We start from the raw sequence: 72,089 nt of genomic DNA, 5'->3' as shown, positions 1-72,089 counted from the left end.
ATAATCACTATCTGATATACATACAAAAAATATTTTAAAGAATGAAATAAAGAGATTAATTTGCTTCAGCAGTGAGGAAGATCAAATATCTATGAGTAAATTATACAAGAACATTCAGTAACTATATGAAGCAAATTTTCAAACATTCCTAAAGAATTATCAAATTTAAATGAGACTTGAACAATGCAAAGACAGATGGCAAGGGAGACTAAAAATCATAAAATTGTCAGATTATCGTAAGTTGAAATTTAAATTTAACAAGACTATTGTCTTTATGTAATTATGTTATTAGAACTAACATATTTATGTTATTAGAACTAACTAGAACTAAAAATATGGAGCTAAAATTTAGATGATCAGTTTAACAAATAAGTATATCTAGGAAAACTAACCAAAAAATACAATGAAAAGGAAAATCTTTTCCAGATACCAAAATTTGTGATAAAATGCAATAATTAAAACATTTCACTCTAGTCCATGAATATGCTATTTAGAAACAGGGAAAATATGAAATTAATATATGAAGTTGATCATAAAATAGAACTGGAAGCAAATGATTTATGGACAATGAGGAAGCCATCTGTAAATAAGTCAGGTTCAAAGAGCACCACACACTGTACAGCCGGTTAATTCTATGTCAAATGCCTAAACATAAAAAAATGAACACGGGATGTGAAAAATGTTATCCATTCTGAGTTGCAATGTCCCTTAATTCTTTACAGCATGCATGATAATCAAAGAAAAGGTGGACCTGATGTAGTTAAACAGGAACAAAAGAATAGCGTTGTACAGCCTATGGCACACAATTTTTATTTGTCAGTCATATCTCAGTAAAGCTGTGGATAAAAAGGACTATTCCTGTAGGGAAGTGATATTGCACTAAAGTACTCAAAAAAAAAAAAGAAAAGAAAGAAGAAAGAAAGAAAGAAAGAAAGAAAGAAAGAAAGAAAGAAAGAAGAAAAAGAAAAGAAAAAAAAGAAAAGAAAAGAAAGAAAAGAAAAGAAAAAAAAGAAAAGAAGAAAAAAAGAAAAGAAAAGAAAAGAAAAGAAAAGAAAAGAAAAGAAAAGAAAAGAAAAGAAAAGAAAAGAAAAGAAGAGAAAAAGAAAGGCAAGGGATTTTTAATGTTGTTGTGAGCTAGTGGAAGCTGTACCCTAGAGGACATGAAGGGGAGGTTGGTCAGCGTGATTAGGCTATCTGTTTTTGCTAATTGGTGCTTAATGAAGTTAGGCTTTTACCCTCCCACAGAGACTGGGAGATAGTGGTACTATCTTTCTTGATGATTACATTTCAAAAGGAGGGATCCCAGGTCAGTGAAAGGGAGGCTGGGATAAGAGTCACATCTCAAAGGGTCACAGAAAGAATTTGCAGTTGCCAAGTTTTCTAGAACAAATGCCCTAAGAAAAAGAGGTCAAGGACCTAGAGTCAGGAAAAAATGTGTCTAAAATTTAGTGACTCTGAGAGAAAGGTTAAGGCCATCTCAGTCAATGGCCAGTCAGCCATTATGAATACATCCAATAAGATATACATCCAAACATAAGTTTTTCCTTTTCATATGTGGAATATAAGAAATAGCGAAAGGGAACATAAGGGAAAGAAGGGAAACTGAGTGGGGAAAAATTAGAAAGACAAACCATGAGAGACTCCTAACTCTGGGAAACAAAGGGTTGCAGAAGGGGAGGTGGATGGGGAGATGAGATAACTCAGTGGTGGACATTAAGGAGGGCACATGATGAGATGAGCACTGGGTATTACACTATGTGCTGGCAAATTGAACCTAAATATATATATATATATTTTTTTTTCCTTTCATGCTACTGCTGTGGAATGTTGCATGAGAAAGCTTATTAATTGTGATTAAGAAAATAAAATCAAGAATACCACCTTCTTCTATGTTGTCAAAATTTCCTTTATTACACCTAGTAATTTATTAGTGTTTAGGATTATAATTTTCCATCACTCTTTTTAAGACTCCCAGTCAATGTCTAATGCCATATGGAGAAAAGCAAGTCTATCTGCCTGGGAATTTGGGAACTCTGTAACACTATCTCCTTCTCAAAACATGCTCTTCTGTAGTTAGCTCTCCCTAGAGCATACCATCAATTAAAATTCATAAACATCCTTCCATATTAAAAAAATAAAACTAAACTATTTTTATTGGACAGAAGAGCATTAGATTTTACAGACTTAATGTATTTAACAGAATCCTTGTTTTTGGAGACTTTGGCAATGTCTAATATAAATGATGTTTTTAGGCAGTATTTCTCTTGCTTGTCATGATCTTCCATATATTTTCTGCCTTTGAAATGCCACCATCATTTACGCTAATATTTTGTCTATTCTTCTTTTATCATTCTGAGTATACTATTAATATATTCATTGAACTTTCCATTTTTTAACTCTATATGTTAGTATCACCATTAAAATCTTTTTATATCTTTATTTTTCAAGCCCAACACCTAATTTGAAGTGCTCCTGCTACACATTTTTGATGAATACCAAAGTGTAGTATGTATAACAAATATCTTAATTATTCTCTACTTATTTTCATTATTTTAAATTTTGTAAACCTTTTGAGGACTATTTATTTATTCATCTATTTATTCACCTAAACTCATTGAAACTGAACTTCCCAACGCTTGAACAGATGTGAATCTCTAAGGGAAGAGAATCAAAGCAAAAATAAACACATAACAGAAACACCTAATAAATATGTTGAGAATTCTGGATTTGGACTAAGTGTGGATATAAATGTAAGTGGGGAGAACAATAATTTATAGCAAATAGGATTGATCAGGCATGCTGATTTTCATCTTACCAACTGAGTATGGGTGTCATTTATAAAAGAACATTCTCTGATTTAAATTTATATTATGTGATTTCTGTAGTATCCTGGGTCATTTCAAAACCTGTTTTCCTGTTCGCTCCATAGAGAAACCTCATGCCGATGGAATTATATGTAAATAGCATATGAAATATTGCATTAGAGGACCTTTTGAACAACTTTTATGTACCAATGCTTTGTAAAGTTTACATAATGCAGTTTCAAATGTGCGAATGATTCCTGAACTTGAGAGAATCATTTTGATTAAAAAGCTAGAGGGGTGCCTGAGTGGCTCACTCATTTTAAGGATTCTTAATTTTGACTTTGGTCATGAGACTGAGCTCTCTTCTACACAAACATTGTTAGATGAAACTTTTCATATCATGTCATTTGGACATATTTTCAAGTTCATAAAACACACTAAACTTAAAATAGTTAATATTTGAATTAGCTTAGTCTTCTGTTAACCCATCATTTGATTTGTTTGCTTTCAGGTCTTGAATAAAATAAATTTTAGGGGCAGTCCTGGTGGCTCAGTGGTTTAGCGCCACCTTCAGCCCAGGGCCTGATCCTGGAGACCCGGGATTGAGTCCCACATCGGGCTCCCTGCACGGAGCCTGCTTCTCCCTCTGCATGTGTCTCTGCCTCTCTCTCTCTCTGTCTGTCTCTCATGAATACATAAATAAAATCTTTAAAAATAAATAAAATTTAAAAGTAACACAATTTCATTCATTCAGTTATTAATTTTACTTGGGTTCATTCTATTCTAGACAACACTATAGACTCAAAATTATAAACAAAGAGACACAGTGTCTTCTTGTGTCTGATAATCTATAAATTCTAATATTAACTATAATTACTAGAATTTTAAACACATGCTAGATCCAATAAAGGAAATCCTATAAGCCAATATGAAAATGAAGGAAATATGAGCCAGTTGCACAAAGTTTACACAGAGTAATACTATGACCTAGATTATAAACCATCCATCTGGCATTAAATCATGTCTCCTATAATAATGATATGTAAATATACTGTATGTGTATATTTGTACATTAATTTACTTAACTGTCAGGGAATTCATCAAACTACATTGAGAGAAATCATCAACCCCCTATTTTTTGGTACTGGATTTGTAGTATGCATAGAGGCTAGTTGAAGAAAGCTATAGAGAAATTAATAGAATTAAAAGGACTATGTCTTGAAGAAGGAAGTATGGAATGATTATTTCACTAGTACAGAACTGATGAATTTTTTGTCCCATTGTGCTGACTAGGTCATAGATTCATACCACTAGCACCATATAATGCAGATATCGGGTGAAACAATTATAAGCAACAAGATTAAAGAGACCAGTGAGTGTCTAAATTTTCATTATTCCACAGGACAGGATGAGCCATGTTCAAGTTTCCAGACAGACTTGTTACCAAGAACATCCAAGAGAGATAATGAACCCCATCCCCATATTCCACGCCATAGATATGTGGAATAAATATTAGTCTAAAAAGAGACAAAGCATAATGATGGCATACGTAGTTACTCCAAGTAATGAAGTCTACACAGATGGCCCTGGGTAGCACTTGGGAATGCTAACATTAGCAAAATGTCTATGCTTCTTTGCAAACAGGCTCAGTCTCCGTTAAACCACCAAAGGAAGGAAGGAAGGGAATGAGCTTCCAGAGCATCCAGATTTGATTTCCATCAAATTGATTTTCCTCTATGGATAAGATGCATTCTACCTTGATACATTTATATGGGAATTTTAAAATGGAAACTATCCTAAAATGGAAACTTGCCTAACAATCTTATCTTTGCCACAGGGTTGAGTTTTAATAAATCCTTGTCATTCAGAGTTTTTGATTGCTTGTTTTTCTGTTTTATTTTTATTTTGATCTTATGTTCTCTTCTTCATGATCTAGGAGAATTTTCCAACACTGAAATCCCTTCATTTTGTTTACTCATCTTTTTTCTTATGACTTCTGATTGAAATCAGCTAATGTTTGCCTCTTTCTTTTAAAGTTTTGATAAGAGCAGCATTAAGAGCCAAGACTTGCTTGTTTTTCCACCCATTAGAGCTATAGACTCAGGAGGCATTTGAACTGTATCCAAACAGATCATTGGTGGTAATATAACAAATAATCTGTCACTATATAGCAAGACTCAGTTTTCATTCTATTTGTTACACCATACAGATAACAAACAGAGGACAAATATTTTAAGGGCTTGTTTGCTTATTTGTGTGTTTTTGCTTTTGTGATAATTGCCATCTGTATCAGAGCTCCACCCTAGAACATGCTAAATGACCCCATGAAAAATATGAACATTGTAGCTGAATGGAGAGTAATGCATAAGTTCCAACCCTCAAAGTCTGATATTGTTGTTGCCATTGTTGAGTGTAACACATACCAACAACAAAAGGTAGTCACCTGAAGGTGGAGTGATTACATTAGATTTCTTATAATATGACAAAGGCACTGTTTTCTCTGTTTTGGAATTAATTTTGGAATGGATTTCCCTTCACTGCCTATAGTGCTTCAGCCAGCATCACCCTTCATAGAATACTATACATCATGTCCATCATTAGTTATCTCAAGACACACTTCTGACCATGGGGACGTTTTACAAGAGCGATGAGGAAGTGGTCTTGTACCTGTAGGATTCATAGCCTTAACCATGTGTATTTAACCCAACAGTGCCTGAAAATGTGAAATGGTCTATTGAAGACAATGATCCACTGACTGGGAGGATGTATAGTTGCAATATGCTTTGAACTAACGAACAATATGGTTTATATTTCTTAGACTACAAAACAACTAGAATTTAGTAAAGGTAAAAGGAATGTTTTCCTGTCAAATTTAATATGACACTTTCTAATTTTTTTGTCTCCTTTCCCTGATATTTTGGACTCTATTGCTTTAGAGGCATTAGTTTAAAAGAAAGAATGATGTTACTGAAACATAGCAATGATTTGTAACATTATTATATTTATAAGGCATATAAATATAATCTTTAACTGGATGTGAAGACTGTTCCCTGGCCCTTTGTAGCTGCCATTTAAGTAACAGGCAAAGAAGATTGCTGTATAGCTAGGGTAACTTATTCTGATCATCCGGGACAGAGTTGCTTTTGCACAATAAGATGCAATATATCTGGGATCTAGGTGATTAGCTCTGATATCTTTTAGTTCTTCCATGCCTAATGTAAAAAGGTAAATAATGTAACACGTACTGGCCACAGTATTAATAATTCATACCTTTCAAGAATGATGGTTTGGGTCTCTTCATCAGGTGTGACACCAGGTGAATCAATGATACTGGCTGAGGGGCAGAGGGCATACGTTATGGGGACAAGAAGAATAAAGAAGAGGAGAAAGAACAAAGAAAGAATAACAATGCTTCTTTGTTGTTCCTTTATGTTTATATTTGTATATATATATGTAAGCTTTCTTGTTTTCTTATTTTATTTTCCTAGTTTTTCATATGGAGTACTTTGCATTAAATTACAGAATACCAGGTGACAAGATACACATGTAGTAATCATTAAACCATAAAACATCAAATAGGAATTCTGCATGAACTGGAGGAGAAATAAACATTACCACAAAGGTGGATAAAAAAAAATTATGGGAATTGTATCTTTTTCATAGGAAAAGGAAGAGTCCATCTTTTTTTTGTTTAATGAATCATTGGATCCTTTTAGTCAGAGAAGCTGCTGCTGCAATAGTGTTGCTGGAAATTTAATGGAAGAGATACTGAGTACCCTGAGATATTAACTCCATCAGGTTGTCTTTATTATGTAGCACTGATTTCTTCTTTCTATGTATGTTCTTCAGTGTATAGAAAGCACTGAACAACAAAAACAAAAAGCAAAAAGACTAAAATTATTAGGATCATTGCTGTAAGGTTTTTGAATTAGATTCACCAATGAGAAGTACTCACACAATGTTACTTAAAAAAAAAAAAGAAAGCTTTTATCATTCATAAAGCAATGGTACACAGGCATATGAAATTCAGCAAGTGGCAGAAGTAGTTTTCTCAACAGTTTCTGAGATTTCCCGCTACAAATTGTACTTTATGGTACCACAGAATGCTGAAATCTGCTCTAAAACAATTTTGTTTTTACTTTTGCTCACTCTGCTCTTCCATCAAGTTAGCAAGCCTCTTAGCCTCTGTATCAAATCATGTCGTTCCATAATACTTAGAGTGGGTTCTATTTATTTAGCTCACACAACACACATGCATTTTCTGAAGTAAGGTGTAAACCGTCATGTCTTAGATCTACTCAGAAAAAAAATATGATTTTGGCAGATTTTCAAGGTATACTAGTCAAATAAAAAGGTCTCCTGTACTTTGTTGACACTATATCATGAGAAAAAAATGTGAATAAATTAAACTTGCCTCTAATACATAAGATATAATAGCTACTTGTATTAATACTCTATGCCTTTTTCTTATACATTGCCAAATAAAATACTAGTTTAATATTTTCTTTAATTACCTTTGCCTTATATAGCATATTGAACCATTTATTAATGTAATACCTTTTGTCTCTAATTATTATATATAAATAACCACATATAAGAATAAGACAAGCTCCACTCACCAGGTAAGAATGTGGTAAGCATTCATTATGTGACAAGGAGATACCTAGTTTCCAGAAATAAAGTGAGACAGAGTAACTAATTCTGTAGAAGCCAGCTAACATACAGGAAACAAAACCTTCCAATACTAAATCCAATAAGCACATATAGGATGTCCACCAAACCTGTTATCCCTCAGTGTAAATAAGTGTTATATCACGTAAATATCAATTAAATTAAGATAAAAAGAACTTCACAGTTATTCAAGTAAATGGGAAGACTGAGAGGGTCAGATACATTGTCACCATAGCTAAGTTTTGGTGAGCAATAACTGAATGAAAAAAAATGTTAGTTTTTATACTGGGAGAGAAGGAAATGTGAAGCTATGTTAGCCAAGGGTAAGGTTTTATCAGATTTGTGTTTCAGAAATATTCTGAATATCAGAAATATTCATCAGGTAGTGTTAAAAATTTGAATTAGAAAATTTTGGTAATAGAGATCAGTAACTGCTTAAAAAACACATGAAATAAGTTGCAAGAACCCACTAAGACAATGAAGCTGTCCTAAATCACATATTATGTGTTATACATAAAATACAGATATCACATATATTTTTGTATTTAATAATATATACATACCTTATATATATATATGGCTATATATTATATATATTCACAATCAAATGGCAATCTCCTGAGAATGTTACAAGAATTATTTTAAAAATATTTTCATTAAATATTTAATAATTATTTATCCATGGTAGCATACATAATTATTTAATGCAAAAATAATTTTATATTATAGTATAGCAAACTTTAAATACTGTTTTACACTGAAGATTTGATATTTATTTCAGCTATTAGTACTACAACAAATATTGCTTGTCATAATTATCATGAAGGATTTTTACCATCTACTATAAATGAAGAAAGAATGGAAGGTAATGCCATGGAAACCACTTATCTGTAGGTGTAAAAATACAACCACTTAAATTGGAGTCGAGGACCTGTATAAGATAGAAAAAATAACAGCTTATATACATAAAATGCTTCAGTAGTATTTTATGATCTGAATAGGGTAATATTCCAACTCATATATCAAAAGTATCATTTCTGACTTCATCCTTCTGCTGTGTAAATTCAGGTTTCATCATTTCCTTTTTTTTTCTTTTTTTTTCTTTTTTTTTTTGGTTTCATCATTTCCTATTATGACTTATGCACCCTGTCCTTCAGGAATACTAAACTAATTGTTTATGTATGATCTGTTACTTTGCAGTTCCTGTCCTGATAAAGCTAATGAACTGCTTAGTCATCTTTGCTTTATCTACATGTTTAGATAAATATGTTACAGCAGTGAAATTCTCATTGTTTCAAATAACGTACTAACATTATTTGGAGGCATTTAGGGCACTCCCATGTGAAAGGGCTGGGCACAGTAATAGTGAGATCAAGGGTTACAAAGACTAAAACAGAGGAGAAACCCTGTGATGTCTGAATGATTCATAACACCTGTCTTCCCAGAGCGGGATTTCCATTTACCTCAAACGAACCTTTTAAAAGAAGATTGAAGACAGTTCCCTACCTTGGTTAAGGGTAGAAAAGCTTTGGATTAATAACAATTTCCAGGAAGATACCAAAAAGTCATGAAATTTTAAATATATATATATATATATATATATATATATATATATATATATATATATATATTTTTTTTTTTTTTTCCCTCTCTGAGTGGGCTCAATTCCCAGTGTGGAGCCCAACATGGGGCTTGAATTCACTATCCTAGAGATCAAGACTTGAGCTGAGATCAGTCCAACACTTAACTGACTGAGGCCCCAGGTGCCCCCCTAAATTACTAATTTTAAACTTAGCCATTCCTTTCTTCTTGCAATATTTTCTTCCTGGTAATCCATAACACTACACTCTCTTGATATCCTTTATACCACTCTAGCTACATTCTTCAATTTCTTTTTTCTTTTCTTTTTTTTTTTTTTTAATTTTTTATTTATTTATGATAGTCACAGAGAGAAAGAGAGAGAGGCAGAGACATAGGCAGAGGGAGAAGTAGGCTCCATGCACCGGGAGCCTGATGTGGGATTCGATCCCGGGTCTCCAGGATCGCGCCCTGGGCCAAAGGCAGGCGCCAAACCGCTGCGCCACCCAGGGATCCCTTCTTTTTTCTTTTTTAAAAGATGTTATGTATTTATTTGAGAGAGAGAGGACAAGGAAAGGGAGTGGCAGACAGAGAAGGAGAAGCAATCCCCCCAGGGAGTAGGAAGCCGGTGCAAGGGGATCCCTGGAACCTGGGATCATGACCTGAGCCAAAGGCAGACGCTTAACCGACTGAACCACCCAGGTGCCCCTCCTCAATTTCCTTTTTATAGGTTTCCTTTCTAATAGGGCTTCAGATATTGTAATCTACTATTTAGCACTAGATCCTTTTCCCTTCCTACCCCTCATACCCTTCCCTGAATGTGAAAAATAAATCATGGGTTATTTTCTGCAGCCCTGCTTTCATCTCTATGGATACAGCTATTACATGATACAGATTTCAACCCCTTATTTGAAACCATTGGAGAACTGAGAGCATTCAAATTATGTGCCTTTCGGATTTTAGATAGACCTATACTAGATACTGGGTATTCTGAAAATTACAATTGGTACAGGGAGCAACCCAAAGTTTATAAATATTTACATTGAGTTTAATTTTTAAAAATATTATAAGCTCGTATCAATTTAGATGCTTGTACTGCCAAATGAGTTGCTATTCATTTATGAGGTCATCATCTTATTTTCAAGGAACTTTAAATTTCAAATACCAAAATTAGGATGTGGACACATAGCTCTCCTTAGATATCCCTGTCCGTACCCTGCCCCCCAAAAGCCAACAGCAACAAAACCAAACCAAGAATTTACAAAGACAAATTCATGATTATCCCTCTCCAAGCTTATCTTCTTCACTTCAGTTACCAAAACTATTAAACATTCAATGAGGCAAATCATATACCTACTATTTAAATTCAAATTTTCTTTCTCTGTCACCTTTCATGTCTATTTGAGTGGTGTCTGGTGTTATTTTAAACATATGTTCATACACACAGACTTGAGGTGCACATACACACGCACACACACACACCCATACTCACACTCACACTCAAACACCACCCATTTCTTTCAGTTCACCCCATCCATACCACCACTTTCCATATTTAAGCTACTGTCATAGTCCAACTGATACATAACAAACACCCTCACACTGGTCTTCAACATCCATTTTTGATCTCGTCCAAGATATTCCTCTCCTTTAAAGACCTAGTGATCATGTACATGCATAACATTCACACATAATAATATGACATCCTATGCTCTTTCCTCTACCTGGAATCAACCCTTTTTCCCTTATTATTATTATTTTTTAAATATTTTATTTATTTATTCATGAGAGACAGAGAGAAAGAAAGGCAGAGACGCAGGCACAGGGAGAAGCAGGCTCCCTGCAGGGAGACTGATGCAGGACTCGATCCCAGGACCCTGGGATCATGACCTGAGTCAAAGGCAGATGCTCAACCACTGAGCCATACAGGTGCTCCCCTTTCTCCCTTATTAAAATCTACTTAAGATATGAAATAATACAGCGACAAGGTGCTAAAAGTGGTTCAGGAGTTTGATTATCTGGGTTTAAATCCATGATCTAAACCAAATTAGTTATGTGATATGCAACTTTTTTTTTTCTCAGCACTTATCAGATTTCCAATTTTATATTTTTGTTTCATTTAGTAAAATTTTGTTTTATATTAATCTCTACCACTGAACTGCAAACTTTAAAGAAGGCAAAAATTATTTTAATTTAACTAATTATTCTATTCTTAACAGATTATCTCACATATAGAATATGTTTTAAACAATGTATATGGGCAGCCCGGGTGGCTCAGCGGTTTAGCGCCGCCTTCAGCCCCGGTGTGATCCTGGAGACCCTGGATCAAGTCCCACGGCAGGCTCTCTGCGTGGAGCCTGCTTCTCCCTCTGCCTCTCTCTCTCTCTCTCTCTCTCTCTGTTGTCTCTCATGAATATATAAATAAAATCTTAAAAAAATTAAATAAACAATGTATAAATAATGGATAATGTAAAATGAGTTGTAAAGGTTGGGTTGTAAAAATAAATAAGTTGAAGAATAATACAAATGAGTTGTAAAAATAATTAAATAAGTATTTTTACTTGAAGCAAATTATTGGTCCCAGCTGCTTATATTGGTTACTTCTAGTAGGTTAAGCAATAAAGTTGAAATCCTTTATATAACTGGATTTGAGTTTTTCAAATGTGTAAAGGGTGATGGGATGCGTTTTCAATGTGATTTTTTAAATTATCAGTTGTGAATTGGACCTATATGAAAAGAGCAATATCTCCAAAAACTTATTCCTTGAATAAAGTTTAATTTAAACTCATAATTTCATAGAGTTTTGGGATTCCTGGTTGAGTGTCTGTCTGCCTTTGCCTCAAGGAGTGATCCCAGTCCCTCATAGGTCTTCCCACGGGGAACCTGCTTCTCCCTCTGCCTGTGTCTCTACCCCTCTTTCTCTAGGTCTCTCATGAATAAATAAAATCTTTTAAAAAAAGATAACTTTATAGGGTTTCTGTTTAGTCCTTTTAAATGTCAGACTGCTAGGTTCCCTTCCTGAAATTCAGTGCCCATAATAAAATAAAAATACTTATAAATATTTAATATGGTTTAAAATATAATTTTACATTAATGGTAAGAATTAATTTGGGAAATCAAAAATTGTTTGTAATTAAATTGCAAATTATATTATTACATTGACTACATTTTGGTTTTGGTCTAAAATAAGAAAGATACAGTTTGCTGTACATCACAAAGTCAAAAAAATCAATATAAATTAAATTGAAGCTTGAGAGTATAGCTCTGTTCAAAATCAGTGTTGATTTAAAAATCAATGTAAGTTTAAACAAACATGTTATGTTTTATTGATATAAAATGCATAACAGTAGGACAGGGTAAAGATAGAAAGAAGAAAGAAAGAAAGAAAGAAAGAAAGAAAGAAAGAAAGAAAGAAAGAAAGAAAGAGAAATGAAACCCTGAATGCCTATGTGTGCTACCATCCAATGTGCCTACAGACAGATAAACAGATGTGCATGTGAACATACATCCAGCCTGACCACCAAGCAGGAAATTCAAACATGCTTGACTAATAAAGATTCCTAGAAACCTATATGCACACTAGGAAATATTAATTTAATTTTTTCTATTCTATAAATGTAATACTACTGCTTGTTCATTGTATAAAATTGTAATTTAATTATTGTTTGTTATATGCATCCTCAGCCAAATCAGCATTTATAAATGGAAAGGAAGGTTTCCTCTGATTATTATACAAACTTATCTGCAATTTTTGGAGGTGACATTGTTTGCCTACTGCATTTTTTAAATCAATTACTCTTAGTTCCAAGACAACATTTAAAGCAAACATTCTTTGCAAATTAAGTATATACGAGTATTTATATAGTACAACTTATTTCCTATTGTTAGGTTTCTTTTTTTTTAAATATTTTTTCTTTATTTATTTATGATAGTCACAGAGAGAGAGAGAGAGAGAGAGAGAGAGAGAGAGAGGCAGAGACACAGGCAGAGGGAGAAGCAGGCTCCTTGCACCGGGAGCCCGACGTGGGACTCGATCCCGGGTCTCCAGGATCACGCCCTGGGCCAAAGGCAGGCGCCAAACCACTGCACCACCCAGGGATCCCCCCAACAATATTTCTAATAAAAAAAAGATGTTTCTAACTATAGCTATGTTTCTCTACTTTTATTTTATTTTTTTAAGATTTTATTTATTTATTCATGAGAAACACAGAGCGGGGGGGGGGGGGGGACAGAGAGAAACAGGCAGAGAGAGAAGCAGGCTCCATGCAGGTAGCCTGATGGGGGACTCTTGGGTCTCCAGGATCATACCCTGGGCTGAAGGTGGCGCTAAACCACTAAGCCACCCAGGCTGCCCTCTCTACTTTTAAAATCAAGTAATATTTTGTTGTTTTAATATGGTTGTGTGTGTGTGTGTTTCTTCACGTAGATGTGAAGAATATTTAAAACAATTACAAATGAGTCGAATTTTCCAGTCCCGTATTCCAGGAGGTTGCTTTAATTATTAGTTTCTTGTATTCTTGCCCAAAACTTGGAGGTGTCTGTGAATTTACCCTACTTACAAACTCATAGATTCAATTGTGTAAAGGAAAAACACTCCTTGTGTGCCTTCTCAATGCTCAATACTACATTATTCCACTTCTGAACTTCTGGTCACCAGATGTGGGAGGATTTTCCCATACCATGCAATTCTGTGACACCAGCTGACTCCTCCAATTCAATTCAATTCTGACACTGTTTGGAAGGAGTATTACATCCCACACGTTAAGGGCTCAGGCACACAAGTCTACATCCTCCCCCCATTTCATATGCCAATCACAAGTCTAGGTTGTCACCTGTGTGTCTGACCTATTGGCTATAAATCAGTGCCCCATTACCATCTCCTTGGGTTAGATTAATTGGTTGAGCAGCTCACAGAATTCAGGGAAACAGTTCACTTACTAGATTACTGGTTATTATAAAACTATATAATTTGGGAACAACTAGATTGAACAAACACATAGAGCAAAATATGGGAGAAGGAGCTTGGAGCTTCCACGCCCTCAGAGCATATTACCTAGCTCTGCACATGCTTACCAACCTGGAAGCTCTCCAAACCACATCTTTCTAGTTTAATATGGAGGCTTCATTACATAGACATGATTGATCAAATCGTTGACCATTGGTGACTAATTGATCCTCCATCCCCTTTCCCAGGAGCTGAGGGTTGAGACTGAAAGGTCCAATCTTCTAAGCATTTGCTTGGTTCCCCTGGCAACCAGCCTTACACTTAGGGACTTCCAAAAGTCACCTTACTAACACAAACTCTGGTGTGGTTTTAAAGGCCTTGTTATAAATAACGAAAAGCACCTTTATTGTTTTTATCACTAAGGAAATTTCAAGGGTTTTAGGAGATCTGTGCCAGAGGTGGAAATGAAGACCAATATGTTTCTTATTATAAATCACAATATCACAGACTGTATGGTTTTCATAGATGCCAGCAGGTGACAGGAAACTTCTGGATTAACTGTGGCCCCACAGGCAGCATGGACTTCCTGTTCACACTGAATCTACAGCTCATGGGAATGATGCCGATTGGACCTGGTAAATGCAATGTGATAAAACCTGTAAATATCAGATATCATTTGAACAATGAAAATCTCTAATAATGACTATTATAGTCTGCAAGAGAGAATAAGAAAAAATTAGGGAGCTAGAAGTAAGCCTCTGTGGTGTTGTGTTATAAAAACCAAGGAGTTTTTATTTGGTTCTGTTGAAGTGTCTCATAAGATGAGTTGTTTAAAAGTGTTCATTGAACATGGCATAAAGGAGTGCATTGGTGAACGTAGAAATTTTTTTGGTGGAGTAATGAGAACACAGACTTTGTTAGAATATATAGTTTATAAATGGGATGTGGAAAGGTATGACATGATTTAATGAAGTTTTTAGTTTCAAAAAATGCAAAGAGGGCAATATATTCTGAGCATGTTTAAACTAAACCAGTCAACAGAATGAAGTCGATTACATGAGAAAGAAATGGATTGTGGATGTGTTAAGAAAAAGTAAAAGACCCAATGCACAGAAATTTCCGGTGAAATTAAAGGACTTTTAAAATAGGATTCTCATACTATCTGGAAGCAGAAATGTGTGAATTAATAATTTTGGACATAGAGCAAATATAGTTGATAAAATGGCCCAAGAAATCATGAAAATGAGTGACTTAGATAAATGGAAAAATAATTTTATTAGAGATGAGAACAAGGAATTGAGAGCAGAGAAAATTGAGAGGATCACAAATTAGCACATTAAAATTACTCAAGATTGTGACAGCATGTGAAATGGAAAGGAAGACTGTTAGCTAAGTGTCAAGGTTGTTAATAAATAAGCTGGAGCAAACTGCATTTTACCAGATGATGGAAATGAGATCAAGAAAAAGGATGGTATAGTGAAATGGCATGAGTCAAGAATTGGTTATTTTTTATCATAGGATACATGCAAGTATAGACTCATGTATACATGCAATATACATCAAAATTGATTTATAATATTGAATATCTTAACATATACTATAGATAATGGTAAAGTAACCATCAATAGTATGTTTATTAAATAATAGTTTATAATTTCACATTCTAATAACTTGGTAGAGAATATTTGGCATAAAAATATAAAAGCCACTCTTCAAGGATTTTCTTTAAGATTTATTTATTTATTTTAGAGAGAGAGGGAGAGCATTGGGGGGGAGAGGCAGAGGGAGAGGGAAAAAGAGGATTTCAAGTAGACTCCCCATTGAACCCAGAGCCTAACACCAGCTTGATCCCAGAACCCTGAGATCAGGACATGAGCCAAAATCAAGAGACTGATACTTAACCCACTGAGCCCCCCAGGCTCCCCACACTCTTCAATAATTTTCTAAACAGTATTATCTGGTGTAGATAGAGCCAATATTTTAAATCAATTATATCTCTAGTACAGTTAAATACTAATATGTTAAAAGAAAATCCATCCTTGACATTCTAGTTTGAGAATATAATAAAATAATTTCTACATCTAGCTTCTTATTTTGCCTGAATTGTGTTTAATCCAAAAATTGTAGTTCAAACATGTTAAGGAATGAATTCTTATTTCTATGCTAATTAATTTTTTGATGAGACTTTTATTGCTCAAAAAGTGATATATCTGTGACTCATCTCTTTTTGAAATATTTTCAATAAATGCAGACTCAGGATACTTTTTTTACCGTATCTGTGTATTTTTTCCTTCATTATTTTTTCCTAACATATACTTGAGTTCTCATTGCAAGTCAGGCACTGCCTTTAAGACTCAATGAGTGGAAGTCTTTTAGATATATATATATATTTTTTTTTGCTTGATTTTCCCCCAAAATTATTTATAATCAGTATACTTAGGAAATAGGATCCTATCATTCTCATACTTAAAGGATCAGAAATTCAATTACAGATTCTCAGGACAGTATCTAACTGTAATGTTTTTAAATGTTTTCATTGTATATAGCATGACTCCATGCAATATACAACTCAGGAAATGATTAATATCTTAAAATATTTTTAAAGCACTTAATACTAAAGGAGAAAAGTATATTTTGAACATGTGGATACACGTATAGAGAACTTCAAAAGAAATATGTTTTCAGGAATCCCTGGGTGGTGCAGCGGTTTAGCGCCTGCCTTTGGCCCAGGGCGCGATCCTGGAGACCCGGGATTGAGTCCCACGTCGGGCTCCCGGTGCATGGAGCCTGCTTCTCCCTCTGCCTGTGTCTCTGCCTCTCTCTCTGTGACTATCATAAATAAATAAAAATTAAAAAAATATATATGTTTTCAGGATATTCTGATTTTATGCAGTTTTCAAGTTATATACTAAATTTGTAATTTAGGCATCAGATCTTGAGAAAATCTGTTATATTATTAGCCAGATAATATATTATTACCTAGACTTCACAAGCTGCGGAAATAAGGATTAGAAAGTTTATATTAATTTTCCAGGTGTATATTACTTGTAAATTGCAAAGAAGAAAATAAACATTTGTCTGACATTTACTCCTATTATGTTAATAATAAATATCTTTACTCACTTTTATGTGCCAGCCAGTCCTTAAACACATCCCATTCTTATCTCATCACTTATTAAAAGACAACATAGAGGTGCTGGGAGGCTCAGTTGGTGAAGTATCCAATTTTATTTTGGCTCAGATCATAATCTCAGGGTCTTGAGATCATGCCCCATAGAGGGTTCCATGCTGGGTGTAAAGCCTGCTTAAGATTCTCTCTCTCCCTCTGCCTCTCCACAGCCCCTCTCTCCCTCTCTAAAACAAACAAATCAGCAAACAAAAGCCATAGATAGTAGTAATTATTGTTAATGTTATTCCAGTGAAAGGTGAAAAAAGGATAAAAGTAACTGGTTCATGGTCACATAGCCAGTTAGGATTTGAACTCAGGAAGCCTGAGTGTTTGCTTTTACTAACTGGGCTGGTCTGTATTTATCCACTATCTTGCTTGCTCCTTCACTGTATGTCAGTTGCTCACCCTTCCCATTTCTCTAATGTCTTCCAAAAGGCTTCTGTGAATCTTATGCTTTCCGGGAAACTCCCTCAGAAGTCATGCTTGATGAAACAGCTGACTTAATATTTTTAGGCTAGTCCTACTCTTGGAATATATTTTTTTAAGATTTTATTTATTTATTCATGGGAGATACACAGAGAGAGAGAGGCAGAGACATGGGCAGATGGAGAAGCAGACTCCATGTAAGGAGCCCGATTTGGGACTTGATCCCAGAACTCCAGGATCACACCCTGAGCCAAAGGCAGACCCTCAATCGCTGAGCCACCCAGGCATCCCTCTTGGAATATTTTTCAAGTAAAATGTTATAAGACACTAGGAGATTTGCACCATCTGTAAGTTTTTCTGCAGCTCTTTTACTCTGTAAGGAAACCAATATTAAACAGTTAGTTTATTCCATATATAAATTTCAATATATATAATATATATAATTATATATTATTACATATAATATATATTCCATTATATATAAAAAATGGACTATATATATATAAAACAGAAACCAGCTTAAGAATATTATCACGGAAGGGTGGCAAGACCCACAGACTCAGAATTGGTGGTGTTTTTTTTTTAAATATTTTATTTATGTATTCACGAGAGACACAGAGAGAAGGGCAGAGACATAGACAGAGGGTGAAGCAGGATCCTCTCAGGGAGTCTGATGCAGGACTCGATCCCAGGACTCTGGGATCATGACCTGAGCCTGAGGCAGACACCTAACAGACTGAACCACCCAGATGTCCCAGAATTGTTTGGATGCTTTTTGTTTTTTTGTGTTTTATATAGTGATTGCTATATATTCTTCACTGCTGAAAAGGTGCTCTTTGTATTCATAGGCAATCAACTAGATCTTTTGTACCCCCTCTCAGATGCTCTTCTGTGCATTTTATACCAGAGGAAAAAAACATAAGGACTCCTTCAGCTTTACTATGCCTAGATAACGTACCCCATTCTTCCTACTTTAGCTTGGGCTAAGGAATACATCATTGTAGATTCTCTGTCTCTCCCTGTGTCTCTCTTACTCTTTCTCTTTCACTGTTTCTGAAAACTCCGTTTATCTCTGTCTCTGTCTTTCAATTTCTCTCTCTCACACACACACGCCACAGAGGTTGTCCTGAATGGAGGCCTTCCTTTCAGTGGCCTTCCTTGATGCCTAAATATCTTCTCTGCCCTACAATTTCCTTTCCTCCAGCCTACTTTCCCTAACTGTGGAAACATGAAGAAAGTCTCTGAAATATAGACAGGAATTTCATTGTAATTTTTTTCACAATGTTCCTTTCTTATAACCAGCTCCATGTCACAAAAATTAAAATATGATAATTACCAATCATTTTTCTTGGCTTCCACTATGACACTTCCCTATAGATAACATCAAGACTCATGGCTTAAAGCTCAAATGAGGAAAACCAGTAGATTTATGTAAAGTTCTGAAAAATCTCCACTCCAAGTAGAACTTCTTGTATCATATGCCACATTCTCATTTCTTTTGAGACAACTATACTAAGGCACTCTTTTATTAAAGTTCTGTGTCAAATCCCACCTAGGTAATTAGCATAAATATAGAGCAGTAGAAGATAAAACTGGCAAAAATGTCAAATAATTTAAGATCTTACAATAGGTTAAGTATTTTAAAACAGTTTACAACTGTGACAATACATGAACAACTGATGACTATGAAAATGAATGCCACTGTGAACCAGAAGAGAACAACTTGTTTTATCTGAGTAGGGTATTGCACAATTGTATCCCCCCAAGTCCAGTGATTAAAAAGGAGAATTTCCATGTGTGGCATATGTAGAAGCATATCAAAAGGACATAGCTCTGAGGTCTAAAGGTAATATCCAGATGCTTAAAAGTTTGCAAAGAGACATAATAAGCTATTGTTATAAGTGAGATAATTTAGTCTGAAGCATTACAGCTTCTAGAATTTTTCTATACCCATTTTCAATATTTAATGAGTCTTCAAAACATGGAGCCCCCCAAATATGCATTAAATATCCATAAGGATTTTCTTACTTTGAGCATGACTCAATGAGCACACAGAACATGTATTTTGCAATTTAATTTGTTAGCACGCATCACTCCCAACCAACAGTCTAAAAGAATAGAAGGAAGTTATTTGCTTACATAATTGAAAAATTCACAAGTGGAAAAGGCTACATACAAGGCTTTATCCAGTCATTCAGTGATATCACCATTTCCACAAGGTGGGAAGAGAGACTTTAATTAAACATTTAAATCTTTACACACACAACCTTGAAACTTTCTCTGTGGACAGGAGGATTCTGTGCACTGAAGATTTTAATTGAACGTGTAGTTCAGAGCTAACGCTATGAAGTGGGATGAGATGACATAATTTTTACAGCCAATCAGGGGCCACCCTTAATGCTGAGAACACTATCATGATCACCTAGGTCTTCAGCATAAGTGGGCAGGGGAGGAATGTGTTTTCAGAATGTAAAAATACCCATTGAAGATATACAAATAAAACATCCTTAAAAAAAAGAAAGAGAAGAAAGAAAGAAGAAAGAAGAAAAGAAAGAAAGAAAGAAAGAAAGAAAGAAAGAAAGAAAGAAAGAAAGAAAAAATCCTGTAAAGTTTTTCTAGTTAAAAAATTGTAATTTAGGAGAATATTTTACTATAATTCTGATGGATAGCATGGCTGTTTCTTGTTATGTTAATAGTAACCATTTTTGAGTTGCTCTTAGCCTTTGTCCTTTCTGATTTTATTCTTGCCTTCTCAGTAAATATGCATAGGTAGCATTTGGTCATTTGGTAGAAGTAATAAGATTGCTGAATAGCTATAGACCCTTTGCTAAGCAGATCTATGAGTGCCAGATATTGATCTAGCAATGTACTGGCTCAAATCCATTTTAATTTGCCTTTCCATTTTTATCTTCCTATGGGGGGCTACATTTCTGCCTAGTATGCTAGAAAATAAACTCATTGTTAATTATAGTGCTTGTATTTTTCCTTATAGCTAGCAAGAGCAGCATTGACATTAAACTCTGCGATATAAAATAATGCCCATGCAGAAAATTAATATGATTAGATTTTTTATACATGAGCCATACTCTTGTCATTTATTTAATTTCAGAGGAAATTAAAAATAGCTATATTCTACAGTCCGGAGCACAGCAAGTCAAGATGGTCTTGGATAGCTAGTCTGTATTATAGTGCATACAATGTGACAGAAGCACAGTACTGCTGTGGAGTTTGTTAGTGAGAAAATAAGACATAATTATGGCACATGAATCTATACCACTTAAAATGAAAAAAAATCTTAGCAAGAGGCAAAGTCCAGATAATTGTTTTTAAGTTATTATTAAGCTATAAATAAAACTCACTATCCATCAATATACTAACTACAGTTGAGAGTCACTAAATATTTGAGAATCATCAAATTTTAAGAGTTGGCTCTGAATACTCCTATAACATATTGAGCAGATATTGGCATTTTGAGTTTATTGGGGGAAAAATGGAAACTCTTGCTGAGTTTGACTTTCAGCAGTCTCAATGTTAGTTTGGTCATATCTATGTAGACACTGCACACAATACACAGCAGAAATCCCCTAAGACAGAAAGTGAGGCAGTTAGCAGATTGTAGCCATTGTCAAAAGAGAAAACCAGAGGAGGGTTAATTTTAATTTCTTCTGAGAGTATAATAGCAATCACCTTTTCAAAACAGACCAGTCTATTTATTAATATAATATATAAATTATGATTTTCAGTAACATTTAAGAATGTATAATATGCTGAATTTAGGAATGTTACTTTTGAACATGACAGATTACTTAGACTTTATAATAATAAAATTATGAAAGATATTTACATCTAGTCATCAAGTCATTTGACTGCTGTCAAATAACATAGTATTTTGTAAAATGTAATTAACTTCAAAATAATTTAAATATGTTAAAGGTAGGAGATTGTGTTGAATCAAAACAATTTTAACTGGGATCATAGTCGTGTTACCTATTGTTCATTGTCTAAAAAGCAGAGTTTTAATATTTTGTTGTTTTTGATTGCTTAAGGAGGGAAGTAAAACTTGTCTAGATTATTCCATCTAGCCTTCCTTTCATTAACTTTAAATGTGTGCAAGGTTTACTCACAAAAGCTGTTAATGAGTTGTTAGACCACCTCTTTAAAAATATGTCATGAAAATGAAAACCATAGAACTCCTGGATTAGTTCTTTCCATTCCTATTATGCAGTTAAATAAAATATAATAAAATAATCCTGCTCTAGTTTATTCAAATCCAAAGACAATGTGAAGTACTTCCTTCAAAATTTAACTTACAACAGAACTGTTGCTTTAGGGAATTGGGGCTAAAAGCCAGCCTCAAAGAGTGTAAGAACTGAGTGGAAAAGTGAATCTGAATTTTTTAAAAAAAAATTTGGATATGTTTCCAGCTCAATATTTATGTATGTGTGTAAGTACATAATCAGTGCTTTTGATGATAGCATTACCTCTTTTTTTGTATATAAAATAACATACTTAACTAATACCATGTGGATACATAAGTTTTTTGCCATATTCATAAAAATAAATGTCACAAACATCCTTTAATAGATACATATGCATATTTGTGAAAATTTGTTTTCAGGATAAATTCCTAAAACTCTAATTGCTCATTATATTAGGCACATACATATTTTCACATTTGTTACACCCACCAAAAAGTTATTCTAATTTCTAATCCTATTAACCATTATACAGAGATACTAATTTCTCTTATAATTTTATTTTAGTTTTGGAATTCAAAAGAGGTTAATGTAACTTTTTACAATATTAAGTAACATTTCATTTGTAAATGACTTGGAAGTTTGAAATTAAATTCTTACATGTGTGGGGATCCCTGGGTGGCGCAGCGGTTTGGCGCCTGCCTTTGGCCCAGGGCACGATCCTGGAGACCCGGGATCGAGTCCCATGTCGGGCTCCCTGTATGGGGCCTGCTTCTCCCTCTGCCTGTGTCTCTGCCCCCCCCCTCTCTCTCTCTGTGACTATCATGAATAAATAAATAAAATTAAAAAAAATTAAAAAAAAAATTCTTACATGTGTGGGCTAAAATCAGTATAAAGCACTTAGCAAATATTGTATCTACTTCTTTTACATTGAAAAGTCTAAAAATTATGATATTTAAAAATACTTTTTTCCAGCAAGATCACTGGAAAACTATAAAAATCTTTTTTGAATTAAAGTGTAATGAGTAACATTATAATCTGTTATCAATCTGAAAATGTTACTTATATCCACTTTTGCATTTATTCAGAAAAGATACTATAAATCCATACAATAGTGATAGATTTCTTCAGTCTAGCTGTTGAAGAAAACTATCTAATGTATTAAATATTCTGTGTATGCCTGAAAGGTAGCATGGTTTTCCCTTTTCTGGGGACTGCAGTTTAAGTCTGATATCAGAGCATCCTGTGTATTCAGGTTGGTGAAATGTGAAATGTTCTGCTTGATGTCATTAATTGTAACACTAAAGAGATGCAGACTTCTAAATCAATAAGAAGGTGTGATATATGGACTGATACAGAGGTTCTGATATGTGATTTCCCTTCCATATGATTAAATAAAAGCACTGGCAATTTCTTCTTGTATTTGTAAGACATTCTGGCATTCACAAACCCAGTAAGCAACAAATACGGACAAACTGATTTATAATGATTTCTTTCCCCACTCCCTCATACACACACACACACACACACACACACACACACACTCACAAGATAAAGAGCGCCAGAGAATCACTTTATTCTTTATTACTGTATTGACCAAACCAGTCTGGTCATGCTTTCCCTGTTAAAATTTATATTCTTTAGAACAAAAGTAAAATGTTCTTGAAGCTAATGTAGTCCAAGAAACAAACACTTTTACCCAGTTGGTTTCCAAATATATGTGTTCAGTTAAAGTCTGTAAGGGAGCTAGTGGGGTGTTTGCTAAATCCCTTTGACATCACTTCAGCCAAGATTTGCTTTGAATTTCTAAGGCTCTCTGTTGTTTCAGATGAACTGGAACAAAGCACTACCTGCAGGGGAACTTCTCCATGGGCATGCTGAAATTTTACTATCAGAGGATCAAGATCATCTTGTCTATCTTTGTTTTGAATTAGGGTAACAAAAAGATCATGGTCCATTATTCAGACTGAACTGAGGTGAATTCATCCCGTTGTTCAATCATTTAATCCCAGTTTAAGAACTAATCTAGTCCATGTTGCTTATGATTAGCAAAACAATCACATTTGTATATTAAAATGTGGAAATTTTTATGTGGCTATTACTGTTATTAACATTCAATATTATATTTGGTTTTAGGTTTCTGTATGACAAATGAAGATATGTTGGATTCTATTTCCACTCATCTTCTAACATGGAACTTAAACCTGTGTGTACCTGTTATCTAGATAACACTACATAATATATTCTGTTCAGTTTTAATTTTTATTTACAGAGGTGTATATAACTAGGCTTCTGGATACAGTGTAAGTAAAATTTCTAAATGTGTAAGTTAAAAATAATTGCATATTTTTTCTTTTTACATTGTTAGAAGTACTTAGTTCAAGAAGTGATAACACAACCTAGAGAATAGAGAAAAGATCTAATGCATGGGGTAGTACCATTAATGACTCAGCTTGAGGTGGTGATAAGGAGAAAACGTATTTACTTTAGAGAGCATTATGGAAAGCATTCACCTTCTGCTTCCTGGTGTTATTTCTATAAATTATTAGTTCTCTGTACTGGGAGCAGTCTAACACAGAATATGGGGACTCTCACATTCTTTTGACTTGTCGCAGGCTCAAGCTGTGATGACTAACCCTTTTACTCCTAGATGGCCTACAGAGAAGTTCTCTGGCTGATTTCAGATATTATTTTTTTCACAGTAAGAATGCTAGTAGAATAGGCAGGAAGAATATAATGAAGTAAAATTCTGTTCTCTTTTCCTCCCCTCTAGGTATTTTCCAACTGGCAGGTTTTGTTGTGGTTGCTGATAAAAATAAGCTATACCTGTTCCAACCCAGTAAGAGGTCAAGATATTAGAGACATAATAGAAGTTTTTGGTCACATATCAACCTTATCAGTGAGACCTGGCCTGACCCTCTTACCCTCACTACCACACATGTACATATTACAATTCAAATAGTTTCTGTAGAACTCTTGATCCTCTTTTCTGTTGTCTATTTTTATAGTATGCTCTCATACTGGATAATGTGTTATATTATTTGTTTATTTGTCAATCTCTCTTCTAAATGATTACCTAGTGGGCAGATTTTTTTGTTTTTGTCACTGATGTATTCCCAGTAGCTAGAACAGTGCCTGGTACATAGTAGCCACTTAACAAATATTTGTTGGGATGCCTGGGTGGCTTAGCGGTTGAGCATCTGCCTTTGGCTTAGGGCATGATCCCAGAGTCCTGGGATCGAGTCCAGCATCAGGCTCCCTGCATGGAGCCTGCTTCTCCCTCTACCTCTCTCTGTGTCTCAAATGAATGAATGAATGAATGAATGAGTGAATGAATGAATATTTGTCAAATAGAATAAATCATTTTGTAACTATAGAACTCCCTTTGGCTGGAAAATGTTTGGTGTCTCCTTTCCATCTCTCCTGAGATAGGACAGAGTCAAGCACCTTCCTGTCACTAAACCACAAGTGAAGGGGCTATGATGAGAGGAATACAGGATGGGTGGTTAGAAGTGCAGCCTCCAAAACCACACAGTATCTTGGCTTCATTTCCTAATCATATGATCTTGAAAAAAATTGCAAATTGCTTGACGTCTCCATGGCACATTTTCTTCACTTGACATCTTATATCACACTTTAACTCAGTTTTCAGGATTACATAAACTATGTAGATATAAATTCCCTCATAGTTATTATCAGGACCAATACATAACTGCTTTTCACAAAGAACACAGTGCAGAAAGCAGCAATGCCATTAGATTATGGTGTTCTGGATTTTCTGCACTTTTTTACTATTATAATTATTTTTTTATATTTGGGGACAATCACATGGGAGGAAAATAAATCTTTTACTAGGAAAAATTTCCCTCTACATGAAATCACAGGTATTAGACGCTGAAAATAGGTATGAATTAGCTTACAACTCAATGAACTAAAACAAAGATGCTTCCCCTTTTTATTTATTTTTATTTTACATTTATTCCCAAGAAATTATTAAAAGTCAGTTAGCAAGAAAACTATTGACAAACTCAGTAGTGAGTTCTGTTTTTTTTTAAGATTTTATTTATTTATTCAAGAGACGAGAGAGAGAGAGAGAGGCAGAGACATAGGCAGAGAGAGAAGCAGGCTCTTTGCAGGGAGCCTGATGTGGGACTTGATCCTGGGACTCCAGGCACCAGGCCCTGGGCCAAAGGCAGATGCTTAACTGCTGAGCCATCCAGGGATCCCCAAGTTCTGGGTTTTTTAATTGTCATTTTCACTTGGAAAGTAATGTGTGAGGAATTTGCATTTAGAATGTAAATTGCCAAAATTATTATATTTGGTTCTGACTTTTTCTCATGCTTTGTAAACTTTATAGATGAGGGGCTCACAATGTAATAATTTAATATATTCTGTGACTCATTGCAACTTTGGAAAGTAAGATACTTGAGAACCTTTGTGTTGTAAAGTTCCACTTTGGAAGTTTTTAGGAAATGAGAGAATATGATGGACTTGTACCAGTTATATTACAAACAAGTCTGGTTTGGATAAGACATAGCAAAGGGGAGATAATATAACAACTACATTTTATTTATAAAATTAAAGTAAAACATTTCATTTCATTGAGGTTTTTTTTTTTTTCCTCCCCCCTCTATGGTAGCAAAATATTCAGGAAATCTCTCTGAACATGGCAAAAAGATTCCATCAGTAATGTTGTGACATATTAAATTATTGCCAATAGAATATTTGCTATTATATGGAACTCATTTTATAACCCTGTCTCGGGAGTTTGGATGAACAAAAGAGGAGAAAAAGGCATATAATTTGAGGTGGAAAACAGAATAATGACTTCTTGACAATGGGAGTAGTTTTAAGAGCATGTTCCACATACACTTAGAGTGTCTGAAACTCACATTGCCAAGCAGAAGACACCTTATTCTGGCATTATATTCTTTTTATGTACTTTTTGTTTCCTCTCTAAAATACCCCATCTGTTTTTATACATTATCCGCTTTTACCCATTACCTTTTGTAATGTACTTAACAATGTTATTTTTAAGTTGTGATCTGCTCATCTCAACTTCTCAATTATCTGTCTCCTTTATTGATCTTGTTTTTTTGTTTTGTTTTGTTTGCTTGTTTTTGCACTGACTGTGGGTCATACTGCTGTTTGTTTTGCTTTATTTTTGTATTTTAGACATTTTACTTTTAAAATACTTTTTAAACATACTTTTGTATTTTAGACATTTACTTTACATTGCTTTGCAGACCATTGCCAGCTTTTAGTTTGCTACAGACATTACTTGGCTCCCAAGTTCTGTCCCTGGCTTTCTGTACCTCTAGAAATTCTTTCTACCCTCTTTGCTTCGCCTGGGGGGAATTTTCACTCTGATTTTGCCACTGCTTGTAATTGGTCATTGGTACACCTAAGGGGCATTTCTTCTATTGCTTCTATCCTGCCACAGCCTTTGTTGGCTGTAGTGGCACTCAGAGGTGGCCCTGGACGCTGTGTAGGTAGTATCTGTCAGCTTTCCTGCTTTGCCTTTAGTCTTTTAACAGCCATGGTGATGCATTTCTGAAAGGCTCTGTTCAGCTTTGGCCTGTCATAGTTTTTCTGCCATGTCCAAAGATTGTGACTTAGGAAAAATTCTAAGAGTTTCTTGAATCCCGGAAGGGGGATTTCTCTCAATCACTCTGTCCTGCCTTGAACCATTGGCAAACACTAAATCACTACCAGACTCTATATTAGGGTTTCTCAATTTTTTTATTTATTTTTTATTCTTTTAAAGATTTGTTTATTCATGAGATACACAGAGAGAGAGGCAGAGACACAGGTAGAGGGATAAGCAGGCTCCTTACAGGGAGCCCGATGTGGGACTCGACCCTGGACCCGGGATCATGCCCTGAGCCAAAGGCAGACCCTTAACCGCTGAGCCACCCAGGTGTCCCATGGGTTTCTCAAAATTTTTAGACTTTTTTCCTAATAACCCTCTCAACATCTTAATGCCATGGATAAACTGTGCATCTGTTTACATACTGTGTGTGTTTCTGTGCTTTATACATAAGAAGAGTAAGATTTTTTCACCCCTTGAGAACCAATTTTTACCCCCTAATGGGTGACAACATTGTCTTATTGATAATATATGTATGAGGTCAAAACCCTATGGGACAAAATTGGTGCATAAGTGCCTTGATCACCTCCTCTTCATCCTTCATGACAAAGGGATTCCCACTCTAGAGTGATTGGGATCACTGAACATACAACACACACTAGACAGGTGAAATTGAGAGTAGTTTATTAGTCATATATACTCACTCAAGGGAGAACAATCTCACTTGTCATTTAAGATCACTCGGTGTTGCACTCTGGAATAGAATGAACAACCAGGAAGCATGAGAGGCAGGCTTTGTGGTGTCAGGGCGGTGAGGTGACCTTAGGTTCCCACAAGGTGATATGATTGACTTAGGTTGAAGACCATTACTCATTACTCTGCAATAAGCAGTGACTGTGTTTGGTCTATTGATAAGGTGGATTGTTTAGCTAGGACACTTGTATTTGGGAGCAGAGTAGAGAATAGAATTTATAGTTAGATCACTCAAGCCCCTTCTGATTTTATCAAATGTCAAGGCAGTACATAGCATGAACCATAATTTTAGGTATTATATCACAGTGAAGGTGTGTTGCTTTGTGCCTGGAGTTCTTTGAAATTTTGATCTTTCAAGCTAGCCTATTAAAGCAATGAAATTTTGACTAATTTCTACTTATCCCTTCCATAGAAAATTCACACTTCCACCCTTTATGGGATAAGAGACGATGTTAGTGAAAGATCTATTCATTCCTGAGGTTCAACTCTTTTTGGACCTTAATTTATTTTTCTTTTCACCTCTAGATCTCTAATAGATTTAAATAGACTAATATTTATAGTGTATTCAGTTTATCATCATTGTTAGCATGGGGGAAATTATCTCTGGTAATACTTTATATCCTAAATGGAATTATAACTTAGATATGTCTCATAGGAAATTCATGAGGGTATCATTCTATGTTATATTAAAAATTTTATGTATTTTACTTAAATTGATGGTAGTGAACATAGAGAAAAATAGAAATGTTTCATATAATTCTAGATTTGTTTAAAATAATTGAATATATATATAACCAATTTTTAATAAGAGCTAAGTTTCCTGTGAATATTATTGAGAGGTGTGGTGGACAGAATGATGCTTACTCCCTCTTCTAAGATATCATTTCCTGATGCCTAGAATCTGCTAATATGTCATTTTCTGTGGCAAAAGGGACTTTGCACATGGTTGAGTTACAGATTTTGAGATGGAGAGATTATTTGGGATTATCTAGATGAGTCCTCGTAGGAGTCAATAAAAGCAGAAAGTCACTTCCTGCTAGGATCAGCAACAAAGATATGACTATGGAATAAAGATGATGAACATGAAACACTGTTTGCTTTTAATATGGAGGATGAAGTCGTAAGCCAAGGAATACAGATAACCACTAGAAACCAAAAAAAGACCATGAAAGAGATACTCACTTAGAACCTCCAAAAGAGACACAACCTTGCTAATCCTTTGATCTTAGGCCAGTGAGACACATGTTGGACATCTGATCTCCAGAATTGTAGGATAATAAGTTTCTGTTGTTTTAAGCAACCAAGGTTATGGTCATTTGTTATGGTAGCAATAGAACATATGTACAAGAAATGATAGAAATATTTGTTCTTTCCCTAACCATAAAATGCTAATTATAGACCACAAAAACCTCACATACAACTTTTAAAACATTTTTTTAATTTAATTTCAGTTAGTTAACATACTGTGTTATATTAGTTTCAGGTGGATAATATAGTGCTTCAACCTTTCCATACAACACCTAGTGCTCTTTACAACTGCACCACCTGAGCCCCATCACCTACTTCACCTATGTCCCCACCCCTCTGCTAACCATCAGTTTGTTCTCTATAATTAAGAGTCTGTTTCTTGCTGTCTTTCTCTGACTAATTTACTTTGCTTAGTGTAATACCCTCTGGTTCCACCCATGTCATTGCAAATGGCAAGATTTAATTCTTTGCATGGCTGAATAATATTTTATTGTATATATCTCTCTATCCCTATCTACCACTTCTTATCCATTCATCATTCCATGGACACTTGGGCTACTTCCATAATTTGGCTATTATAAATGATGCTGCTATAAATGTAGGGGTGCATGTACCCCTTTGAATTAGTGTTCTTGTTCTCTGAGTAAATACCCAGTAGTGTGATTCCTGGATCATAATAAACTAGTTCATCTTTTCATGTGTCTCTTGGCTGTCTGGATGTCTTCTTTAGAGAAATGCCTCTTCATGTCTTCTGCCCATTTTAATTGGATTTTTTTTTGTTTTTTTGTTTTTGTTTTTGGATGAGGATTTTATAAGTTCTTTAAATATTTTGGATACTACCCTTTATTGGATGTGTCATTTGCAAATATCTTCTCCCATTATAAAAGTTGCCTTTTAGCTTTGTTGAGTGGGTGATTTTGTTTCTTCCTTTGCTATGCAGAAGCTTTTTTATTTTAATGTAGTCCCAATAATTTATTTTTGATTTTGTTTTCCTTGCCTCCAGATACATATCTAGAAAGATGTTCCTATGGCTAATGTCAAAGAAGTTACTGCCTGTGTTCTTTTCTAGGATTTTTATGATTTTCTGTTTCTTTATTCCATTTTGAATTTATTTTTGTGCATGGTATAAGAAAGTGGTCATGTTTGATTCTTTTACATGTTGCTGTCCAGCTTTCCCAGCACCATTTGTTGAAGAGATTTTCTTTTTCCCATTGGATATTGTTTCTTGCTTTGTCAAAATTAGTTGACCATATAGTTGTGTGTCCATTTCTGGGTTTTCTATTCTGTACCATTTATCTATGCATCAGTTTTTGTGCCATTGCCATGTTGTCTTGATTCCTATAGCTTTGTAATATAACTTCAGGTCTGGAATTGTGATGCCTCCAGCTTTGGTTTTCTTTCTCAGGATTGTGTTTGTGGTTCCAAAAAAATGTTAGGATTGTTTGTTATAGCTCTGTGAAAAATGTTGTTAGTATTTTGGTAGGGATTGCATTAAAGTTATAAATTGCTTTGTGTCGTATAGACATTTTAATAATATTTGTTATTCCAATCCATGAGCATGGAATATCTTTTCATTTCTTTGTGTTGTCTTCAATTTCTTTCATTAGTGTATTATAGTTTTCAGAGTACAGGTCTTTCATCTCATCGGTTGGGTTTATTTCAAGATATCCTATAATTTTGGCTGCAATTGTAAATGGGATTTTTTTTTAATTTCTCTTCCTGCTTCTTCATTATTGGCATATAGAAATACAACAGATTTCTACACATTGATTTTGCATCCTATGGCTTTATTCAATTTATTTATGAGTTCTAGGAGTTTTTTGGTAGAGTCTTTAGGGTTCTCTCTATATATTATCATATGATCTGTAAAGTTTTTACTTCTTGCATATCAATCTGGATGTCTTTTCTTTTTGTTGTCTGATTGTTGTGGCTAAGACTTCTAGACTATGTTAAGTAAAGTAGTGACAGTGGACATCTTTGTCTTGTTCCTGACCTTAGAGGAAAATGTCTCAGTTTTTCACCATTAAAGAAAATGTGGGTTTTTCATTTATGGCCTTTATTATGTTAAGGTATGTTCCCTCCAAACCTACTTTGTCTATGGTTTTTATCATGATGCATGCTGTACTCTATCAAATGGTTTTTCTGCATCTATTGAAGTGATTTATGCTTCTTATTCTTTCTCCTATTGACGTGATAAAATCTAGCTAATTTGTAATGGGATAAATGTGCCCCATTACAAAATTTCTTAGCAGGAGAAAGGCTTTATACTTTGTGACGACTTCACAAAGACTTTCCAGGTTTTCTTGAGTTTAGGCATTTGATCTCCCCTCTGCATTTGTGTAATTGTATTTTTATATGTATAACATATATTACTCTTAATTTCACCAATAGACCTTTAGCATTTGTTCTTCCTCCAAAGTACCATATGCTATATTTTGAAAATCATAACATCATGTTCCTTTGATAAAGAAAGAAGTGTAGCATTTGCAGGATATAAACATGTAAGCCAATAGCTTGCCCCAGTGCACACATAACCCTTCACCATCAGGCATATCTATATGTCCCTGGACACAGTTCCACCCCTTGTCGTCCCTGGAGTAGGACGAGGCCAATTCCCCACAGGTCTGAACTGACTTCAGAACTTGTCCAGAATTTCAATTCAGCAGTCCCTGGATATCTTCCAGGACCCAAGTTGGGGAAAAAAAGCTTATTCCATTAACTTGTATATCCTTAATATCCTCATGACTGGCACTTTTCCCAAAGCAGGGCTCCATATCATTGCATATACCAAAGTGTCTTTTTTCTAAGAATTCTTATTTTCTTGAGGAAACACACTGTGCAAATTCTTTTTGACAGTGACTAGTTACAAGACAAAAATCTCCTTAAGCAGTGTAATCTTATCTTTCAGTGTTTAGCTTACCAAAATGACAGAGCTTACATTTTCATTACTATTTGGAGCAACAAAAGAAATTTTGTATAAAACTACAGGGGATAACCAGGGTCCTTGGGCCTTATATATTCATGGCCCTCAGTGATCTGAATTGGAAGGTGAATGTAGAATTTGACAAGAATCTTTGAGAATAAAAAGAGAGAGAGAAGAAGAATGAAAGTCTCTGAAAATAATAATAACTAGAATTTTATAAATGACATAGCTAATTTGGATTAGGGAATAAAAAATAATATTTAACACTGATGAATCTTTAAATTACATAAGTTAGAAAGAAATGTGGTTATTCACCATATGCCTGCGTATTTAATCTTTGTCTTCTAAGTGGATTCCTGGGTAGAAATGATAACAGAAGAAAGATACTTTATACTAGGGAAAATTGTCACAGTGAACGCTTGGTACTTAAAAAAAAGAGAAAGGAGAAATTATACCTGGTAAATTTTAAATACCAAAACAAATCAGAAACCTGAAATACTTATCTATGAGATATTTATTTACTTATTTATTTTTTAACCTATCCACTCAATGATCATGTCAAAGTACCATTTCTTGGGGACACAGATGTTGAAAAGGAGAGATTTTTATCTGAAAAATTTCACATTTTTACATGAATAAATTATTTTTTTTCATTAAATCTATAATGAATATCGAATAAAATGATATCTAATAAAATGTCAATCATTAATGTATACTAATCTTACACTAAAATGGCACCAGATTAAAGTTTTTTAAATGCACATTTATCTTAATAAAGCACTTTTGATGCCAGCTTCTGGGCCTGAGCACCAGAAGGGGGTCCTGCAGGACCAGCCAAGAGGGTCTTTGGCTTAGCACAGAATAGAAATCAAACAGGAACAGAGAGAAAATGAGAACAGAATTTGTTAAAGAGATAGAGAAAAGGTAGATATTGATAGAGCATTTTGGAGACTCAGAAAGCATAGAAGAGCAGGTCTCATCTCAGCTTGGGGTCTGGGATTTTACTGAGAACTGTGGTCAGGTGTGTGTACCTTCTCAGGCATTCAGAAATAAAGATGAGTGTTTCAGTGTCCTCCATAATTCACATATGCCCTAGAGCCAGGAGTTGGAAAATGTTCATGACAATCCCGCCCAGTTACTTCTTAGATATTATTTATTGTGCTGGAGGACTCCAAAGAAATCATTAACTTTTTGAACTTTACAAAGAGGACATGTATTAATCTGTACAGGATGTGTGGGCTGGGGGTGCAAGTCCTAGAAAGAATAGAAGCAGGAAAAGGAGCAAAAAAGTTCTTTCATGGAGTTCCTTCAGTTTCCCTATCTCACTTTTAATCCCCAACACAACCAGTATTTGAGAGCTAGTGGTGCTGAACTTAACTGCAAAATAGTTGTAGCTACCATTGAAATCGTGCTATCAAATCAGTATTTCTTATTTATGTTTGGAACACTGTTTTCTCTCCCCTCATCTCCTTTCTTCATGTGTGACTGAACATGGATATCCTTCTCAGTCACATCTTTTCTACAAGCCAGCTACTCGTAGCTTACCTTCAGGAGCACTCACCAGTCTCCAATCTATTGAACAAATCATTTCCTCCACAGGACACACACTGGCATAGCAGTAGTGCTCTTAAGAAAATATGTTCCTTTGAAAACCTACTGTCAAGTCCCTGAATGCCTCAAAAGACTAGAAGCTTTCCTCAATTTCTAAGAAGGTGACCAAGCTGTTACTTCTGACTAGATCATGTGGTCACCAGAAGTTTCTTCACGAATCTTCAGAGATTCTAGTCCCCAGATCTTATCTTCTATTTTGTCCTTATAGGCTTCTTACTTCATAGGGACCAGGATCTACACCTGTTTTACTCTCTGTATCAACAACTCCCCCCACCAAAGTTTACTCAACAAAGTGCAATAATTGAAACTTACTGTGTCAGGCATTCTTCTAGGCTTTTGGAAATATTGTGGATGGGCATGGGGAGGAGCATGTGGAAATAAACAAAAAAACCATACAAAGATCATCTGAGGGGAAAAGGGGACTGACAACGGACAATAAAGATAACATATAATTTTATTATATGTAAAAGAATCAACTGCTTAAAGAATAGGAAATAAAAACAGTGTCAGTTTGGGTGTGATTTGAAAATTTACATTAACCAGACACATTTTTAAGTTAATATTTAAGCATGTGTTTGGAGACTCCCTCTTCACTGTCACTGTCATCTATTGGGAGATGTGTACAAGATAATATCGATTCTCATACCTGGTTTCATGCTTCTTTTATCTAACTTTTTTTAACCCTTCTAGATAACTATCCTAACCTCATATGATGTGTCCCAATCAACAGTGCTCCTAGCATATGCTTTCCCAGTGAAAGTCTGCATACATTTAATCTTGGATTTTCCATATGTATTAACATTGTTGTAAACTCTCCAAGGTATCTTGACTCACTAATCTTAGTCTTGAGGGATAGAGATGAATAGAACATATCTACTGTTAGAAAGGTAGCATGTCTCATTAAAAAGAGGAAATTAGCCAAGAAATCTGGCTTTTGATAGAAAGCTGGCTTTCAGAAGGACTAAAGTGTAAAAAGTGAAAATGAGTGGAGCGAGAGAAGGTAGGAAGAGCTAGATCCTTCAAATTTACCAATTCAGGAAATCATACTATGTAGAAAAAACTTTGCTAAGCATGGTGAGAAGTAAAGAAATCACTTAGGAGACTATTCTAATGGTCCAGGTAAAATATTATGGTTAAAAAGTTTAATAATTGTTTGTTCTATATCATTAAGAATCTTTTTTCCTCCCTCCCCCCATGTTCATTTGTTTTATTTCTTAAATTTCTTCTACATATGAGTGAAGTAATATAGTATTTGTCTTTCTTTGACTTCTGCTGGAGGGGAGGTGGGCGGGGGGATGCGTTAAATGGGCGATGGGGATTAAGGAGAGCACTTGAGCACTAGGTGTTTATATAAGTGATGAGTGACCAAGATTCTACACCTGAAACTAATATTGCACTGTATGTTAAGTAGGTGGAATTTAAATAAAAACTTGGAAAAAAAAAGAGAGAAAAATATGGACAAAAAGTTTAATAATTGTTGAAAATGAAAGAAAGGCAGTGAGACAAATAAGAAATGAATGAAGTTATGTATAAAAGAAAATAAAAATCCAAAGTCGCAAATTTGACTAAGGATTAAATGGAAATGTACTGGATTCTTTGGACATAAAAGTAACAATGTTATAGTTACTGGTAATAAGTAGACTGTATGATATAATTTTTATGAGGATGTGATACATGAAATATTAAGTGACAATTGTGAAATAACGTATTCAATGAAGGAGCTAACTACAAGATAAAACCAAATACTTGAATGTCAACAGTAGTTATAGAGAAATTCTATTATTTTAGAACACTATTCCACTCATACTAGGAATAAAACAAATATTTAAAATAGGTAAATATATAAATACTAGTTTGATAAAATCATGAATAGAAATATCAAATGTTACAATAATATTTTTTTTTTTTTTTTACAATAATATTTTATAATAAACACATTAATGAAATTACTATAAAATTAAAATCTAATCTACGTTTAATTTGACATAAATAATCCAATGAGTAAAATAATATTAATGAGTAAGATTAGCCAGGGGATTTAAATAGGCAGACAAAATTCTGTACACACACACACACACATATTAAAATAACCATGAAATGGAAGTATTTAAAATCTAATGCCCTGATATAAGTTTAGAGAGATAATTGATAGATGCATTATTTTAACATACTTTATCATAATACATTAAATTATAAAGTTAGTTGCATAAATTTATGAATAATAAAGTGTATTAATTTCTGATATTGGGCTAAATGAGGTGTTTGAGAGAAATTTAATGAAATTATATTTTTTCTCCCACACAATATATGCCACATTATATTCCGGGTAAATCAAGGAGTAAAATGTTAAAAATAAGGATTTATGTATTATAAGTGAATATAGGTCAGTGAATATATACAGTGAATCTTTGTGTGTGAAATTTTTTTAACTTTTAGAAACATCCTTTTAACTAAAGAATAATTTAAAAAATAATAAGCAAAATATGTTGTAAAAATTTTTGTAACTAATGTGAAAGACAAATTAATAACATCATTAAAAATTGTCATCTCATATACATCAAGGTTTAAGTACTAATAACCAAAAAAATAAACGTAAAGAGTCATAGTTCACTTTAGAGAAATGTACATAAATTACATAAAATATGTTCCAATTTTGGGGCGATAAAGACATTCAATTCACCACACACAAAAAAGGTAAAATAATAAGATTGTTACCTATACACTAAAATTGAAAGTGTATATTATTAGAGTGTTTTTTTTTAAAAAAACTTCTCAAACTTATGTATTAAAATTTATTTTAATTTTTCAATAATTGCATTTATTTATAAGGCATCTTAAAATAAGAAACAGATTTCTCTACTAAGAATTCCACTTCAAATACGGTTAATTTCAAAGGTAGTTTTGGAAAATTGATTTGGTGATTATATTATAGCACATCTTTGCATTTATAAAATAATGACTATGAATTGTATAAATATTAACTAATGACTGAATTGGGAATCATATATGTGTATATCATGAGAGTAATTGCATTCAATTTAGAAGGGTCAAAATATATGTCTTATGCATTCGGAGGATGCAGTAAACACCAATTATTTAATTAGCACAAAGTTATGTCTTGAAAATAGGCATTTCTTATAAAAAGTAGATAGCAAAATCCGTTGAAATAAACATATGACATCACTGTTTGAGATTCCATTAGCATTCTTAAATTCAAATTTCTCTTGTCAAATATTTTCATATATTATTTTTAAAATTTACTTTTGTGTAAAGGAATTTAAAAGATATGGTGAATTTGAAGTATCAAATATCATACTACTACTGACAGATTCTTCAAACTTGTTAAAAAAATGAATCCCATGAGTAATAACCCTGGGAAATGATTTTCTGAGATATAGAAAGCACCACACTCCTCTAACTCAGAGAGATTTTGAATACAATTGAAAACTGATCATAACCATTATTTTTAGTACTCAGTATTTTAGAAAAATTTCCCTTTGTTATAAAATGTTTGTATGTGAATGATCTTTCATGGCATTTAATCATATACTTGAATCAATTACAGTTGTAAATGTGCTTAAGATCCTCGGAGTGGAAGGCCTGGGTGACAGTGGTTAGGCATCTGCCTTTGCCTCAGGGCATGACTTGAGTTAAAGTTTCCCCTCCTTAAGACTATCCTTTTGTCTTGTTTGTATAGTTTTATTTTTTCTTTTGTTTTATTTTTTTCTTATTATTGTACTCCATTATGCAAGAAACACTGATTTAGGGGTGCCTGGCTGGCTCAGTCCATACAGTGTGCAAGTCTTGATATTGGGGTTGTGAGTTCAAGCCCCACATTGAGTATAGCTATTACTCAAAAATAAAACCTCTAGGAGAAAGGAAAGAAAGAAACACTGATTTAATAACAGGTGGTTAACAGAAGTGGCCTCAGATTTCTCTTTAAGGGATTACAGGAGGTATCTGGTTAGAACCACGGATAGTTGGTTCTGAGGCTTGTCAGGAAAAGTCCTTTCCACTTACATATATGTGTGTGTGTATGTGTGAAATATATCTTAAGAATACTGAATCTTCTTTTAAGTAACATATTATAGTTAGAGAAATAATATTTTTTAACATTTGAGTGCACACCAGTTAGTTTTCTCAGCATAATCATTTATTCAGTGAATATTTATTCAGTACTACAAGTCAGGCTCTGTTCTAGGAACCAGACAGGGAAAATAGGCAAAAAAAAAAAAAAAATTTCTGGCTTCTAGGAACTTCACTTTATCAATTGTAAATTATTATATCATTTGTGAATTATAATATAAATAACTCATGTATTTTCCAGATATTAAAAATTGAAGTAGAGAGAGGCTTTCTAAAAGGTCACATGACTAGCAGTTGGCAGGACTTCCATGAATTTTGTCTCACTCCACTCATCTTCTAAACATCACAGCACTCAGATGACCACAGGAGCACTTCAAAGGTATCACAAGGGTAAAACAATGTGCTTAATATGAAACTTGGCTAAGGGAAAACATGAAGAACAATAAAGAATTCTTGCAAGATATGTAAAAAATTAAATTGGTGAAAAGGATAGGTGGTTGATGGCACTAGCTTTGGAAATGATGAGTATGAAGAATTTGAAATGTGAAAAACAGAGTGTCTAATTGGTGACAAATTAGAAAGATCCAAAAATAGGACATTGCTAGTACGAAGAGGGCTTCTTGCATTAAAATTTTTAAACGTTGTTATGTCTTCTAAAAATATTGAAACATTACACATTTGAGGCGGACTATAACAGCATAAATGATATCAAGAAGTACTTGTTTTATGAAAATAAGCTTAAAATGTAATAAGGAAGCTGAGAGGACATTTAGTGAATGAATTGATACTTTAAAAATGGAAAAATAAGGTTTAATTTCATTCACTTGTTTTTTCATGCATTTATACATACAACAATTCAGGCAAGGTGGTACATATTCTGAATACAAAGATAGGTAAGATTTGCAAATGCATTCAAAAGAGATAAGAATGTAATGTTTTAGAAACATTAATTTTATAATATGTTGGTGTCAATGGCTAAGAAGTCAGAAAAGAGGGAATAAGTGAGGATGAAAAAGTTAGGTAAAATATTACAGAAGAAGATATTAAAGTTGTATATCACACAGGCTTATTAGAATTTTTCTAGATATACAATGTAAAAGTTGGGTGTTGAATCATAGCAAAGGTTCAGTGAATATTTCACTTTCTATGGGTGGAGGGATGGGGTAATTTGGTGATGGACATTAAGGAGGGCATGTGATGTGAAGAGCCCTGGGTGTTATACACAACTGATAAATCATTGTGCACTATATCTGAAACTAAGTATGTACTTTATGTTGGCTAATTGAATTTAAATTTAAAACCCCCTTGAAAAAAACCCTTGAAAAAAACTAAAAATAAAAAAAAATATTTGAAGAAAAATGTAAATAAGAATTAGGTGTTGAATCATAGCAAGGGCTCAGAGAATATCTCACTTTCATCTCATCTAAATTTTGAAGAAGTGCTTTTAACAGGAAATAACTTAGGGATAATGTTGTACTATCATCGTAATGTCTTCATTACATTGGCATAAGATTGAAAGGGGGAGGATTTATGTTTGAGAACCATAGACCAAACTCAAACATGGACCATACTAGATTTGAGGAACAGGAGTCCAGACCCCTGGGATGTTCTAGTAAAAATTCAAAGACATCTAGGAATTGAGCTCTAATTCACTCAGGGTTGTTTGTGCATATTACCAGATCATCAAATTTCCAGAAAGAGTTGTCAGATGCTAGGAAGTTCCTAAGTGATTAGCAGAGTGAGCTCTGAGTTGGCAAAACTTGTGCTTCTACTGGTCTGACAAACCTCATTATATGTCAGCAATCACTATCTAAAGCAATAAAGGATTTGACAAAGTTGAAACACTCTTTCCACCTATGAGTATATTTTGTGTTCGTGTCATGAATTTTGTACCTCCATCCTTTTATTCTTTTCTTACATCTGTTGACATTTTTAAATCAATCATATTAATTTCTTCTGATACTATATCTGTATATAGTATACAGATATACATATAGATACAAATATGCTCTATTTTCCAAGCTACATTTGTTTTTTGTTTTGTTTTGTTTTGTTTTGTTTTTGTTAGATTTTATTTATTCATGAGAGACACAGGCAGAGGGAAAAACATGCCCCATCAGGGAGCCTTGAAGTGGGACTCGATCCGGGGTCTCCAGGATCACACACTGGGCTGAAGGCGGCGCTAAACCGCCTAGCCACCCGGGCTGCCCTCCAAGCTATATTTGAATGCAAGGGATTCAAGATAGAAAGGAACACAATATCTATCTCCTAGGAACAATTGTTATTTATTACTGATGTTAGCAAACATTTTGAAGATTTCTGACTGCACAGCTACTGGCTTTCTTTATTGCTTCTTGAGGGGTGTTTGGGTGGAGTGGCTTGTAGAAGTAGCTGGAGAAAGGATAGTTCTGACCCTAGAAAATGAATTCTCATACCTCAGAGACTGAGATATTTCTGGAAAATTTAAGCTGCATTTTACTTAAATGAATTGCATTTGTTATGCTTAAACTTCACCTTACTGCAATGTGTATTTTTATACATACTACTAATATGCTAGAAATGCTAACATAATGCATATATAAATGAAAATACCCTCATATTATTCAATAATGTTTTGTCAACCATTATTCTAGGTCCCATATCTTTAAATATTTGACACATATCCTCAACTTTTTTTTTTTCTCCACAACACAATAGCATTAGTTCTTGATCGTATCCTTACTGATATTCTCAAAGTTAATTCTTTTTCAAATTAACATCGTAGTTTATGGTTCTCAGGTGAATGAAATTAAATTTTCTGTCCAAGTTCATGCTGAGGACTTCTTGTACTTGGTTTCTACATAGTTACAAAACTTATATGTAACCTCCAGAGTTTACTTGTGGTTCTCATGTGGATGTAGTTAATGTTTACCTTGCAATTAACCCTCAAGAATTTCTAAACTTAGTATTGGAGTGTTTTCATGTAATTTTCATTAAGGCGTTTTTACATTAGCTATCAATATCATGATTGGCTGATTTGATGTGATGTTTCATACAAGTATATGATCTGCTACTATGATTTGGAGAGACATTTTTATAAAACAGTAGCACAATCATGTCTCCATTAGACATTAATAGTTTATAACCTGAACACTCCAATTTTCAGCATCGTTCATTCAATCTCAAGTGACATTTAGTTATTAAAATTTGCTGCACGTAAAGCATAAGCAAAGCAGTTCTTAGAAATTCTCTAAAAAAGTAAATCATTAAGATTTCTCATCCCAAAGTTAACCTTGTTTTGCATCCAGAAACTTAAAAACAAAGCAAAACTTAAAGTACCTAAGGAGGTAAAGTGCTAGAACAATAAGTTGTTCTGATCTGGATAATACATGATTCATGAGACAGCTTATTTATATAAATATGCATGGGAGATCATGACTGTCCTATCTGAACTATGGCTACTCAGAGCTCCTGTGGTTAATACCACCATATATTCTATGATTCCCTGGTAGTTTGCCATCCAAAGACTGTAATTGCATATCCTAGAGATTCACTACAAGTACTTGTTCTGTCCTTATGAAATACTTTTATATCACCAAATCCACAGTAGGTACAGCCTAAATTTTGAGAATTACAAATCTCATCAGCACAGATACCTTTTCACTTTAATAATATAACTGTGCATTACTATTTCTGTACAAGATTTGATGATTATTCAGTCACAATAGAATATGGGAATGACTTTGGAACTGAAATGATACTTGTATCTTTAAACTTAAGAATTAGCACCAGATATCATAAGGAAGTTATAATTCGGCAACCTTAACAAAAAAATATCCCTACATCTTTCCAGATACTCATTTTTGGATAAACATGGGCAAGGTAGGTAAGGGTATGATGAAACTGATGAGCTCTAATTTAGAAACATTGTCCAAATCTCGTAGAGAACACCATTGACTGAGCACATATTGGTGAGGAGATTTGGTGTGAAGGAATAAAATCATAACCAATTTTAGTAAAGAATGCATGTGAGGGTGGGTATTTACTATGGGCAGGGGCTGAGACTGATTATGAGAATAAAACATTTTCACATTTCTAGGAAAAAGCTGTATAGATTCTTCTATAATAATGGTAACAACAACAACAAAAAAAACAGATTTGAGAATGTTTAATTGATCAATGTCAACCAACCGCAGCTTGATTTGGTTATCCCTAGAATAGGCAGCCAGCAACACAATGAGCCTGATTTTTTAGGTTTTTATATTAATTCCAGTTACTTAACATATAGTATAATATTAGTTTCAGGCGTACAATGTAGTGATTCAACATTTCCATACATCACTGGCTGCTCATCACAAGTGCCCTCCTTAATCCCCATTCCCTATTTCACTCATCCGCCAACCTACCTCCCCGCTGGTAACCCTCAGTTTGTTCTCTCTAAAGAAGAGTCTATTTCTTGGATTGCCTCTCTCTCTTTTTTTTTTCTCCTTTGCTCATTTGTTTTGTTTTTTAAATTCCACAAATGAATGTAATGATGTGGTATTTGTCTCTAACTGGCTTATTTCACTTAGCATAATACTTTCTAGCTCTATCCACATTGTTGCAGATGGCAAGATTTCATTTTTATGGCTGAGTAATATTCCATTATATGTATATAACCACAACTGAACCTGACTTGAAAGTGAATGATGAATCCTAGCATCATTCAGTCATTTTTCCATGTCAAGAGTTTAATACCTTCTTATCTATTTCTTACATAGACTTTGGTCAATGCCTTCTTGACACATATTTCTCAGATACCTTTTCTTTATTTCTCTCATGATATTTTCTGTAATATTTTATACAAAAGAAATTAAAAAGCCAATAAAATCCCCACTGGTCTCCAGGATTTGAGCTTCAGGAGAAGAAAATCTCTCACAAAGCATATTTATAACCAAACCCCTTTATAGGTCTTTTGAAATACTTTGACCATCTCAGTTACTCTTTTCCTCTATTATACACAGTTATCTTAACCATTTTACGTGTTAATGGAGATATCTAATTGAGCATCTAATTTTTCAAAAGCTGAGCATACTTCTTTTCATGTCCATTAGGTTTCTATGGTTATTACTTCAAATCTGGCTTCATCTCAGGTTCCAAAACATTTTCTTATCCTGGGGAATCATCATTATATAATATTCATTTTCACTTAATTACATCAGTCAGTTGGCAACCTTTTGTTACATCATATAGCTATGTCAGAGAGATTAAATTTATGTTTGAAAAAATTATAAAACAGTTAAAATTACAGTTTCACTTTCTGTTCTTTTCCAACAGAAATAAACTTTTTCCATGTATTGTAAATCCTAAGTGACCAGGGCTGTGACCAGAGTCCATTGTTCAGCCATTTCCAGACATTCTGTCTGGTTTGTGAATATAATCATTTTCTAGGTATATAGTACAAGTTGTTACATCCATGGGCTTCTAGTTGTTATTTTTTAACATTGCCTTTCTTAACCTCCTCCCCACTTATGGAGGATACAGTGACGTTCCTTCATTTGACCCATATTAACCAGTTGAACAGGAAGGGGAAAAATTCTCATTTTTATATAATAACTGAGACATTAAAGAACACCAATACAATATATATTTCTAGTAAAATCCTATTTACTTTAATTTTTCCATAAACTCAGTTCTGTGGTTTTGTTCTCGACTACATGCAGTCCTTGTTCCTCAATGATGAGAGATTCTAAACTGATTTCAATTTTCAATAGTCATTCTTGAATGAGAACATAAGCCTGTTTCCAACATGTTCATGGGATGGTGCTTTTATAAAGTTAATATTCAGTTAGTTATTCAATTGGAGCTGTGTTTTCTCTTCACGACTATTTCCAGACACAGTCTGTACCCTATAAGAGAGTTTTCCTTTTTCCCCTGTTAGCAAATCTTTTTTTATTGTGATGTGAAGCCTCTTGGGCCATTGTTTTGCCTGATTCAGTATTCTAAGACCAGTTTCTAACTTCCCAAAAATGTTTGGTAATTTGGGATAGTGCTGATTTAAGCCACCATATATGTCATTACAGTTAAATATTAATGAAATCCATGCTATTGGAGAAATGCGCTCTATCCAGAAATATGCATTCCATAAGACTGTCCATTTAATATATTATACCCTTAAATGCACCTCTGTCTTCTTTTGTCATTGACTTTACATTAATGTCCTTTGTGTCCTTCCACTAGTGAGTAATCTGCAATAATCAGGCCACCAAGTTGCACTCAAATCCACTCATGGATGACTGGATTCTGTATCTCATTTCCTTAAATGAATTCTTTTCACATTCATATTTTACAAAGGAGTATATTATGCTATGATATAACTGAGCAGATAGCCATAATCTGATTTATATCACATAATGATGCTTTCTTAGCAAATGTCATATTAATTTATGTCCACAACACGTGCAGATCCTTGTCATTTAGTCTTTTTTTAAAGATTTTATTTATTTATTCATGAGAGACACAAAGAGAGAGGCAGAGAGAGGCAGAGAGAGAAGCAGGCTCCATGCAGGGAGCCAGATATGGGACTCAATCCCGGGACTCCAGGATCACACCCCGGGGTTGAAGGTGGACACTAAACCTCTGAGCCACCCAGGGATCCCTGTCATTTAGTCTTGTAATGCCTTATCCTATTAATTGGTTATAATTCTTTCTGAGCATATGTAAAATAAACAGAGGAAAACAGCTTATAAACTGCACACTAACTAAATGATCTCTGTAGTTGACTACCTATAAATTGGGTCATCTGAGAATGTTTGTCCCTTTTTTTCATCAGGTTATCCACAAGAAGTCTTTAGATGGAAATCAGTTGGGATAAAATCTTCTCTCCTCAGAGACACAAGTGAAGATGTCTCTAAATACTGGCCATTAATCAGCACTAGACCTCAAATAGATAGCTCAGAGAGTTCATTCTCTTGCTCTAAATCACTTTTCTGAAAATAATTAGGTCCCACTTTGAAATTCAAATTCACTTAAAACCTCCTTTGCTGTCTTTCTGCTATGATCTTACTTGTTTGCACTTATTGCTAGTTTGACCTCCACACACCTGTCTCCCTGTAATCAGCACTTCCAACTCTACAAAGTTAATGTTTGCTCACAGGATTTAATGGGTAAAAAAAATCACAGGACAGCTCCAGCCACTTTGAATGGAGCAACAGTAATGGTTAGTCCTTACTCAGTGTGTAATACGATTGTACTACCTCAAAGAACCATTAGAAACTTACACTGTTAAATTCAATGACAGTAACATTATGCCATGGCCTTTGATATTGCTTTGAGATAATACTCTATGGGTCTCTCCTGTTTCTGCATCTCTTAAGAGCAGTGGCATCAGCAGCCATTTATTCTGGACCAAGTTCTTAAGGTTGTTTTTATAGCAAATAGACATTAAAATTGGAGACAATGTCTTCCTAGGGAGCAACGGGCAGGTTTGTTTGTTCTAAATAAATTAACAGGGAAAAGTTAGTAAGGTTTGCTTGCTACCCAAAAAAGATTGGGATTTCTTAAACTTGGGATTCATCTTCAATAACTTAATCACTGTGTGTGTAATTCTCGTCTGCACTTTTTATGTCCCCCTGTGGACATAAGGACTCAGACAATATAATTGGCTTGAGATAATGAGGATATTCTAACTGCTGCTTGCATTGTGAGAAGTAAGTCATACTTCAGCCAAGAACCAAGAATCTCACAGCTTCTACTGGCATCCATAAAACTGTAGCTGGTGAAGTTGTTAGCAAGTAGAGTAAAATCTAGGACATTTAACAGCTCTAGACAAATGTCATCTTTCTTGGAAATGTGCAAATTTAAAGCTAAGTTGAACACCACTGGAACAGGCAAAATAGAACTTATGTGAGGTGGAAAAAATGCATAATATGTATTTGCATCTTCTGAATAACCTATTCCCATCTCCTGGTCCAGTGGACTCTCTGACTACTTTGTATCATATGCAATTTTAGGATACATTCATTTAACTAATCAAGTTAAAACTTACAACTTAATTTTCTGTATATTTGAAGCAACATGTATTTTAGTTGCCAGCTTTGATTTCTGAGATTCCTGCTCTGATGTTCATAAGAAATATAGGACATTCACATAATTTTCTGTTTTCTTTCTCATTTCTGGATATGGTAGCAGTGAAAATGTTTACCTTAGTCTGAAGAAATATTCACTGAGAATTCACTCATCGATATCTTCAACTATATTCTCTGAGGTAGCCTTGATTATTAAAGAAACAAAGCTTAGATAAAAGAGTGTTAATTCCAGCAATCACTCACTTGAAATGATCTTAACCGAGACTACTGGTAAGTAACCAATTAAATCTGCTTGCCAGCTGTGTGCCTCACTCTGAGATTGGCCATTTATGGAGACATTGCTTCTCATTTTCAAACAATAGGGAAAAAAGGCACTTGTGGTGGCCTTTGTCTCAAACTGCCTTTTTGAGGATACCTGTAGAGGTTGCAGCCTTGAGAGGGAGACACTTGTTCTTTGCTAGAGAACAAATGGCAGTCTTATTTACTTTGAGGTATAATGAAGATAATGCCTCTCTCAGAAGGAAATAACAGGCATGCTTACATTGCGTTAAAAATGATTCAAGTTACATCAACTTGGCGTTCTTCTTTTGTAACACAATCTGTCATGTATAAATGTGTCACATGGACTTCTTTGGATCATTCTGTTGGAATTGGGACCCATGAAGCCAAATGCTGAAAATCTGGCCACAGCTATTGCTGTTACAATTTGCCCTCTGTCTCTGATCCAGGAGTCACACGTCTTCTGCCACCAGTCCTGAAACTTCTAAGCTAACATGTTAATTGATAAGTAGAGTAAAAATAAATAAATAAATAAATAAATAAATAAATAAATAAATATTAAAAAAGAGATAAGTAAAGTAAAAACCTAAGACCCTTTGCAGTTCTTGGTACAGTTTTAATGCCTTCCTCTCGAAATCCCATTCTTAATCCTTAAGGCCCTTATAACAGATGCTCTTTGCTACATAGCAAGTGAGTACTTATATTGCTGGAGTAAATTTTTTTAAAAAATATACCAGATAGGTGCTTTGCCATATCAGTAAAATAATCAGCCAGTAAAAAATTATTGAACAATCAGTTAAAAAAAAGACTTAAATTTTAAAGAAATTAGAAAGTAACAGAGCATCATATACTCTAAGAACTGCATGATATAATAGAAATAAAATTTATCATCATTATCAGTACAACATAGTTACCACAGATAAACTACTATGCATCAGATGTTATGCTAGAAATATTATCTTAATGCTTTAGAAGCCTATGAATTATCAACTTTTATTATAAAGAAATTTTAGATTGAGGAAATTGGTGGTTTAAGATATTAACTGATAAATGCCAAAGGCTTGTAATTGTGGACTTTATTTGAACATGGACAATTCATATTCCAGAACATACCATCCAACCATTGTACTCTAAATTGGAGGAGAACAGTAACACATATAAAACTAACAAAGTGAGGCTGCACAGTCATTTGTCCACCTTTTTTTTACATAAATACTATAATTTGTTATTTGCACACAAATTTTATTACATTGGAAGCTTTTTTTTAAAAAAAAAAAAAGCAAATGTTTTGATAAATAGCCTGAGTTTGTGAAAATCATACATTATTAGAGGTCAAATACATATTAAATGTCTTGAAGTGAAATTAAAATAGTTTTGTATCTTCTGTTTCTCATATATTTTGTTTTTTTTTTAAGGATTTTTATTCATTTAGTCATAAGAGTCACAGAGGGAGAGACAGAAACACAGGCAAAGGGAGAAACAAGCTCCCTGTGGGGACCCCATGTGGAACTCGATCTCAGGACTCCTAGATCATGACCAGAGCCAAAGGCAAACACTCAACAACTGAGCCACCCAGGGGCCCCTATCATGTGTTCTTAAAAAATTATTTAAATAAAATACTTTAATAGGAATACTTTTATATATTTAATTAAGTGGAACAAATAAACTGACCCCAGTTTTCATCTTAAAGGTAATTGGTTCACTCAAATATAGAATTATGGCTATAACAGAATTTTCTCAGTGTGAAATATATACATACTCATACACGTGCATTTATATTGCTAGCAAGTAATTAATATAGAGGTTATTAATCTCACTTTCATTCATGTTATATTACTTTTTGTCCCTAACTTAAAATTAAATGTAGGTTAACCAAAAATGTTTAACACTTATATTTTGGAGCAAATATGTATTTGCTGTGTTATTACTTTTAAGTAGAAAATAAATATATTTCACATTCATGTCTTATGTAGACAGTATTTTTGACACCAAAGCTTAAAAATGGGATTGTAATAGTTGAGCATTATCAGTAGGCTTAATTCCACACATCCAAAACAAAACAAGAAAAGTGACACTACCACATGTGGCTGTAATTCACATCCACAGATCTCTTCTGCAGCAGTAAGGGGGCACCAAAGAGACAAAATGCATCAATAAGCAGTATAAAATTGGATATATTTCTACATTGAAAAGATCCTCAGAGTCGATGGCACATAAACACAAACAAAACTAGAAATGACATAATTCTCTGTCCATAAGAATCATCAAAAAAGTCAGCTCTTATCTACCTTTGTGCAGTATTTAAGAAAACACACAGTCTATTCTTTGAATTGTAAGTTGGTAAGATTTCACTGTGACCCTCAACGAGGGAGAGAGCTGAACCAAATACTCCCTTCCTCTGTTTGCCCTCTAATTTTATGTTTTTGTTTTTCTTCGGATGTAGTATCACTAACAGGGGAGAGAGGGTTGCACAAACACAGTAGTCATGGGCAAAGCATGTATAATTTATTTTTTTATTGTCAAAATTTCTTCTCCACTCAGCCTATCTCTAATGTCTTTAGTTTTCACATTCCTTGCCTGTATGAATGTAAATGTTTCGCATTATCATCTTCCTCAACTCACTGGCTGATATGTTCTAAATATAATGCTTAAGTCTGCAAGATTATCTTTCTTGCTTTAGAAGACTTTGTAGCCAGTATTTAATGTATTGTTATATGTCAGTTAGTTTTTTTACTGTTTAATGCCAATGGTCTCCTTCTAATATATTCTATCACTATCCTCATTTTATCAGATACTCTCAGTGTGCACAAACCACAGAATGCTGTCTGCATGACTTTTCTCCTGATCCTCAACATTCTAGATGTAAAAGCCTAGATATAGTCATATAGTAAGATCTTAGTGAGGACTCCAGTCTTATTATTTTATTTTCGATGAGGAATTCAGTGTTTCTCATTCATTAAACTTTTGTGATTCTGATTTTTTTTTTCATGGACGTGTCATTTTTATATGCACCCATTTCACAGATACACAAATTCCTGAGTGGAGTTTAAGTAGTCAGTACTTCTAACTCAATCATGGAACATTTGTCCGTAAACATTATAAAGACCTGAAAATGAACTTGTCTCTAGCTTACCCAGGGTCTCCATTCTATAATCCGAAAACATGTAAGTAAAAGCAATAGCAACCACAAAAACACAGAACATTTTTTTCTCAGTATCAGGTTCTTATTTCATTGTATTGAGATTTAACAAAACAGTGAAGTGAATCCAACAAAACAATTTAGTCCTGTAAAAGTTTTGGGAAGTTCTGGGTCAGTTCTGGTGGAGTTGTTACAAAGCAGAGAAACAGTCTCAACTCAAATAGTACAAAGAAGCCTGTGTTGATTGAAGAAGAGATTTTTAATGTTAACTAACAAGAAGTGATGAAAGGCCCCATTTAATGCAATGGGAAAAGAAAGGGCAGAGAATAAGATCCAAGAATTTGGCAAAAAAACTGAATAAAAAACAACCAGCCAGGTTCCAGGACATTTTAAAAGTAAACAAAACTCCCCTTTTCTTCTCTGCCTTTTAATGAAGGTACAATAATAGTTCATGAAGGATAGTGGCCATGTATGCCATTTTAAAATAGGATTATACATTTAAATGACTTCTTACCTCTAGGGGTCCTATCTGCTAGTTTATTGTTGTGAATTGGAATTTAAACTCTTTAACGTACTGAACTCAACACCAATTTAATTCACTTTATATATACTTATATACATGCATGTGTTTACATGTATGTGTATATATATTTTTGTTTATATATTATATATTGACATATCACTTATGGATATATATTATATATTAACATATGCTATATATAAAATATATTCAGTAACAGCTTTAATAACAGCTTTGTGAAATTACCTCTAATATTAAAATTACCCCATTAAAGCATACAATTCAAGTTTTATTTCTTTTTTTTTCAAGTTTTAATATAGTAACAGAGTGGTCCAACCATTAGCAAGATCTAATTTTAGAAAAATTTCATTATCTCTCAAAGAATCTGTACCCATGAGCACTTACTTCCCATTACCCTCACTAACACTAGCCATTTTCTATTTCTTTTCATTATAGCTGTGAGTGGGTGTGAACTCACTATGATTTTGATTTGCATTTCTCTGATGGCTAATGATGTTAAACATATTTACATGTGCTTATCTTCCATTTGTATATTTTCTTTGGAAAAATATCTATTCAAATTTCTTGCCTATTGTTTAATTGGATTATTTGTCTTTGTTCTTGCGATTGAATTGTGAGTTCTTATAGATTCTAGATACAAGTCCCTTATCAGATACATTATTTATAGATATTTTCCCATTCTGTGGATTGATGTTTCAGGGTTTTTTTTTTTTTTTTTAATGATTTATTCATTTGAGGGGGGGAGGGGCAGAGGGTGAGGGAGAGAAAATCTCTAATTGACTCCCTGCTGAGCACAACCCCCTCCTTCACCAGACTCAATCCCAGGACCCTGACTGAGTTCATGACCTGAGCTGAAATCAAGAGTCAGACCTTTACCCAGGCACCTTGCTGTTTCACTTTTTTGTTGGTGTCCTATGAGGAAAAAAAAAAAATTAAATCCAATTTATCTATTTTTCTTTTGTCGCTTGTGATTTTGGTGTCATATCTAAGAAACACTTGTTTAATCCAGTCATTAAAATTTACTCCTACGGTTTCCTCTAAGGATTTCCATAGTGTTAGCTCTTATATATGATTCATCTTGACAAATTGTCATGTACAGGGGTGAAGAAAGTGTCCATCTTCATTCCTCTGCATGTGGATATCCATTTGTTCCTGTACCATTTGTGAAAAACAAAATTTAAGGACCTCCTTTCCCATTGAATTGTCATATTACCTATTCTATAATAACGAATTTGGTTGACATTTGTGGCTAGATTCTGAGATAGCTTTTAAATATGTAGAACTAAAAAAAATAAAAAAAAAATTAAAAATCAATCAATCTGTGGAATTTCCCAAATTATAAGAGTGTCTTTATTATTCATGGTGAGCCCTGATAATTTATGCTTTCAAGGTACTCAGGATGGAGCTGGCTACACCAAAACTACCAACCAGATGGATTAGAAGATAGATGTTTGGAGTCATGTGGTATCAGACTAACCTCAGTGGGTAGGTAGAGCTGAGAATGAGTTCAGTCATGCGGTCAATGATTCTGTCACTCATACTTACCTTTACCTAATACAATTCCAATAAAATCTCCAGACACCATGCTTGGAAAATGTTCCCTGATTGGCAATACTCTGTGCATAATTTTATATGTCAATGTGCTAGAAAAGTGATATTATTGTGCCATGGAGAGTGAACATACGAAGCTTCATGTTTGAGACCATCCCAGACCTCATCCTATGTATCTCTCACTGTCACTGATTCTATTTTATTCTTTTTAATATAATAGCGGTATAACTATAAATACAGCATTTTCCTGGGCTCTGTGGGTTGTAAAAAACTTATTGGGGGGTAGCCCTGGCGGCTCAGTTGTTTAGTGTTGCCCTCAGCCCAGGGTGTGATCCTGGAGACCCGGGATCAAGTCCTACATCCGGCTCCCTGCATGGAGCTTGCTTCTCCCTCTGCCGGTGTCTCTGCCTCTCTCTCTGTGTGTGTCTCTCATGAATAAATAAATAAAATCTTAAAAAAAAAATTATTGGGCTTGAAGTTTGTTTTTTTTTTTTTTTTTTTGTTAAGGTTTTATTTATTTAAGAGAGAGAGAGAGACAGAGATGAAATGTGAGCAGGGGGGAGAGGCAGAAGGAGAAAGAGGATATCAAGCAGACTCCCGAGCATAGAGCCTGTTGAGAGGCTCAGCTTATGACCCTGAGATGGTGACCCGAGCCAAAAACAAGAGTCAGTCGCTTAACCTACTGAGCTATTCACTTGCCCCAAGGCTTAGCATATACTTGTTAGTATTTCTTATATGTCAGTTTGCTAGGAGTACTTTCCTCAGTTTTTGTTTATCTGGTAATGTCTTCTTTATTTCTCCTTTATTGATGAAAAATAATTTTGCAGGATATAAAATTGCCATTTGATATCTCTTTTTTTCAATACACTGAATATGTCACCTCACTGACATCTGACCTTGATGGTTTCTGATAAGAAGTAAACTGTTAATCTTATTGAACATTAGTTGTAATAACTCTTTTTTATTGTTGCTTTTGAGGCTTCCTCTTTGTTTTTAGCTTTGAAAAGTTTGAACAAGAATGAGTTTAGGTGTACTTTAGGTTTATGCTATGTGGAGTTCTTTGAGGTTCAGAAATGCACAGATTAATGCTTTTCATCAAAATGTGGGAATTTTTTTGGCCAATGTTATTTCAAATGTTCTGTCTCTTTCTCACTCTTCTTTCTTCCTGGCAATCCATTATGTTATATACTGTTGGAAAGTTGGTATTTTCTTCATTCTTTTATTCTTTCTAGCACTTAGAGAGGGAAATCTCAATATACCCATTCTTAGGCATGCAAACTCTTTCTTCTGCTAACCCAAATTTCTGTTACATCCCACTAGTAAACTTTTAGTATTTATAGTAGTTATATTTATATATATATATAACATGTATATGTCTATATATATTTATATATATTTTATATATAGAAATGTCAAATTGAAATAGAGTTCATATATAACAAATATATATATATATATATATGTTTTAGTAGTTATATTTTTCAACTCCAGAATTTTTTATACTGTTTTTACAATTTTTCTTTATTTTTATTATTTATTTAATGAGATACTATTCTCATATATCCCCTTACTACTTTACACGTTTTTCTTTTAGTTTTTTAAAAATATTAGTGATGTTTAAAGTTTTATCTCATAAGTCCAATTTTTAGGCTTTCTCACAGAGACAGCTTCTATTAACTGTTTCCCCTTTGTCTATGGGCCATACTTTCTCTACATGTTATATAAATTTTAGTTGAAAGAGGGGAGTTTAAGTAATAAAATATGACAAGTTGGGGAATCTGTCCTCATCACACTAAAATTTGTTATTTTTGTAACTGGTTATTTACAGACTTTCCTGGACTAGGTCTCTACACTATGCGTCATTTGCTGTGTGAAGCTGCTAAAGCCTCTGCTCCCTTAGCATTGTGGTCTTCTAATGGTTGGACAGAGGATTCTCTCAAAGTCTCTATTCACTAAGCCTTACACCCTTTGCCAGCAGCTTTGTGTGTGTCATGGGAATAATGGCATAGCACTTCATGTCTTTGTTTAGTCTTCACTCTCTGCTTACATGGAGACACAAGGTCAGCCAACTATGTAAAAATAGACCTCTTAGGTCTTCCTTGGGTATTTGCACACTCTTGTACATGGCCTTTTAGATCCCAAGAAACTTATCAGAGCTTTTCAACACTGCCTGTGGTTGTACCATTTCTGAGATTTTCCTTTGAATTTCTGGCTAGCCGTTTGTTCCTTTCTGCTGGTATTATAGGCTTAGGCAATTGTGATGTTAAACAATTGCCACCAATTCCTTTGACAAACTACTGGAGGGCAGGGCTTTTCACATTGAGCAAGCCCTGTTTTAGGTCAGATAATAGTAAACTGCCATACAGATCAAATATTGACACTTCTCTGTTAATGTGGGATTTCGAGAGAGCTCCAGACCTGCTCTGCACATCTCCTCTCTCAGGTGCTGTTTTTCACAGCTACTATTGTTATGTTGCTTTTCAAGAATATCCTGGAGCTGGAAAGAGGAGAGTGGGAAAGACAGGTTAAAAAGCTACAAAACTCACTGTTCATCTTACTATTCATCTATTTTTTTTCTTGAATAAATGATCATGAAATTCTTGCAACTCTGGTCAATTTCCAGAGTTAGGAAAAAGTTGATTTAGACAATTTGCCTGTGTTCTCATTCCTTATACAGAGGAGCAGATGTTAAGTTTTTATTCTACCATTTTAAGGGTGTTTGGCCCCCTAAACAACTTTCTCTGTATGAACTCTATTTCAATTTGATACATAGATCTACCAACAAAAGAAACTAAGCAAGTTCCATATACTCCCAAAACTATATAGGCTGAACTACAATCCCCCAAATCATGTTTTCTTTCTTTTATTTTTTTAAATAATAAATTTATTTTTTATTGGTGTTCAATCTACCAATATACAGAATAACACCCAGCACTCATCCCGTCAAGTGCCCTGGTCAGTGCCCGTCACCCATTCACCCCCACCCCCTGCTCTCCTCCCCTTCCATCACCTCTAGTTCGTTTCCCAGAGTTAGGAGACTCTCATGCTCTGTCTCCCTTTCTTATATTTCCCACACATTTCTTCTCCCTTCCCTTATATTCCCTTTCACTATTATTTATATTCCTCAAATGAATGAGAACATACAATGTTTGTCCTTCTCCGATTGACTTACTTCACTCAGCATAATACCCTCCAATTCCATCCACGTTGAAGCAAATGGTGGGGATTTGTCGTTTCTAATGGCTGAGTAATATTCCATTGTATACATAAATCACATCTTCTTTATCCATTCATCTTTCGATGGACACCGAGGCTCCTTCAACAGTTCGGCTATTGTGGACATTGCTGCTAGAAACATCGGGGTGCAGGTGTCCCGGCATTTCATTGCATCTGAATCATTGGGGTAAATCCCCAACAGTGCAATTGCTGGGTTGTAGGGCAGGTCTATTTTTAACTCTTTGAGGAACCTCCACACAGTTTTCCAGAGTGGCTGCACCAGTTCACATTCCCACCAACAGTGTATAGAGGGTTCCCTTTTCTCCGCATCCTCTCCAACATTTGTTGTTTCCTGCCTTGTTAATCTTCCCCATTCTCACTGGTGTGAGGTGGAATCTCATTGTGGTTTTGATTTGTATTTCCCTGATGGCAAGGGATGTGGAACATTTTCTCATCTGCTTGTTGGCCATGTGTATGTCTTCCTCTGTGAGATTTCTCTTCATGTCTTTTGCCCATTTCATGATTGGATTGTTTGTTTCTTTGCTGTTGAGTTTAATAAGTTCTTTATAGATCTTGGAAACTAGCCCTTTATCTGATACATCATTTGTAAATATCTTCTCTCATTCTGTAGGTTGTCTTTTAGTTTTGTAGACTGTATCCTTTGCTGTGCAAAAGCTTCGTATCTTAATGAAGTCCCAATAGTTCATTTTTGCTTTTGTTTCTTTTGCCTTCGTGGATGTATCTTGCAAGAAGTTACTGTGGCTGAGTTCAAAAAGGGTGTTGCCTGTGCTCTCCTCTAGGATTTTGATGGACTCTTGTCTTACATTTAGATCTTTCATCCATTTTGAGTTTATCTCTGTGTATGGTGCAAGAGAGTGGTCTAGTTTCATTCTTCTGTACGTGGATGTCCAATTTTCCCAGCACCATTTATTGAAGAGACTGTCTTTCTTCCAATGGATAGTCTTTCCTCCTTTATCGAATATTAGTTGACCATAAAGTTCAGGGTCCACTTCTGGGTTCTCTGTTCTGTTCCATTGATCTATGTGTCTGTTTTTGTGCCAGTACCACACTGTCTTGATGACCACAACTTTGTAGTACAACCTGAAATCTGGCATTGCGATGCCCCCAGCTATGGTTTTCCTTTTTAATATTCCCCTGGCTATTCGGGGTCTTTTCTGATTCCACACAAATCTTAAAATAATTTGTTCTAACTCTCTGAAGAAAGTCCACGGTATTTTGATAGGGATTGCATTAAACGTGTAAATTGTCCTGGGTAACATTGACATTTTCACAATTTTAATTCTGCCAATCCATGAGCATGGAATATTTTTCCATCTCTTTGTGTCTTCCTCAATTTCTTTCACAAGTGTTCTACAGTTTTTAGGTTATAAATCCTTTACCTCTTGGTTAGGTTTATTCCTAGGTATCTTATGCTTTTGGGTGCAATTGTAAATGGGATTGACTCCTTAATTTCTGTTTCTTCAGTCCATTGTTAGTGTATAAAAATGCCACTGACATCTGGGCATTGATTTTGTATCCTGCCACGCTACCAAATTGCTGTATGAGTTCTAGCAATCCTGAGGTGGAGGCTTTTGGGTTTTCTATGTAGAGTATCATGTCATCGGCGAAGAGGGAGAGTTTGATTTCTTCATTGCCAATTTGAATGCCTTTAATGTCTTTTTGTTGTCTGATTGCTGAGGGTAAGACTTCCAGTACTATGATGAATAGCAGTGGTGAGAGTGGACATCCCTGTCTTGTTCCTGATCTTTGGGGAAAGGCTCCCAGTGCTTCCCCATTGAGAATGATATTTGCTGTGGGCTTTTTGTAGATGCCTTTTAAGATGTCGAGGAATGTTCCCTCTATCCCTACACTCTGAAGAGTTTTGATCAGGAATGGATGCTGTATTTTGTCTAATGCTTTCTCTGCATCTAATGAGAGGCTCATATGGTTCTTGGTTTTTCTCTTGCTGATATGATGAATCACATTGATTGCTTTACGAGTGTTGAACCAGCCTTGTGTCCCAGGGATAAATCCTACTTGGTCATGGTGAATAATTTTCTTAATGTATTGTTGGCTCCTATTGGCTAGTATCTTGTTGAGAATTTTGCAACCATGTTCATCAGGGATATTGGTCTATAATTCTCCTTTTTGGTGGGGTCTTTGTCTGGTTTTGGAATTAAGGTGATGCTGGCCTCATAGAACGAATTTGGAAGTACTCCATCTCTTTCTATCTTTCCAAGCAGCTTTAGTAGAATAGATATGGTTTCTTCTTTAAACGTTTGATAGAATTCCCCAGGGAAGCCATCTGGCCCTGGACTTTTGTTTCTTGGGAGGTTTTTGATGACTGCTTCAATTTCCTCCCTGGTTATTGGCCTGTTCAGGTTTTCTATTTCCTCCTGTTCCAGTTTTGGTAGTTTGTGGCTTTCCAGGAATGCGTCCATTTCTTCTAGATTTCCTAGTTTATTTGCGTACAGCTGTTCATAATATGTTTTTAAAACCGTTTGTATTTCCTTGGTGTTGGTAGTGATCTCTCCTTTCTCATTCATGATTTTATTAATTTGAGTCTTCTCTCTCTTCTTTTTAATAAGGCTGGCTAATGGTTTATATATCTTATAAATTCTTTCAAAGAACCAACTCCTGGTTTTGTTGATCTGTTCCACAGTTCTTCTGGTCTCGATATCATTGAGTTCTGCTCGGATCTTAATTAACTCTCTTCTTTTGCTGGGAGTAGGATCTATTTGCTGTTTCTTCTCTAGCTCCTTTATGTGTAAGGTTAGCTTTTGTATTTGAGTTCTTTCCAGTTTTTGAATGGATGCTTGTACTGCGATGTATTTCCCCCTCAGGACTGCTTTTGCTGCATCCCAAAGGTTTTGAACGGTTGTATCTTCATTCTCATTAGTTTCCATGAATCTTTTTAATTCTTCCTTAATTTCCTGGTTGACCCTTTCATCTTTTAGCAGGATGGTCCTTAACCTCCACGTTTGTGGTCCTTCCAAACTTCTTATTGTGATTTAGTTCTAATTTCAAGGCATTATGGTCTGAGAATATGCAGGGGACCATCCCAATCTTTTGGTAACGGTTCAGACCCGATTTGTGACCCAGTATGTGGTCTATTCTGGAGAAAGTTCCATGTGCACTTGAGAAGATTGTGTATTCAGTTGAGTTTGGATGTAAAGTTCAGTAGATATCTGTGAAATCCATCTGGTCCACTGTATCATTTAAAGCTCTCGTTTTTTTGGAGATGTTGTGCTTAGAAGACCTATCGAGTATAGAAAGAGCTAGTCTGAAGTCACCAAGTATAAGTGTATTATTATCTAACTATTTCTTCACTTTGGTTATTAATTGATTTAAATATTTGGCAGCTCCCACATTCGGGGCATATATATTGAGGATTGTTAAGTCCTCTTGTTGGATAGATCCTTAAGTATGATATAGTGTCCCTCTTCATCTCTCACTACAGTCTTCGGGGTAAATTTTAGTTTATCTGATATAAGGATGGCTACCCCTGCTTTTTTTTGAGGGCCATTTGAATGGTAAATGGTTCTCCAACCTTTTATTTTCAGGCTGTAGGTGTCCTTCTGTCTAAAATGAGTCTCTTATAGAAAGCAAATAGATGGCTCCTGCTTTTTTATCCAGTCTGAAACTCTGTGCCTTTTGATGGGGTCATTAAGCCCATTCACATTCAGAGTTACTATTGAAAGATGTGAGTTTAGTGTCATCATATCTATTCAGTCCTTGTTTTTGTGGATTGTTCCACTGAACTTCTTCTTAAAGGGGAATTTTAAGAGTCCCCCTTAAAATTTCTTGCAGAGCTCGTTTGGAGGTCACATATTCTTTCAGTTCCTGCCTGTCTTGGAAGCTCTTTATCTCTCCTTCCATTCTGAATGAGAGCCTTGCTGGATAAAGTATTCTTGGTTGCATGTTCTTCTCATTTAGGACCCTGAATATATCCTGCCAGCTCTTTCTGGCCTGCCAGGTCTCTGTGGAGAGGTCTGCTGTTACCCTATTACTCCTCCCCATAAAGGTCAGGGATTTCTTGTCTCTTGCTGCTTTAAGGATCTTCTCTTTATCTTTGGAATTTGCAACCTTAACTATTAGATGTCGAGGTGTTGAATGGTTTTTATTGGTTTTAGGGGGGGATCTCTCTATTTCCTGGATCTGAATGCCTGTTTCCCTTCCCAGCTTAGGAAGGTTTTCAGCTAGGATTTGTTCAAATACATATTCTGGCCCTCTGTCCCTTTCGGCAACCTCGGGACCCCCAATTAAATGTAGGTTTTTCTTCTTCAGGCTGTCATTTATTTCCCTTAATCTATCCTCATGGTCTTTTAATTGTCTCTTTTTTCCTCAGTTTCCCTCTTTGCCATCAACTTGTCTTCTATGTCACTCACTCATTCTTCCACCTCATTAAACCTCGTCGTGAGGACTTCTAGTTTGGATTGCATCTCATTCAATTGATTTTTAATTTCTGCCTGATTGGATCTAAATTCTGCAGTCATGAAGTCTCTTGAGTCCTTTATGGTTTTTTCTAGAGCCACCAGTAGCTGTATAATAGTGCTTCTGAATTGGCTTTCTGACATTGAATTGTAATCCAGATTTTGTAACTCTGTGGGAGAGAGGACTGTTTCTGTTTCTTTCTTTTGAGGTGAGGTTTTCCTTCTAGTCATTTTGCTTAGTGAAGAGTGGCCAAAAGCAAGTTGTATTGGGAAAAGGAGAAAAAGAAAGGAGAGAAAGAAGGAAAGAAAAGAGAAAAAGAGAAGAAAAAGAGAAAGAAAAAGAAAGAAATGAAAAAAGGGGGTAGGGGAAGCAAACAGAAATCAAAAAGAAAAAAACAAACAAAAAAAAACAAAAAACAAACAACAACAACAACAACAACAACAACAAAAAACACGTGGTAGTATCTTCTGATTCTGTGTACTTTAAGTCCCTTGACTTCCCCTGGAACTGGTCTGTCTCGCTGGTCTTCTGGGGGAGGGGCCTGCTGTGCTGATTCTCAGGTGTTAGCCCTTGGGGGAGCTGCTCTGCCCCTGCCTGGTGCAGGGCTCAGTGGGGGTTGTTTACCCCGTGAGGCCCCAGGAGGAACAACCGCAGTGGCGGGGCCAGCTCTGCAGCCCTGGAGTCAGCTCCCGCAGTAACTCCGGGGCTCTCCGTCTGCAGGGCCTGGAGGCTCCGGGCCGGGCCGCTGACCTGCTCAGCTCTGGGCAGGAGCGTCCTTGAGTCCTGGGCCCTCCCGGCCTCTGCCTGTCCCGGGGGAGGCCGGATCCTGGGCTGTGTCCGGGCGCCCTGTGCTCCGGGGCCTGCGCTGTTGGATTCGCGCTCCCGCCCTGCAGCCCCCTCCGCGGAGCCGCCGCCCGAGCCCCTCCGAGTGCTCAGGTCCTGCCGTGGGCGCTTAAGCCCTTAGGGAGCTCGGCCCGGGGTGTGGGGCTCTCTCCAGGATCAGGTGCCTGTTAGTGTCCCAGGGAGCCCGAGGGCATCCCCGCCCTCCTGGGTCCTGCTCTAACTCCCTGAGCCCCTTTCCGCCCGGGAAGGTCGGTGCAGCTCCTGCTCCTTCGGGACGGGGCTCTCCTGTCCTGGGGACACTCGCCCCGGCCTCAGCCCGGCTCCTCGGGGGGCCCCTCCCCCTTGGAGGCCTTTTGTTTCTTTATTTCTTTTTCCCCCGTCTTCCTACCTTGATAGAAGCGCGAACTCTTCTCACTGTAGCATTCCAGCTGGTCTCTCTTTAAATCTCAGGCCGAATTCGTAGATTTTCAGGATGATTTGAAGGTTATCCAGGTAATTTGGTGGGGACAAGTGACCTGGGGACCTTCTCTTCTGCAATCTTGCCCCCCCACATCGTGTTTTCAAGTGGATGACATTGTTTCATTGTAATTATAACTTTAGAGGTTTTTTTTTTTTCTTCTTTTTGTGGATGTGTGTGTGTGTGCGTGTGTGTATGTTGAAGACTTGTATTTCTCTACCTGAAAGAGAAAATGTGTTGGTGGGAAGGCAGGGGCAGGGAAGGGCAGGTTCAGTCCCAGGACCCCTGGGATCATGACCTGAACCAAAGGCAGATGCTAAGCCACTGAGCCACCCAAACACTCTGGTAAGATCAGAGGTTAAGAAAATTCTCATATTTCTCATAGAAGAAAATTGCAGAGCAAGGAATTGGATCTGGTTGGACGATATGGAGATTTTGTTTCTGCCTCATTTGAATATAGCTACTATAAAAAGGAAATCCTTTTATTTAATTATCAGTGTTATTATAGGCATCAGAGCCAAGTTCTATCCTTCCATGGTCCTATAATTTAGAAAATCTCTTTTGTGCTTTTCATTATGGAAAAAATGCTATAAATCCCAACATGTTAGTTATCTCTTATGAACACAAAAGACATTTGGTGATTTATTTATGAAAATAAATTACTGAAGCAGAAATTTTAGAAGACTACTTAACTTTTATGTTTTTAAAATTATTTTCCAATATTCAAATAGGACATATCATTTAATCTAATATTAACATAAGAGGTACATTTATATCAAATCCTATACAATAATAATGAGGAACATTTTTTATGAGGAACTTTTTTTAAATATTTTATTTATTCATGAGAGACACTGAGAGAGGCAGAGAGATACAGGCAGAGGGAGAAGCAGGCTCCATGCAGGAAGCCCGGTGTGGGACTTGATCCAGGGACTCCAGGATCACACTCTGAGTCAAAGGCAGATGCTCAACCGCTGAGCCACCCAGGCACCCCCGGGAACATTTTTAATATATTTTTCAGACCCATGCTTTTCTTTGATATTTTCACACCAAACTTAATTTGCTTCCAAAAAGAGATATAAGTATTGTAAAAGCATTTTGCTTTTGTATATCACTTGTCTTTCTCCATTTGAATAAGAACCTCTCTTATGATTCTGAGCATTTTGATATTCTGTAGCTTTAGGCCGACCCATACAAAAAAAAATAACTATTTATAAGAAATATTGCCTCAAAAATATAGCCTTATTAGTAGTCAATTATGGAAAAGGCTTATTTATACTTCATTTGAGTTTAACTTCTGTCTTTGATATTTATAAGTTATACTTTACTGCATAGTTGAGTTTGCAGATTGTTTTCCTCTATCTACTTCACTATGATCACAAAATTAATTATATATGTACCAGCAGATGCAACAATATGCAACTGAAGAATGTGGTAATAAATCTAAACTTGTCTACCAAATAGAATCCTGTTAAATATCATTTCATATTTACTCTTCCTTCCTAAAGTAGTTATAAGCAAAATCACATACACACAGTGTTTATATGTAAACTTACCAATTTAAATAATTGGAAGCATTTAACCATTTTGTTGATTTATTTTGGTGTTGGAGTTAATATTAAGTGTGATTACTATAGGAGATAAACAGGTCAATTAATCAAAAAGCTTCTTAAATTAATAATTGAAGGACTTTAAGGTTTTATGCTTCATGTAATCATGTATGTGGGCTCTGGTTACAATTTAAAAATATACACACAATTTCAAAAATATCTATCACTGATAAAAAGTGAACTCCTCTTTCATGTCTTTAGGTCATTATATTTATATATGTATTTTTTAGAATTGTAAACACCTTGGAAGGAACTTATGGCCATAATTTTAAAGAAAGATTGCCCTAAAAAGGGTAATTGTAAAATATAAAGCTATATATTTGGTTATATTTCATAATCATACATTGGATTAAAGAAACTATAATTACATATGGATGAAAACACACCTACACATATATCCCTGTTCCCTTACTACTAAGTTCCATTAACACTATTAAATTTTACCATAGATGTCTATCTCTTTTTACACAATACAATAGCACACACACACACACACACACAGAAAACAATTTACTACAAAGCTTTCATAATAATCACTTGCAGATATTAACGGACTACTGCTTTCACCATTAATTTTGGATGACTATATAATTAAATTTCCAAAACTAGATGCTTTTAGAAGTCAAAAGAGACATTATTAATAATCACATTAGAAAAACAATGAAACTGGGTTATATAGTCACTCTACAAACCCTACAAATTTATATATGCCTAAATTCCTACTTCCTCCCCTACATTTCTGGATGACCTAATTAGGTGTCATTCCCCTTGTCAAACACAAATTGCTCTACATAGACACTGGACTTCATAACCCCCTTCATTTACTATGTGCTTTAATTATCTGCTTGGGATTCTTTAAGTTTTCACTTAGCTTTGGCTTTCCCCTTTTAAAGAATATTTTCATTCATGGGTCATATAAATTCTTTTAAAACATACATCAGGGATCCCTGGGTGGCGCAGTGGTTTGGCGCTTGCCTTTGGCCCAGGGCGCGATCCTGGAGACCCGGGATCGAATCCCACCTCAGGCTCCCGGTGCATGGAGCCTGCTTCTCCCTCTGCCTATGTCTCTGCCTCTCTCTCTCTCTTTCTCTGTGTGACTATCATAAATAAATAAAAATTAAAAACAAAAAAACAAAAAAACAAACAAAAAAAACATACATCAAATTGTTTCTCTAGTTTGCTCAAAAATTTCCTTATTTTCCCATTTCATTTTCACTAAATCTACATTTCTTTGCTTAACCTAAAAAATGAAAGAATTTCCTGCTTGTTGCCTCTCTGATCTCATTTCCTACCAATCTTTTCCACTCTACTTCTACTACAGCCACAATAGCTTGTTCGCTCTTCTTTAAACCTACTAGGGGCACTTCATTGTTTTTCTAAGTACTGCTTTCTCTCCTTAAATGCTGCCCCCAGATAAACTTATGGAATATTTTCTTGTTTCTCTCATTATTTTGAATGCCATCTTCCCAGAGAGACTTCTCTGGCCATCATATATTTAATAGCAATTCTATCATTGTCCTCTCAACTGAGCTTTCTTTTTCTTTTTAACATCTATCACAAACGCATGTAGTATTAAATATTACTTCAATTGCATATCTCCTCCCATTAGAATGTATACTACATGACATGCAGTTTTTACTTACATCTCTCTGCAGCTTAGTCAAAATATATTTATTGAACTACTGACTGAATAAATAAGTTGAAAAAATATGATTAATTATATAGGATCTTTCACATCTTTCCAGTACTAATATATCACTACCTGCATTTAATCATATTTTTTGAATTTTTATTTATTTATGATAGTCACACAGAGAAAGAGAGAGAGAGAGGCAGAGACATAGGCAGAGGGAGAAGCAGGCTCCATGCACCGGGAGCCCGACGTGGGATTCGATCCTGGGTCTCCAGGATCGCGCCCTGGGCCAAAGGCAGGCGCTAAACCGCTGCGCCACCCAGGGTTCCCTAATCATATTTTTTTGATTTGTTGAATCTTACAGTTTGCACTGCACTGTATTTGGTGGGCTCACTCTTCTTGTAATCCAGATACTTCTATTTCTTCTGGAACATTTTATTTCTGAAAGTATCCTCTCTCATGTATCCTCTCTTTTCCCTCTCTTCTTGATCAATTTTATCAGTATAAAATCATATTTCAGCATTTCCTTTTACTTATTATTTTTTTAATTTTAAAGATTTAGTTATTTATTTTGGAAAGAGAGAAAGAGTACAAACAGGTAGGGGGCAGAGGGAGAGAGAGAGAATCCTCGAGCAGAGTCCCCAGTGAGTGCTAAGCCTGATACAGGCCTTGATCCTGGGATCCTGAAACTATGACCTGAACTGAAATCAAGAATTGACACTTAACTGACTGAGCCACCCTCGTGCCCTTAGCATTTTCCTTTTAAAAAAGACAAAAAAATTCCTCTACTCTATGGTGAAGTCAAGATATCATACAATTACTAATATTCGCAACAAGACTTTGCTACATTTTAGTCTCCAATTGAACTTGTTATTCTTATACATTCCTCACTAAGTACTTTCATCTCGTTTACCAAAATTACCGAACACCTCATATTTCTAGTATAAATTCTAATATTCAATCTTGTGGGATTTTACAGGAGAATTTGACACAGTTGACAGATTTGTTTTCCTGAGAAGCGTCTTCTAAGACATAATCCAATCCTGCCCCTCCTTCTTTCTTTACTAGTTTCTCCTTTAAATCTCTTTTCCTGAGTCTTCACTAAATGGTAGAGTGAGTCAGATTTAATCATGAACTCTAATCTTTTCTCAATATAAACCTCTCCAAGTGATCTCAATCATCTTTCTGTCTTTAAAAATTATCTCTGTGCCTACACACTCCTCACCCAACTGTCTACTTAATACATCCATTTACCTAGACATCTTAAACTTAATAAATTCTAATCAAAACCTCCTGGCATTCCACAGCACTTTGCCCCTCCAGATTATTCCTTCCTTTGTGTTCTACATATCCATAGCTCCAGACTGGTTACTCAAACCAAAAATATAGAATCATTCTTTATTCTTCACTTTACTTCACCTACAATGTCAAGTATATCATTAAGTTCTTTAGGTACTATAGCTATTTGTATTCAATAGCTAATAATTTTTGTCTGTGATTCTGCTTTTGAAAATTATTGTATTTAATTTTTCCCAATATTATCATTTATGTATAATCTTAAATATCATTACATTAGTGGATTTGCCACTGATATCCTTCAAATACTTTCTTCCATAACTTTCCATTGAACTAAATTACCTTTTCCCCATTGGAGTTATCAATATCTGAATATATTGTATTTCATTATTTGTTTATTGTATACTCTGGGTTTCTCACACTAGAGTACAAGCTTTATGAAAAGAACTTGTCCATATTATTCATTTCTATATCTCAACATCAATGACAGTCTGTCAAATAGTAGGTTGTTGAATAAATGAATAAAGCTCTCAAAATATTTTTCATCTAGAAATATATTTTTCATGATTAACATAATATATAGTTTCAGTTGGATTTGTTTGGTTATGCTTTTGTGGCATGGAGGTCTGTTTGGAAACCAGGAACTGATATCCCAAGTTGTAGATATAGCTTTGTTTTGTGACTTTAAACAAGTTACGTAACTTCTCTCAGACTTTGATTTATCATTTTTCAAAATACAACTTTGTTGTCTAGAATCACTCTAATAAAATTAAATAACAATATTATATGATATTAGCTTTTTTCACAGTTGTTTTAACATTCTTTTTCAAACACAGAGAGAAAGCATGATGTTCTACTTTAATTAGTGATAATCCTCTGAGAAAGTGTAGGGAGAAAAAAATACATGGACAATAAGAAAAAAAAAAAACCTCCTCATTTTACTGGTCTTTGGCCTACAATAAGCATAGGGTGATGAATGCATATCGCTGCTATATATGAAAGCTAATGACAAAACTATATCTGTCACTTGCTTTCATGACTAAAAGAACAGTGTATTTTTTTCATCTAAATCATGATCTGATCTTCTTAATAAAAATACTCATTTTACATTATCCTACCTATTCACCATAAAGAATGGCTGAAGTAAGTAAAAAAAAAAAACTGCTTTTGGTTTGCTATTGTGATTCTTTTCTCCCTTGTATTTGGATTTGGAATGAAAGCTTTTTCATTCCAAGAATCATTTCTGCAGTTGGAAAAGCAAATTAGAGTAGGAAATTGAATAAAGAATAATAATGAAAACTTGTTAATAGCTTGAAACAGTAATTATATTTTATACCACTCTTTTATTATAAAATATTATAATAATTTACTGCCACACTCTAATAAATATGACTCTTTTGCTTTTATAATAAAATATTTGCACCATGGCTAACTCTCATGACCCCATTAATTTATTAAAAACACTTCAAATTTATTTTTACTTTGTGAATGTCACTGCATATAAACATTAAAGAAGATATTTATTAAGGTACACATTTATTCACATAGAGAATAACAACAAAGTCAGTACAAAATAATACAAGAAGCTGGTAGACATGAATTACACATTTCCTGTTGCTTTTATTGTTATTTATTTGCTAATTTGCTGTCTTGCCACATTTCTAAAACTTCATTCCTCTTTAGTATTATCGGGGATGATAAAATTTTGGGTTTAATATATTGCCTATTGTAAGTTAAGAGACTAAAAGTACTTTTGTGTCATAATATTATTTTCCTGCCCTCACTAGATAAAGGCATTTAATTTTATGCATTGTTTCCATAATGCATTATTTTAAAATTTTATATGCACTATATAAAGATGCAAAATAAAATTTGAAGTATCCAATTTAAATGACAATATCAAAATGCTTTCATGAATACATATAATACGCTCAATAGTTTGCAAATATTTTCTGAATAATCCTCACCGTCACTTTGAGTTACAGGTAATGAAACTAATATTCAAATTGGTTAAATCATTTTCCTAAGGTCACACAGCAGGTATGATAAAATGAAAGCAAATAAGACTTAATCCTCTTGTGGTAGAATTACCATGTAGATGTATCATTGTTAAGTAATGAGAGACTTAGACTTAGTTCTAGCCAAACTCTCCTCAAGGATAGATATTTTTTATTTCTGTATTTCTGGTTTTTAGTCCTTTACCCTGATATGCACAATGTCCATTTCACGAAAATAATTGGAATTTTTAAAATCTTAATGCAATTATTTATATGATTATATGGATAATCAATTTTTTAAAACCTCCAAGTAAAGATCTGATGTTTTGGAAGATTTACACAGGTATGTTACAGAAATGCCAAGTAATAGATTACTGACTGTACAAAAGGACCTTGGAGTCCGTTGGAGATAAATGTGTGTGAAACACAGGGCTCAACATACACCCATTCATGGAGACTAGGGAATGTCAGTTTCTTTTTTTTCTTTTCTTTTCTTTCTTTTCTTTTCTTTTCTTTTCTTTTCTTTTCTTTTCTTTTATTTTCTTTTCTTTTTTCTTTTCTTTTCTTTTCTTTTTTTCTTTTTTCTTTTCTTTTTTCTTTTTTCTTTTCTTCTTTTTAAGATTTTACTTATTTATTCATGAGAAATATAAAAAGAGAGAGAGGCAGAGACATAGGTAGAAAAAGAAGCAGGCTCACAAGGAGCTCGAGCAGAACTCCATCCAGGATCATGCCCTGAGCTGAAGGCAAACCCTCAACCACTGATCCACTCAGGTGTCCAGGGAATGTCAGTTTTGATATCCAATTTGAGGATGCCTTGGGAAAGAATCACTATGAAAAGACCATATTTAGGATTGAAAGCAAGGGATTAGAGTAAAGCCAATAAGATGGCCTTAAAAAACAACATGTTTTACTAAAATTAAGGCAATAATGTATGTTATAGGCATCTGGGTGGCTCAGTGGTTGAGCATCTGTCTTTGGCTCAGGGCATGATCTTGGAGTCCTGGAAGCAAGTTCCTCATCAGGCTCCTTAAGGAGCCTGCTTCTCCCTCTGCCTATGTCTCTGTTTCTCTATGTGTCTCTCATGAATAAATAAATAAAATCTTAAAAATAATAATAATATATGTTATTATTCTCAGAGCTGTAATGTCTGAAAGCAAAGGAATTGATAAATTTTAGTCTCAAAAGAAATCAATAGAATTTTGCATTCCATGAAATAAAATATAAGAATCTATTGTAAGATTACCAATATACTTACTAATCGATACTTAAAACTCTACATGCAACTAAAAGAAACTGAAGAGTTTGAACAACACTATATTATACAAAGTTATAGATCTGCCTTAATATAAGTTAAGATGTCTGACTGGAAAGTGTTATTATTCTTTTGTAATTAAATTTGATTTGCTATTAAAATTGAGTGCCCTAAAAAAGGCACATTAAGCTATTTTTGGTGGTATAAATAAGCAAATGGTAAATGTAGTAAGTTTAAAAGTGTTGGGTACAAAATAGCCTGAGAACGTACCACACATAGAAACTTGGTGAAAGTGAAGAAGGTACTAGGAAGGGTGAAAAGGCACTGATGCTGCAGAGATAGGGCAGGGAAAACACTAATTCTAAGTTCAAGCAGGGGAGAATTTGTTGAAAGAGTTAATGGTAGTCTGATAGATGAAAGTATTGCTCTCATTCCTCCCTCACTTGTAATGGCTTTATACAGTCACATCTCTTCTGGGAACTCATGGTGGGCAGAGAGCACCACCCAGATCATTAACTTCTTGGGCTCCACCAAGGGAATTAAATTATCCAGTCTTTTGGTAGCAGATGTAAAATGAGCAGAGATTCATCCTGTTGTGTTCCAATTTCCTGTCAGGGGAAGAAGATGGCCTGGGTAGCCACTGTCCCCCAGCCGGTGCTAAGAATAACACATATGAAAGGCAGGATACAGGGTCTGGGTAACCTCTGGTACAGGTGATACATGCAGAGCAGATCCCAGTGCATAAAAGTCTAGCCAGCCACACTGGTCAGTAGACTAATGCTGATCAACAGATGTGGGACTGGCGGATAATTGTTTTAAGAAACCAAGCTCTAAGGTGGTATGTCACAAAGCATTCTTGGGGCAAACGCTAACTCTTACAGATAATAATTTTAAAAAATGGAAGGACGTGAGGTCAGATGAAATTTATAAAAAAACAAATTTAAAAATTTTGTTTAAAGACAAGATTAAAAAAATCTTCAAATTTTTAGAGAAAAAGAATACAGACCATTTTTGTTTCCTTGACTGAGAAAGGAATCTAATTACAAGATTATAAAATGTCATCTTTTTTGTTTTAAATTTCATTTAATTAAAACGTTGTATTTACAAAATGTCAGGTTTTAATATTTGACATAATTAGGGCTAATTTTAGAAGATATATAGATAATTTTAATTTTAAAAGAAGTAATTTAATCAATATAAAAAATAAACATGGGGGCAGCCCCGGTAGTGCAGAGGTTTAGCGCTGACTGCAGCCGGGAGTGTGATCCTGGAGACCAGGAATCGAGTCCCATGTCAGGCTCCCTGTGTGGGAGGGAGCCTCTCTCTCTCTCTCTCTCTCTCTCTCTCTCTCTCTGAATAAATAAATAACAAATCTTAAAAAAAAATAAAAATAAACATGAATCCACTCAAACCAAAAATAAAAAATACATTAATGCCTTAAGAATCTTTGGATCCCTGTTTATACAGAAATTGAATACATTCTGGGTTATTTTTACTTTTTCCCTCTCTTTTCACCACTTCCTCCATCCCCAGCTCCCATTCTGTCTCAGTCTGTCTCTGTCTCTCTCTAAATGTCCACTAAATGTCCTAGACTTTAAAAATGCCCCCCAATGACCTTCGCTATTGTATAATCATCCTCACATTGAGTGTAGATAGAACTGTGACTATGACCAGGTATATTCCTACGGTTGTCACCTGCTGTAATCATATAAATCCATTAAAAGCAGAAAGTTTCTCAGGCTGGAGGCAGAATGGGAAGGCTGAGAGATTTAAAGCATGAGGATTCCTGGACTAATACTGGCTTCAAAGGTGGAGAGCGCCATTTGCAGGGATCAGAAAGCACTTTTTAAATTTTTTTATTAAGATTTAAGTATGTATGTATTTATCTGAGAGAGAGAGAGAGAGAGACAGAGAGAGAGAGAGAGAGAGAGAGATTGAGAGTGAAAACGAGAACAAGCAAAGGGAAGGGCAGAGTGAGAAACAGACTCCCTGCTGAGCAAGGAGCCCCATGCGGGGCTAAGACTTAATCCCAGGACCCTGAGATCGAGACTTTTTTTTTTTTTTTTTTTTTTTTTTGAGATCGGGACTTGAGCAAAAGGCAGACGCTTAACCTACTAAGCCACCCAGGCACCCCAGGAGCACCTTTTATAGAAGTTAAGAGCAATATTTGATGGAAAACCAGGAAGGAAACAGTAACTTTAATCCTATAGCCACACCAGACTGAATTCTTTCTACAGCTTGAAAGAATCTGAAACAGATTCTTCTCCAGAGTTTCCAAATAGGAGGCTGACTCACCTGAAAACTTGATTTTGACCTTATGAGACTCCAAGCAGATAACATCGAACCGGCTTGGACCTTCACCTATAGAACTGTGAGTTAATACATGGATATTACTGACTTCAAGTGTACAATTTATAGACATAAGAGTGTGCATGAAATCCAGTAAGTGTAATATGCTAGCTATTATTATCATTTCCTATGTATTTTTTGTATAATCTAGTGTGAACATAAGGTTTCATTTAGATTTCAGTTAGGAAGATTCACAGAGTTATGTAACCATTAACACAATCAATTTAGAGCATCTTCATCACCCTCAAAAGAAACTGGTACTTTGGAGCCCTCATCTCCTCTTCATCCCACTTTCTCCACCAATCCTAGGAAAGCATTCATTTCCCTACTGTCCCAGTGGATTTGCCTATTTTGAACACTCATGTAAATTGATTTATATAACATGCAGTCCTTTGTGACTGGCTTTTTTCAACTTAATATAGTATTTTCAATGTTTCTCCATGTTGCAGAATGTATCAGCATTTCATTCCTTCTTCAGTTGAATAATGTTCTATTATATGCATATTCCCCATTTACTTATACATTCCTCCATGGATGGACATTTGGTATTTTTTTCACTTTTGGCTTTCATGAATAATGCAGCTTTGACTATTTGTGTAAAGTTTGTGTGTAGACACATGCTGTCATTTCTTTACAGTATATATTTAGAAGTGAAACTGCTGAGTCATATAGTAACTGTTTTAACCTTTTGAGGAAATGCCAGACTGTCTTCCAAAGTGACTGCGCCTTTTGACATTCCCATCTGCATTTTGTGAGGGTACAAATGTCTTCACGTCTTCACCAACCCTTGTAATTATCTGCATTTTTTAAAATTATAGCTATCCTAATGGGGATGAAGTGGCATCTCATTTTGGTTTTGATTCACATTCCCCAGATGACTAAATATACTGAGTATTTCTCAAGCACTTTTTGGCTATCTGCATATCTTTTTTTGACTAATGTTTATTCAGATCCTATGCCGTTTATTTTTATTTTTATTTTTTTAAGTTTTTATTTATTTATTCATGAGAGACACACACAGAGAGAGGCAGAGAAGTAGGCAGGAGCAAGGAGCCCAATGTGGGAATCAATCCTGGGTCTCTAGGGTCACGCTCTGGGCTGAAGGCGGCGCTAAAGTGCTAAGCCACCAGGGCTGCCGGATCCTATGCCATTTTTAAATTGAGATATTCATCTTTTTTATTATTGAATTATAGAATTTGTGTTATATTTTCTGAATAAAATTGTGTTATATATGTGATTTACACACTTTTCCCATTTTTAATGGATGGTATCCTTTGAAATGAAAACATTTTCAATTTTGATAATGATTAATGTATCTATTGTTTTCTTTTGTTGTTTATACTTTTGGTATCAGAAATACTTACTTTTGACACTTGCACCAATATATCTTTTCTAGGCTGTGGAATCCTTGAAGAGGGTTAATTATGTCAATAGTGCCCAGTAATAG

Source organism: Vulpes lagopus, chromosome 16, assembly GCF_018345385.1.
Source record: "Vulpes lagopus strain Blue_001 chromosome 16, ASM1834538v1, whole genome shotgun sequence".
In the NCBI taxonomy this organism is placed as follows: domain Eukaryota; kingdom Metazoa; phylum Chordata; class Mammalia; order Carnivora; family Canidae; genus Vulpes; species Vulpes lagopus.
This window is presented reverse-complemented; position numbering follows the sequence as displayed.